Source organism: Salmo salar, chromosome ssa16, assembly GCF_905237065.1.
Source record: "Salmo salar chromosome ssa16, Ssal_v3.1, whole genome shotgun sequence".
In the NCBI taxonomy this organism is placed as follows: Eukaryota; Metazoa; Chordata; class Actinopteri; order Salmoniformes; family Salmonidae; genus Salmo; species Salmo salar.
The window spans coordinates 52,890,048-52,962,136 of NC_059457.1; the positions used below are offsets into that span (position 1 = coordinate 52,890,048).

The 72,089-nt window shown below is 43.2% G+C and overlaps 3 protein-coding genes and 1 long non-coding RNA gene across 4 annotated transcripts in view; 1 reads left to right on the forward strand and 3 right to left on the reverse strand.

The window, feature by feature from the left end:
- Positions 1 to 13,995: 13,995 nt before the first annotated feature.
- ankle1 (ankyrin repeat and LEM domain containing 1) lies at positions 13,996 to 27,413 on the reverse strand. The gene is made up of 9 exons (XM_014149859.2): positions 26,240 to 27,413; positions 25,687 to 25,839; positions 25,242 to 25,347; positions 24,047 to 24,170; positions 21,124 to 23,802; positions 18,009 to 18,183; positions 17,629 to 17,791; positions 17,210 to 17,342; positions 13,996 to 16,383 (listed from the first exon to the last, which is right to left on the reverse strand). The coding sequence occupies exons 1-9, from the start codon at positions 26,305 to 26,307 to the stop codon at positions 16,211 to 16,213; spliced, it is 3,774 nt and encodes a 1,257-aa protein (XP_014005334.2). The 5' UTR covers positions 26,308 to 27,413; the 3' UTR covers positions 13,996 to 16,210.
- A 294-nt stretch (positions 27,414 to 27,707) lies between these two features.
- alpi.2 (alkaline phosphatase, intestinal, tandem duplicate 2) lies at positions 27,708 to 54,728 on the reverse strand. Its single transcript, XM_014149861.2, has 11 exons — positions 54,518 to 54,728; positions 50,006 to 50,122; positions 44,360 to 44,475; positions 43,718 to 43,892; positions 41,111 to 41,283; positions 38,198 to 38,323; positions 37,855 to 37,924; positions 35,251 to 35,385; positions 34,281 to 34,472; positions 30,244 to 30,360; positions 27,708 to 29,726 (listed from the first exon to the last, which is right to left on the reverse strand). Exons 1-11 carry the CDS (start codon positions 54,606 to 54,608, stop codon positions 29,437 to 29,439), a joined length of 1,602 nt encoding a protein of 533 aa, XP_014005336.2. The 5' UTR covers positions 54,609 to 54,728; the 3' UTR covers positions 27,708 to 29,436.
- A 3,460-nt stretch (positions 54,729 to 58,188) lies between these two features.
- LOC106574191 (uncharacterized) lies at positions 58,189 to 59,260 on the forward strand. The gene is made up of 4 exons (XR_006759784.1): positions 58,189 to 58,325; positions 58,572 to 58,654; positions 58,776 to 58,837; positions 58,958 to 59,260. It is a non-coding gene; the product is annotated as an uncharacterized lncRNA (long non-coding RNA).
- Positions 59,261 to 61,657: 2,397 nt separating this feature from the next.
- Positions 61,658 to 72,089, reverse strand: part of alpi.1 (alkaline phosphatase, intestinal, tandem duplicate 1) — a 19,621-nt gene continuing 9,189 nt past the window's right edge. The window contains exons 5-11 of the mRNA XM_014149858.2: positions 70,050 to 70,222; positions 69,100 to 69,234; positions 66,835 to 66,910; positions 66,040 to 66,174; positions 64,966 to 65,157; positions 64,620 to 64,736; positions 61,658 to 63,783 (exon numbers count right to left, since the gene is read on the reverse strand). Coding sequence (XP_014005333.1) covers positions 63,512 to 63,783; positions 64,620 to 64,736; positions 64,966 to 65,157; positions 66,040 to 66,174; positions 66,835 to 66,910; positions 69,100 to 69,234; positions 70,050 to 70,222 — 1,100 coding nt within the window. The 3' untranslated portion in view covers positions 61,658 to 63,511. The remainder of the gene's footprint in view (positions 63,784 to 64,619; positions 64,737 to 64,965; positions 65,158 to 66,039; positions 66,175 to 66,834; positions 66,911 to 69,099; positions 69,235 to 70,049; positions 70,223 to 72,089) is intronic.

A 72,089-nucleotide genomic window follows, 5' to 3' on the forward strand; every position in this document is an offset into this window, starting at 1 on the left:
CACCAGCCAAACCCTAACCAGGACGTTTTGTGTGTGTGTGTGTGTGTGTAATTGACATAAATGTGTGTATGTAATTGGCCTGGGCTATTTATTTGCATTCAATATCTGGTCGTTTTTATTGATTTGATTGTCAGAGTAGCCTTTTGTGTGGTATTTCAAACGGTTCTGTTAATGTGTTCTGTCATGCAAATTACGTAGAATGTCATGAAATGTGTTTATAAAAGGCCATTTTTTCCCGGGTTTTTCCAGACCCTGTGAAAATACTAAAACATCCATGCTCTCTACTGTGTGCCACTATATACTTTTTTTTACCCCGCATTTTCCTGCGGCCATGCCCCACATCATAGTCTCCAGGTGCTATCAATTATCATGACCCAAGCAGGTTGCGAGTCCGACACTGTCTCATCCTGAGCTCTGAGATGAGCCCTCTGGGTTACAGTTAGGGGCACCTCCACCCACTGAAGCTAATTGGCGCTAAGACCGCTCAGTTGAGGTAAGCAACGCATGCGGATAGGCCATCTCGATACCACCCCTAGCATTCCCACAGTGTGCTGTTTACCAAAACTCATATGAGTCAGGACTTTAGAGATGACTAAAATATGACTAAAGCCCCAACCGCTACGGAGAGAGAGAATAAACATGTTTTCCTGCCCTGTGTACAGTTTTTATACTGTCTTATATCAGTCAAAGACAAGTAAGGAGCTGAACTGACGGTTAAACTCTCTGAGCAAAATAAGAATATTACATCAAGACAGTTAACAGTCTGAAACAAAATTGATAATGGGACTATTTGAAATTCAGGTTTATTAACCAAATGGAAGAGATTTTTTTTTTTTTTTTACATTCTTAATTCCTGCCTTTCTTTTTCTCCTTCTCTTTGTCAGCCAGAGGACAAGACCAGGGGCAAGAAGAGACCGTCTGCATTCATTTCCAAGCCTTTCGTCTCTCTGCACACTTTTTCCACACAGGGCGCAATTATGAAACGGTTTCAGTCATTGAAGTAGAATGTAACAACAACAATAAAAGGAATCGAGTGTCTTCTGTGAAACATTAAATAGCCATCCTCTGATAACCCGGTAAAGAGAGCTGTCTGAAAAGTGACTTGAGATATGAGGGATAATGGCTGTGTCTTTGTAGTGTCCTTCTAGCTCTCTGAGAGAGAGGGAGGGAGAGATAGAGAGGGGGAGAGAGGAAATGATAGGCCCAGTCACCCACTGTGCTCATCTCTCTGAATCTCCAAGCGTCAGACTGTCAACCTTGCTCACTATCAGGCCCCGTTCGCCCCGGTGAACATTCAACGCTGTCGGTGAGTTTTGAGCTAAATTGACAAAGACCATCGACCGTTGATTGTACCCTGTGGCCAACCCTTGTCGCTTGATGATCGACGCGCATGGCTACTAACTCTCATTATAACCAGAGGAAGAATACTATGGTCCCATCTGCCTCTCTCTCCCCCCCTCTGCCCACACCACTACCACACCCTGCCCCCTCCACCCACGCCACACCACTACCACTACCACACCCAGCCCCCTTCACCCACGCCACACCACTACCACACCCCGCCCCAAACACCCACGCCACACCACTACCACACCCCGCCCCAAACACCCACCCACCCCAGCCCACATCCTGTATCCTTTCCTTCAGAACAACTCTCCTTCAGAACAACTCTCCTGAAAGAAAAGCCTCTAGCCCCAAACCACAACAAAGGTCACAATCAACATTCATTGCTGTCGGTGGGTTTAACTATGTGGAAAAACTCGCTGAACAATGAATGCAACTGTGTCCCAGATTTTCGCAGCAATCAACCATCAGAGGGGATCTCGTTCTGATATGCTGATTCTAGTGTGTGTGTGTGTTATTTATATATTGTATGGAGAATGTAAGTAGACATTGCGACATATCTCATCTTGATCATGCTCGTGGAGACTTGTTATGTGGCTATGGGAAAGGGGGGAATAAAATGTATATTTTGTATGATTCTGTGATTCTGTGTGGGTTTCTTTATTTTGACTGAGGGTCAAAAGGATTTTAAAAAGGCAGATATTATAGGTCCTTCTTCCAACACAGCCTTTATTTTTCTCATTGAGTTACAAATCTAAGGTCTCTATTCCCTGCGTGTCGCTAAAGTCCACCGTTACAGTGTGATTTAACATTTTAAAAGGAATGTTCCCTGCGTTAGTAGAGACTGCATCCAGCATATGTCGGCTGCCATTTTACATTTCTATCGTGGAATCTCTTAACGCTTCAGCGACACAGATTGAATAGAACCCTAAATACCAATAAACCACAGACTGTCATTACCAAGGATTAGAGACAGGAATTAACTGAAAATCTGAAGACACGTTTAACCCATCACTCTTTCACAGTGTGGGCGACTGTCAAATTTAGCACAAAGGCTGTAAGATTATTAGACATTAACACTAAATTGGTCTAGTTTGACAGATGGAGTACAGGATGACTGCACAGCCAGGGACAACTCCAACCCCATCATTACCTATTCCCCCTCAGGACACTGAAAAGATTTGGCATGGGTCCTCAAAAGATTTTACAGCTGCACCATCGAGAGCATCCTGATGGGTTGCATCACTGCCTGGTTTGGCAACTGCTTGGCCTCCGCGACCGCAAGGCGCTACAGAGGGTAGTGCGTACGGCCCAGTACATCCCCGAGGCCAAGCATCCTGCCATCCAGGACCTCTATACCAGGCGGTGTCAGAGGAAGGCCCTAAAAATCGTCAGACTCCAGCCACCCTAGCCATAGACTGTTCTCTCTACTACTGCACGGCAAGTGGTACCGGAGCGCCAAATCTAGGTCCAAGAGGCTTCTAAACAGCTTCTACCTGCAAGCCATAAGACTCCTGAACAGCTAATCAAATGACTACCCAGACTATTTGCACCCCCCCTCATGCTGCTACTACTTTCTGTTATCTATGCATAGCCACTTTAACAACCCTACCTGCATGTACATAATTACCTCAACATCGGTGCCCTTGCACATTGACACATTGACTCTGTACCGGTACCCCCTGTATATAGCCTCCACATTGACTCTGTACCGGTATATAGCCTCCACATTGACTCTGTACCGTAACACCCTGTATATAGCCTCCACATTGACTGTGTACCAGTAACCCCTGTATATAGCCTCCACATTGACTCTATACCGGTACCCCCTGTATATAGCCTCCACATTGACTCTGTACCGTAACACCCTGTATATAGCCTCCACATTGACTCTGTACCGTAACACCCTGTATATAGCCTCCACATTGACTCTGTACCGGTACCCCCTGTATATAGCCTCCACATTGACTCTGTACCGGTACCCACTGTATATAGCTTCCACATTGACTCTGTACCAGTACCCCCTGTATATAGCCTCCACATTGACTCTGTACCGGTACCCCCTGTATATAGCCTCCACATTGACTCTGTACCGGTACCCCCTGTATATAGCCTCCACATTGACTCTGTACCAGTAACCCCTGTATATAGCCTCCACATTGACTCTGTACCGGTACCCCCTGTATATAGCCTCCACATTGACTCTGTACCGGTACCCCCTGTATATAGCCTCCACATTGACTCTGTACCGGTACCTCCAGTATATAGCCTCCACATTGACTCTGTACCGGTACCTCCAGTATATAGCCTCCACATTGACTCTGTACCGGTACCTCCAGTATATAGCCTCCACATTGACTCTGTACCAGTAACCCCTGTATATAGCCTCCACATTGACTCTGTACCGGTACCTCCTGTATATAGCCTCCACATTGACTCTGTACCGGTACCTCCTGTATATAGCCTCCACATTGACTCTGTACCGGTACCTCCTGTATATAGCCTCCACATTGACTCTGTACCGGTACCTCCTGTATATAGCCCCGCTATTGTTATTTACTGCTGCTCTTTAATTATTTGTTTTTCTTATCTTACTTTTTTCAAATGTTTATTTTTTTAGGCATTATCTTAAAACTGCATCGTTGGTTAAGGGCTTGTAAGTAAGCATATCACCTGTTGTATTCGGCGCATGTGACAAATAACATTTGATATGTCCTGAAGGCAATAGCCCCACTAATCATCTTGGAGAAACAGTGCATCACACCACCCCACCTGTAGTGATTTAAAGGTATTTAGTAGACATTATATAATACATGTAGAGATAGAAGTTCTGTGAATCCATAAAGAGAATGCTACTCTACCTCACAACAAGGACGATGACAACTCAAATATTATATATACGACTTCTAACTAGTTAAGTGTGTCTGGAATTTGATTACTTTAAATTAATTTTAACATTTTGTTCTCATCTATTTTACATTTATCTAGTCCTTTTATCTTCCAGAAAATAAACACTTGAATAATATCATGAGAGAAGAATTGGTGACCCGTTTTATGCTGTTACTTATGTAAATGTAGTCCAACTTCAGATACAGTGGGGTCTGGAGCTCCCCTGTGGCTCAGTTGGTAGAGCATGGTGTTTGCAACGCCTGCATGGTGTGTGCAACGCCAGGGTTGAGGGTTCGATTCCCACGGGGGGCCAGTGCAAAAAAAAAAAAATGCATGAAGTGTATGTATTCACTACTGTAAGTCGCTCTGGATAAGAGCGTCTGATAAATGACTAAAATGTTAAAAAATTGAATTATAGGATCCCTTGATTAAAAGAATATATATAAATAGGACAGTGTAAAATAATTGAAATACTGAGCTATATGGGAATGCTCAAACAATTATATTCTTTCATACTAATACAATTGTTCAGAATTATTTTGTTTAACAAAGTAATACAAAAGAAAAGCTCCTTGAAAGATAGGGGTCAAAATTATTGGATCCCCTGTTTTCAATAGTCCAGCACCTGACCATATCACAGCCTGGAGTGGGCTAAACGGCATTGGCACTTGGATTGGAACCAATGCTGTGGTCATAAGTCTTTGGCCACGAACACCAACGGTGGGTTTGGCCTTCAAAAGAACACAATACATTAAAGCAGAAAAGAACCCCATACCTACTGTAAAATATGGTGGTGGATCTATGATGTAATGCGGCTATTTTGCTTCCACTGGTCTTGGGGGCCCTTTGTTAAGGTCAACGGCATTATAAACTTGAACAAGGACCAAGATATTTTTGTCAAAAACCTGGTTGCATGTGAATCTTCGTGCAAGATAATAACCACAAGCACACATCAAAATCCACAAAGATATGCTTGGCCATCTCATTCTCCGGACATGTGGTTTGATTTTGAAGAGGACAATCCATAAGTACAGATGAAAGATATCAAGGATGTGGTAAGATTCTGTATGGAGGACTGGTCTAAGATCCATTCCCAATGTGTTCTCCAATGTGTCATAAAACATTTTAGAAAAAGGCTCAGTTCTGTTGTTCTCTCAAGGGGGAAAATGTTTTGAGAATGTTTTTTTTTAATATATATAAAACAAAATCAGATTCTCTGACTAATTGTGTTAGTATAAAACAATATCATTTTGTATATATATATATATTTTTTACAATATAGCTCAGCATTTATATTATTTGATAGACTTTTTTTTTTGCTCATCTTTATCAAGAGATCCAATAATTCCAGACCCCACTGTTTATAACTCAAACAATACATGGGGAACACAAGATTTTGCCAATGACACAAGTTTGGGAGTGTTTCCATGCAAAGTACAATAGTAAAATAGATAACTCTATGAGGGAACTCTGACGTGGTGATATAGACACCATCAGAAGACCACTAGAGGGAACTCTGACGTGGTGATATAGACTCCATCAGAAGACCACTAGAGGGAACTCTGACGTGGTGATATAGACTCCATCAGAAGACCACTAGAGGGAACTCTGACGTGGTGATATAGACACCATCAGAAGACCACTAGAGGGAACTCTGACGTGGTGATATAGACACCATCAGAAGACCACTAGAGGGAACTCTGACGTGGTGATATAGACACCATCAGAAGACCACTAGAGGGAACTCTGACGTGGTGATATAGACACCATCAGAAGACCACTAGAGGGAACTCTGACGTGGTGATATAGACACCATCAGAAGACCACTAGAGGGAACTCTGACGTGGTGATATAGACACCATCAGAAGACCACTAGAGGGAACTCTGACGTGGTGATATAGACACCATCAGAAGACCACTAGAGGGAACTCTGACGTGGTGATATAGACACCATCAGAAGACCACTAGAGGGAACTCTGACGTGGTGATATAGACTCCATCAGAAGACCACTAGAGGGAACTCTGACGTGGTGATATAGACACCATCAGAAGACCACTAGAGGGAACTCTGACGTGGTGATATAGACACCATCAGAAGACCACTAGAGGGAACTCTGACGTGGTGATATAGACACCATCAGAAGACCACTAGAGGGAACTCTGACGTGGTGATATAGACACCATCAGAAGACCACTAGAGGGAACTCTGACGTGGTGATATAGACACCATCAGAAGACCACTAGAGGGAACTCTGACGTGGTGATATAGACTCCATCAGAAGACCACTAGAGGGAACTCTGACGTGGTGATATAGACACCATCAGAAGACCACTAGAGGGAACTCTGACGTGGTGATATAGACACCATCAGAAGACCACTAGAGGGAACTCTGACGTGGTGATATAGACACCATCAGAAGACCACTAGAGGGAACTCTGACGTGGTGATATAGACACCATCAGAAGACCACTAGAGGGAACTCTGACGTGGTGATATAGACACCATCAGAAGACCACTAGAGGGAACTCTGACGTGGTGATATAGACACCATCAGAAGACCACTAGAGGGAACTCTGACGTGGTGATATAGACTCCATCAGAAGACCACTAGAGGGAACTCTGACGTGGTGATATAGACACCATCAGAAGACCACTAGAGGGAACTCTGACGTGGTGATATAGACACCATCAGAAGACCACTAGAGGGAACTCTGACGTGGTGATATAGACACCATCAGAAGACCACTAGAGGGAACTCTGACGTGGTGATATAGACACCATCAGAAGACCACTAGAGGGAACTCTGACGTGGTGATATAGACACCATCAGAAGACCACTAGAGGGAACTCTGACGTGGTGATATAGACTCCATCAGAAGACCACTAGAGGGAACTCTGACGTGGTGATATAGACACCATCAGAAGACCACTAGAGGGAACTCTGACGTGGTGATATAGACACCATCAGAAGACCACTAGAGGGAACTCTGACGTGGTGATATAGACTCCATCAGAAGACCACTAGAGGGAACTCTGACGTGGTGATATAGACACCATCAGAAGACCACTAGAGGGAACTCTGACGTGGTGATATAGACTCCATCAGAAGACCACTAGAGGGAACTCTGACGTGGTGATATAGACACCATCAGAAGACCACTAGAGGGAACTCTGACGTGGTGATATAGACACCATCAGAAGACCACTAGAGGGAACTCTGACGTGGTGATATAGACACCATCAGAAGACCACTAGAGGGAACTCTGACGTGGTGATATAGACACCATCAGAAGACCACTAGAGGGAACTCTGACGTGGTGATATAGACACCATCAGAAGACCACTAGAGGGAACTCTGACGTGGTGATATAGACTCCATCAGAAGACCACTAGAGGGAACTCTGACGTGGTGATATAGACACCATCAGAAGACCACTAGAGGGAACTCTGACGTGGTGATATAGACACCATCAGAAGACCACTAGAGGGAACTCTGACGTGGTGATATAGACACCGTCATTGCAGGACATTCACACCACTGAGTAAAGTATGGTAAATGTGTGTACCCATTTGAAGTTTACTGCTATATTATAAAATGTTTGTTTTTTAAAGTCATTACAATACATGTATCCATATAAAGTACAGTGCATCTGTACATCTAGTCATTACATATATCTTCAGGTCCAATTACCTAACTACCATTGAAATCAAACTCTAGCTGGTTGAAGAGACTTGTACAGCAAAGCTAGCATGTCCTTCATTTAGCTTCCGAGTGGCGCAGCGGTCTAAGGCACTGCTTCTCAGTGCAAGAGGCATCACTACAGTCCCTGGTTCGAATTCAGGCTGTATCACATCCGGCCGTGATTGGGAGTCCCATAGGGCGGCGCACAATTGGCCCAGCGTCATCCAGGTTTGGCCGGGGTAGGCCGCTGTTGTAAATAAGAATTTATTCTTAACTGACTTGCCTAGTTAAATAAAAGGTAAAATTATAAACATAAAAAAAGACAATATATATTTTTTACAATTTAGAAATGATTTAAATAAAAAATATATATAAATCACTTAACAAGACTATGTGAGAATCTCTAGCATTTCCTTGCCTCCTTTTCAAAATCATTGGATGAGGTCAGAGGTCCCTCCCCTCAGAACTTCTCATCCAATGGATTTTGAGGAGGAAGCTACAGTAGAAGAGAGGATGTGAGGAATCAAGGAAATGCAATTGCCATTCTCCTATTGTTCAAATTATGCTGGAACGCAAGCAAACCTTTTACAGCCTATTGTTCAGGGCAATGCCAAATGCTGTTATAGTGAAATGTCAGGGTAAACTGAAATGAAAAGTGACAAACAGTCAATTACTTCGCTATTTTTGTTTTTATAAAAGAACATCCTTACATACAACAAAGAAAAAGCATGCTACATTGATGAAATCGTCTATAGACAGTTGAAAGATTCTGTGGATGAGATGATTGGAACACGTAAACGTTTGGGCAGTTTGACATAGCACAATCAGCATATGCATATAGCTAATGATATTGACATTTGTTTGGAAACTTCATTTTAACTATGCATTTATCATATCACTTGTTAAAAGGGAAATAGTTCAATCAAGTTTATCTGTAATTGATTTGACCGAGGTAAATAACAAAATCCTCGAAACGTGTGTAAATGTGTTTTTCCTTCCACCCAGTGTTTTGACCAGAGACATACATTGGTTGTGACAATTATTATTATTATTTTTTAATAGTTTCTTTCCTTTAGTGCTTTCATTCTGGTGGTAGACTTTATCTACAAATACATACAACATTATCAAACTACTAACAATACAAGCCTAATGGTTTTCCACTAAAGAAATACATCTATTCGCATCATATAGGGGTAGCAGGATAGCCTAGTGGTTACAGCGTTGGACTAGTCACCGCAAGGTTGCAAGTTCAAATCCCTGAGCTGAGAAGGTACAAATCTGTCGTTCTGCCCCTGAACAAGGCAGTTAACCCACTGTTCCTAGGCCGTCATTGAAAATAAGAATTTGTTCTTAACTGATTTGCCAAGGTAAATACAAAAAAAAATTTAATGGATGTACATATTAAACTAATGTTAAGTGGACAAGTTTTCTTTCTCAATTCTCCTTTCCTCGATTCATCAACGCTCTCTTCAGCTCCTTCTAAAAACGTATTGGAGAAGAAGGTCCGACAGGAGGGACCTTGAAACTTCTCTTCCAATGCGGTTGAGAAGGAGGCGAGGAGATGGGATTAGAGAAGGAGGCGAGGAGATGGGATTAGAGGAGGAGGAGGCGAGGAGATGGGATTAGAGGAGGAGGAGGCGAGGAGATGGGATTAGAGAAGGAGGCGAGGAGATGGGATTAGAGGAGGAGGCGAGGAGATGGGATTAGAGAAGGAGGCGAGGAGATGGGATTAGAGGAGGAGGCGAGGAGATGGGATTAGAGGAGGAGGAGGCGAGGAGATGGGATTAGAGGAGGAGGAGGCGAGGAGATGGGATTAGAGGAGGCGAGGAGATGGGATTAGAGAAGGAGGCGAGGAGATGGGATTAGAGAAGGAGGCGAGGAGATGGGATTACAGAAGGTGGCGCGGAGATGGGATTAGAGAAGGAGGAGGCGCGGAGATGGGATTAGAGGAGGAGGCGCGGAGATGGGATTAGAGAAGGAGGCGAGGAGATGGGATTAGAGAAGGAGGCGAGATGGGATTAGAGGAGGAGGCGAGATGGGATTAGAGGAGGACGAAGCGAGGAGATGGGATTAGAGAAGGAGGCGAGGAGATGGGATTAGAGGAGGAGGCGAGGAGATGGGATTAGAGAAGGAGGCGAGGAGATGGGATTAGAGGAGGAGGCGAGATGGGATTAGAGGAGGAGGAGGCGAGGAGATGGGATTAGAGGAGGAGGCGAGGAGATGGGATTAGAGAAGGAGGCAAGGAGATGGGATTAGAGAAGGAGGCGAGGAGATGGGATTACAGAAGGAGGCGCGGAGATGGGATTAGAGAAGGAGGAGGCGCGGAGATGGGATTAGAGGAGGAGGCGCGGAGATGGGATTAGAGGAGGAGGCGAGGAGATGGGATTAGAGAAGGAGGCGAGATGGGATTAGAGGAGGAGGCGAGATGGGATTAGAGGAGGAGGAAGCGAGGAGATGGGATTAGAGGAGGAGGCGAGGAGATGGGATTAGAGAAGGTGGCGAGGAGATGGGATTAGAGAAGGAGGTGGCGAGGAGATGGGATTAGAGGAGGAGGCGAGATGGGATTAGAGGAGGAGGAAGCGAGGAGATGGGATTAGAGGAGGAGGAGGCGAGGAGATGGGATTAGAGGAGGAGGAGGCGCGGAGATGGGATTAGAGGAGGAGGCGAGGAGATGGGATTAGAGGAGGAGGCGAGGAGATGGGATTAGAGGCGCGGAGATAGGATTAGAGGAGGCGAGGCGATGGGATTAGAGGAGGAGGAGGCACGGAGATGGGATTAGAGAAGGAGGCGAGGAGATGGGATTAGAGGAGGAGGAGGCGCGAAAATGGGATTAGAGGAGGAGGAGGCGCGGAGATGGGATTAGAGAAGGGGAGGCGAGGAGATGGGATTAGAGAAGGAGGCGAGGAGATGGGATTAGAGAAGGAGGCGAGGAGATGGGATTAGAGGAGGAGGCGAGGAGATGGGATTAGAGAAGGAGGCGAGGAGATGGGATTAGAGGAGGCGAGATGGGATTAGAGGAGGAGGAGGCGAGGAGATGGGATTAGAGGAGGAGGCGAGGAGATGGGATTAGAGAAGGAGGCGAGGAGATGGGATTACAGAAGGAGGCGAGGAGATGGGATTACAGAAGGTGGCGCGGAGATGGGATTAGAGAAGGAGGAGGCGCGGAGATGGGATTAGAGGAGGAGGCGCGGAGATGGGATTAGAGAAGGAGGCGAGGAGATGGGATTAGAGAAGGAGGCGAGATGGGATTAGAGGAGGAGGCGAGATGGGATTAGAGGAGGAGGAAGCGAGGAGATGGGATTAGAGAAGGAGGCGAGGAGATGGGATTAGAGGAGGCGGCGAGGAGATGGGATTAGAGAAGGAGGCGAGGAGATGGGATTAGAGAAGGAGGCGAGGAGATGGGATTAGAGGAGGAGGCGAGATGGGATTAGAGGAGGAGGAGGCGAGGAGATGGGATTAGAGGAGGAGGCGAGGAGATGGGATTAGAGAAGAAGGCGAGGAGATGGGATTAGAGAAGGAGGCGAGGAGATGGGATTACAGAAGGTGGCGCGGAGATGGGATTAGAGAAGGAGGAGGTGCGGAGATGGGATTAGAGGAGGAGGCGCGGAGATGGGATTAGAGAAGGAGGCGAGGAGATGGGATTAGAGAAGGAGGCGAGATGGGATTAGAGGAGGAGGCGAGATGGGATTAGAGGAGGAGGAAGCGAGGAGATGGGATTAGAGGAGGAGGCGAGGAGATGGGATTAGAGGAGGTGGCGAGGAGATGGGATTAGAGGAGGAGGCGAGGAGATGGGATTAGAGGAGGAGGCGAGGAGATGGGATTAGAGAAGGTGGCGAGGAGATGGGATTAGAGAAGGAGGTGGCGAGGAGATGGGATTAGAGGAGGAGGCGAGATGGGATTAGAGGAGGAGGAAGCGAGGAGATGGGATTAGAGGAGGAGGAGGCGCGGAGATGGGATTAGAGGAGGAGGCGAGGAGATGGGATTAGAGGAGGAGGAGGCGCGAAAATGGGATTAGAGGAGGAGGAGGCGCGAAAATGGGATTAGAGAAGGAGGCGAGGAGATGGGATTAGAGAAGGAGGCGAGGAGATGGGATTAGAGAAGGAGGCGAGGAGATGGGATTAGAGAAGGAGGCGAGGAGATGGGACTAGAGGAGGCGAGGAGATGGGATTAGAGAAGGAGGAGGCGAGGAGATGGGATTAGAGAAGGAGGCGAGGAGATGGGATTAGAGAAGGAGGCGAGGAGATGGGATTAGAGGAGGAGGCGAGGAGATGGGATTAGAGGAGGAGGCGAGGAGATGGGATTAGAGAAGGAGGCGAGGAGATGGGATTAGAGGAGGCGAGATGGGATTAGAGGAGGAGGAGGCGAGGAGATGGGATTAGAGGAGGAGGCGAGGAGATGGGATTAGAGAAGGAGGCGAGGAGATGGGATTAGAGAAGGAGGCGAGGAGATGGGATTACAGAAGGTGGCGCGGAGATGGGATTAGAGAAGGAGGAGGCGCGGAGATGGGATTAGAGGAGGAGGCGCGGAGATGGGATTAGAGAAGGAGGCGAGGAGATGGGATTAGAGGAGGAGGCGAGATGGGATTAGAGGAGGAGGCGAGATGGGATTAGAGGAGGAGGAAGCGAGGAGATGGGATTAGAGAAGGAGGCGAGGAGATGGGATTAGAGGAGGAGGCGAGGAGATGGGATTAGAGAAGGAGGCGAGGAGATGGGATTAGAGAAGGAGGCGAGGAGATGGGATTAGAGGAGGAGGCGAGATGGGATTAGAGGAGGAGGAGGCGAGGAGATGGGATTAGAGGAGGAGGCGAGGAGATGGGATTAGAGAAGAAGGCGAGGAGATGGGATTAGAGGAGGCGAGGAGATGGGATTACAGAAGGTGGCGCGGAGATGGGATTAGAGAAGGAGGAGGTGCGGAGATGGGATTAGAGGAGGAGGCGCGGAGATGGGATTAGAGAAGGAGGCGAGGAGATGGGATTAGAGAAGGAGGCGAGATGGGATTAGAGGAGGAGGCGAGATGGGATTAGAGGAGGAGGAAGCGAGGAGATGGGATTAGAGGAGGAGGCGAGGAGATGGGATTAGAGGAGGTGGCGAGGAGATGGGATTAGAGGAGGAGGCGAGGAGATGGGATTAGAGGAGGAGGCGAGGAGATGGGATTAGAGAAGGTGGCGAGGAGATGGGATTAGAGAAGGAGGTGGCGAGGAGATGGGATTAGAGGAGGAGGCGAGATGGGATTAGAGGAGGAGGAAGCGAGGAGATGGGATTAGAGGAGGAGGAGGCGCGGAGATGGGATTAGAGGAGGAGGCGAGGAGATGGGATTAGAGGAGGAGGCGAGGAGATGGGATTAGAGGCGCGGAGATGGGATTAGAGGAGGCGAGGCGATGGGATTAGAGGAGGAGGAGGCACAGAGATGGGATTAGAGAAGGAGGCGAGGAGATGGGATTAGAGGAGGAGGAGGCGCGAAAATGGGATTAGAGGAGGAGGAGGCGCGGAGATGGGATTAGAGAAGGAGGCGAGGAGATGGGATTAGAGGAGGCGAGGAGATGGGATTAGAGAAGGAGGCGAGGAGATGGGATTAGAGAAGGAGGCGAGGAGATGGGACTAGAGGAGGCGAGGAGATGGGATTAGAGAAGGAGGCGAGGAGATGGGATTAGAGAAGGAGGCGAGGAGATGGGATTAGAGAAGGAGGCGAGGAGATGGGACTAGAGGAGGCGAGGAGATGGGACTAGAGGAGGCGAGGAGATGGGATTAGAGGAGGCAAGGAGATGGGATTAGAGGAGGAGGCGAGGAGATGGGACTAGAGGAGGCGAGGAGATGGGACTAGAGGAGGCGAGGAGATGGGATTAGAGGAGGCAAGGAGATGGGATTAGAGGAGGCAAGGAGATGGGAGAACTGACAGAAAGGTGAAATGACAACCATTAGAGCTCCAAGGTGAATCTGGTTGAGGAGCCTAGGTATGACATGGTCACAAAAATGTATAGAAAAATAACCTATATCTTGGTCCCGTGTTCCAACAAGCAAATCTCTTCTACATCAATAAGTAAAACATTTGCACTTTAAAAGGTCCAGTATAGCCAAAAATGTGGTTTTTCCTGTGTTTTATTAAATTCCCACACTATGAGCTTGAAATAATATTATGACAATGCCCTTTTAGTATTAGAGCTGTTTGAAATGACAGCCTGATGTGGTGGGAAGGAGTTTGTCTTCCACGGTGACATCACCAGGCAGTAAATCTGGTAATAGATCAATAAGAAAGAGTTGTAAACCGCTCTGCCAACAGTTCATTCTCAGTATTCCTCTCCCTAGACAGCCCAATTCAAATCCTTGCTTTGCGAGGAAGCTATTTTTTTTACCATTTTAATTTAAAGCAATGACAGTAAGGTACTTAAAAGGGAAACTCCACCCCAAAAATATTTTGGTATTTCTTTCATTAGTCTATTGTTGATTTAGTCCCAAAATGTTTTGCATGTCAGCAATCAAGTTTAAAATATAACTTTCAAAATATAGAAATACAGCCGGTATTATGCATTTAGCATCATACTGTATGCTGCAAAACGCATCATAAGATGTAAAATGCATCATACCAGCTGTATTTCTGTAAATCAACAACGGACTAATGAAAAACACACCAAAAATAGTTTCGGGTGGCATTTTCTTTTAATTGTTATTATATTAAATGATTGACATTTGTTTGGAAACTTCATTTTAACTATGCATTTATCATATCACCTGGTAAAGTGAAATAGTTCAAATCGAGTTTCTGTAATTGATTTGACCGAGGTAAAAAAACAAAACAATGAAATCCTGCTGAATGAATCGCCAAACAAATAATTCATATATCTGACAAAACAGAAACAGTAAGTAACACTTCATTCCTCAAAATGTGTGTGAATGGGATTTGCTTCCACCCAATGTTTTGACCATAGACCTACATTGGTTTTGACAATGTTTTTTTAATATTTTTAACAAAATACTTTTTCCTTTGTAGAGCTTTCATTCTGGTGGTAGACTATCTACAATCACATACAAAATCATCAAACTACTAACAATACAAGCCTAATGGTTTTCTGCTAAAGAAATACATCTATTTGCATCATATTTAATGGACGTACATATTTAACTGATGCTAAGGTAAGTGGACAAGCTTTCCTTATCAGTCTTTCTTCCAATGACTCATTCTGTCTCTTTCTCAATTCATCTTTCCTCACATTGTCTCTCCTCGGCTCATTCTAAAAACGTATTGGAGAAGGAGGCGAGGAGATGGGATTAGAGGAGGAGGCGAGGAGATGGGATTAGAGGAGGAGGCGAGGAGATGGGATTAGAGGTGGAGGCGCGGAGATGGGATTAGAGGAGGAGGAGGAGGCGCAGAGATGGGATTAGAGAAGGAGGCGAGGAGATGGGATTAGAGAAGGAGGCGAGGAGATGGGATTAGAGAAGGAGGCGAGGAGATGGGACTAGAGGAGGCGAGGAGATGGGATTAGAGAAGGAGGCGAGGAGATGGGATTAGAGAAGGAGGCGAGGAGATGGGATTAGAGGAGGAGGCGAGGAGATGGGATTAGAGGAGGCAAGGAGATGGGACTAGAGGAGGCAAGGAGATGGGATTAGAGGAGGCAAGGAGATGGGAGAACTGACAGAAAGGTGAAATGACAACCATTAGAGCTCCAAGGTGAATCTGGTTGAGGAGCCTAGGTATGACATGGTCACAAAAATGTATAGAAAAATAACCTATATCTTGGTCCCGTGTTCCAACAAGCCAATCTCTTCTACATCAATAAGTAAAACATTTACACTTTAAAAGGCCCAGTACAGCCAAAAATGTGGTTTTTCCTGTGTTTTATTAAATTCCCACACTATGAGCTTGAAATAATATTGTGAAAATTATGATAATGCTCTTTTAGTGTAAGAGCTGTTTGAAACGACCGCCTGAAATGTCAGCCTGTTTTGGTGGGATGGAGTTTTGGCCTGCCTGGTAACATTAACAGGCTGTAAATTAGTACATTTTCAAATGTCCCCACTCAGACCACTCCTAGACAGTCCTATCAAAATTCTTGCTTGAGAAATTGCTTTGTCTAAGAAGCTATTTTTGTTCCTTTTTAATCATTTTAATTGAAAACCAAATCACAATAAAGGTACTTAATTGTTACTCAGAAATGATTTGACATTGAGATAAAAAAAAACAGCTGCATTGGACCTTTAAGCCCAAGTTTTGTCTGAATGGAGCAAACTAGTCAACACCTTGTTCAATAAACACTTTCATTTTCTGTTGGTGCAGTACCCAACTCTACCCACTGGGGGTCACTACTGTCCCACCCTGATATCAGGAGGTCTGAGCTGCCTCTCTCCCTCAGCCAGGAAGATCTGCATGGCCCTGTAGAGCAGGTGCACCCCCAGCTCCCTCTTCCTCTTCAACTGCCACATGGACACCACACCGTAGTAATCTCCTCGCTTCTGGTTGGTCAGCATCTTCAACCCTGCAATGGGAAGGTTTCTTTAGTTCAAACTCTTTATCTTTATATCGTTGCATTCATTTTAGTTTCGTATATAGGCAAGACTTTGATTTTATTTTTTAAACAATTCGTACGATAAAAATAAAAAACTTTAAAATGAGACTCAAAATGATACATTAGAAAGAAATGAGGGATTTTTTTGTTGTTGCCCTAAACACTTAAAATTGTCATGTAGTTCAGGATGCAGATCAAATCTCAAGACATCATCTTAACATTATATATATTTTTAAATGTAACCTTTATTTAACAAGGCAAGTCAGTTAATAAACAATGACGGCCTACACCAACCATACCCGGATGACGCTAGGCCAATTGTGCGGCACCCTATGGGACTCCAAATCACGTCCGGCTGTGATACAGCCTGGATTGGAAACAGGGTCTGTAGCACTGAGATGCAGTGTCTTAGACCACTGTGATTCAGCGTGGAATGGAACCAGGGTCTGTAGTACTGAGATGCAGTGTCTTAGACCACTGTGATTCAGCGTGGAATGGAACCAGGGTCTGTAGTACTGAGATGCAGTGTGTTAGACCGCTGCGCCACTTGGGACCCACAGAACATAGAAGTACAACCAGGCTACATAGGATGTTTTCCTCTCCTCGTCTCCCTTTCTCCATCTTCACTGACCGTTACGAACTACACCAGTGAAAGGAAATGTCTGAAAGGCATCCTCAATATCGACTTGTTTTATAACCTGTATTTTCAGATGAGTAAAAAAAAAAAGAAACCAAAAAAAGGACAGGAGGATAAGTCACTTTAGACTGGACCCAAAATAAAAGAATGGTCACTCACCAATGGCGTCCACCATGACGGCCTCACGCGTGTAGGCCTCCACAGGGATGACGTTCTGGAAGCAGTGCAGAGAGATCACCCCCTGCTCGGCTTTCCAAACCTGGAGGATGTGCTGCACTTTGGAGCACAGTTTCTGTCCCCCCAAAAAACAGGAGGAACGATATGGACGTTAACATATTAATGTGGACCACATCCCATTTCACATGACTTTACACTTAGCCATTTATATTACATTTGAACTTTGGTAGCCATTGTTGTTTGTCAAGACAAAATAACCCAATTCCCCCCCCCCACTGCACCAATACTGTATTTTACAATACAACCAACCGACAGGAGAAAGCACATAAGCCCTAGAACAAGAGAAACACAACAAAATGGCTACCAAAAGTTCAAATGTAGTTAAAGAAAGTGACTCCAACCTTAGAAGTCTTATCTCCTCGGTGGTAATCTAGAGCCTCGTACAGATGACTGTAGGGTCGGGAGCGCTTGCCCTTTCCCACGTAGAATATAGCACTGATGAAGGTCTGGAAACAATCCATAGGGCTCATGGAATGACTCCGATACGGTAGGTTCTTTGTTACTCTGATGCAGTAAAAAAAAAAAAAATGGCCGGAAGAGGAACATAGATAATGAAATGAAGTTGTTTAAAAAATGACCCAGGCTCAATATCAAAAATCGCCTATCTGCAATGAATTTCACCCCATTGGGAGGAGAAGGTCCAGGGTTATTATTCTCTGGTGAGAGGATGCAAAGGAAAGATTCATTTAGGCATTGGAAAAGCCAAACGATTACAACTGACCTGGGGTCCAGTAGCAGGTAGTTGAAGCTGGACTTGATGACGCCTTCCCGCCACTTCCTGTTCTGATCTGGTTGGTCGAACTGCTGGCACAGCGCCAGCTCGTCGTCCTGGCAGTCGGGCAGCACAAACGTCCGCAGGGCTACACACAGCTCTGGACTGTATCCCTGCGCAGGACCTAAAACAGACATAGCTCAGTCAGTCACCACAGTAAAAAAGAAAAAAGAGGAGCATTTTCATAAGTACTAATAGTTAATTGGATAATCTTTCAAAAGGGTAACTAACCCAGGGATGTAGTGGTGAAAAATCAGAAGGTGGGTAAACACTGAACACCTGACTGGGTGTAGGTAACCAACCACTTTATGCTAACAACTAACTTGCACCAAGTCTGGAATCAACAGGACCCTTAACATCTTCTTCCCTCAATCCAGAGGACTGCTAAATAGTTAACCAAATAGCTACCTGGACTATCTGCATTGACCCACTAACTTTTTTGACACAGCGCATACGCTGCTGTTACAGTTTATTATCCATCCCATTGACTAGTCACGTTATCCCTACCTACAGTATATACACTACATCACTAAAAGTATGTGGACACCTGCTTGTCAAACATCTCATTACAAAATCATAGGCATTAATATGCTGTGAGTCCCACGTTTACTGCTATAACAGCCTCCACTCTTCTGGGAAGGCTTTCCACTAGATGTTGGAACATTGTTGCAGGGGACTTGCTTCCATTCAGCCACAAGAGTATTACTGAGGTCGGGCACTGATTTTGGGGCGATTAGGCCTGGTTCGCAGTCGGCGTTCCAATTCATCCCAAAGGTATTCAAATGGAGTTGAGGTCAGGGCTCTGTGCGGGCCAGTGAAGTTCTTCCACACCGATCTCGACAAACCATTTCTGTATGGACCTCTCTTTGTGCACGGGGGCATTGTCATGCTAAAACTGGAAAGGGCCTTTCCCAAACTGTTGCCACTGAGTTGGAAGCACAGAATCGTCTAGAATGTCATTGTATGCTGTAGCGTTAAGATTGCCTTTCACTGGAACTAAAGGGCCTAGACCGAACCATGAAAAACAGCCCCAGACCATTATTCCTCCTCCACCAAACCTTACTGTTGACACTGTGCATTCGGACAGGTAGCGTTCTCCTGGCAACCGCCAAATACAGATTAGTCAGTCAGACTGCCAGATGGTGAAGCGTGATTCATCACTCCAGAGAACTCGTTTCCATTGCTCCAGAGTCCAACGGCGGTGAGCTTTATACTACTCCAGCCGACGCTTGGCATGGCGCATTGAGGATCTTAGGCTTGTGTGCAGCTGCTCAGCCATGGAAACCCATTCCATGAAGCTCCCAACAAACAGTTATTGTGCTAACATTACTTCCAGAGTCAGTTTGGAACTCGGTAGTGAGTTTTGCAACCGAGTACAGGCGATTTTCACAAGCTACACGCTTCAGGACTCGGTGGTTCCGTTCTGTGAGCTTGTGTGTCCTACCACATCGCGTCTGTGCCGCTGTTGCTCCTAGACGTTTCCACTTCACAATAACAGCACTTACAGTTGACCGGGGGCAGCTCCAGCAGGGCAGAAATTTGACGAACTGACTTGTTGGAAAGGTGTCATCTTATGATGGTCCTATGTTGAAAGTCACTGCGCTCTTTAGTAAGGCCATTCTACTGCCAATGTTTGTCTGTGGAGATTGCATGGCTGTGTGCTCGATTTTACACACCTGTCAGCAACAGGTATGGCTTAAATAGCCAAATCTAATTTGAAGGGGTGTCCACATACTTTTGTATATATAGTGCATCTACCTCAATTACCTCGTACCCCTGCACATGGACTCAGTACTGGTACCCCATGTATATAGACATGTTATTACCTGGTACTCTGTGTATATTTAGCCATGTTATTACCTGGTACTCTGTGTATATTTAGCCATGTTATTACCTGGTACTCTGTGTATATTTAGCCATGTTATTACCTGGTACTCTGTGTATATTTAGCCATGTTATTACCTGGTACTCTGCGTATATTTAGCCATGTTATTACCTGGTACTCTGTGTATATTTAGCCATGTTATTACCTGGTACTCTGTGTATATAGCCATGTTATTACCTGGTACTCTGTGTATATAGCCATGTTATTACCTGGTACTCTGTGTATATAACCATGTTATTACCTGGTACTCTGTGTATATAGCCATGTTATTACCTGGTACTCTGTGTATATAGCCATGTTATTACCTGGTGCTCTGTGTATATAGCCATGTTATTACCTGGTACTCTGTGTATATAGCCATGTTATTACCTGGTACTCTGTGTATATAGCCATGTTATTACCTGGTACTCTGTGTATATAGCCATGTTATTACCTGGTACTCTGTGTATATAGCCATGTTATTACCTGGTACTCTGTGTATATAGCCATGTTATTACCTGGTACTCTGTGTATTTAGCCATGTTATCGTTACTCATTGTGTATTTATTACTACGTGATAGAATTGAAAAGTAATATCTCTCTCTGCATTGTTGGGGAAGAGCCCATAAGTAAGCTCTGTTACTCACTCTCACTGTTAAGGCGTCCTCATGCTTCCCACCCGAAACAGTTCGTGGGCTTCGGCAAGGATTTTTTCGGTGGTTCGTGTGCACAAACATTTTTCTTGAGGTGAGCCAAATTCGGTAGCTGAAGTCTATGCCCCTTCGTCTGCGTTTGGTCAACAGTAGAGATTTTTGTTGCCATTCAATGAAGCAGGAATCATTTTATTTCAGAAATACTGAACCAAACATCTTTGATATAAAATTGCGAGACTAAGATGTCCTCGACAAAAACGTTAAAATTAATGACAGATTTCTTGAGTTATCTTAGATTCTGACTGTTTTGAGGAAGTGTATACTGGCTACGGTGTCTCAAAACGGACAAACAATACTATTGACATTTTCTTCTTGTTTTTCAAGTGAAGGTATTAGCACACACTCGTTCGGTTCGTCTACATGTGACGGATAAAATGTTATTTGCATTATCAACAGTGTTTACCCCCTCATTTACATCTCTGATCTAACTTTAATGACGTCATCATGAAATTTGATTGAAAGTTAACACAACTGAAAGGAACATTACCTTGGGGTTGGTCCGGCAGTTGTTGTTGAGCGGCCGGCTCGAGCAACAGCCGCCTTAGCCTCTGCATGTACACTGGCCGGGTGCGGTTACTTATGGGTCCCGGACTCTCTCCCATCTCCACAAGCCTGCGTCTCAGCTCCTTGTCCGTCAGGCATTTGGTCTCTGACCACTCCTGAGCCACCACGGGCTCCTGGTTCTCCTTCCCTTTGGCCACCGTTCCTCCACTGCCCTGCAGGGAGCGCCAGTCGTACAGCACTGTGTCCTCGCTGCTGGACGTGCTCATGCTGGAGCTGAGTGAGGTGTTGGCCGCAGGTGGGACGTGTGTCTCGATCAGTTCGTGACCCTGCTCCGTGTCCGTGTAGAGGTACTCCACCGGTTCCTCCAGGTCTGGTATTAGAGGACGTCCGCCTGGGGTGTAGGAGAGGCTGGCCAGCCGCTGGGGCTTGTGGAAGCGGGAGAGTCGACTCATGCTGTAGCGCGGGGTAGTGCCTGGGGTCGACGGGGGCTGATCTCTTTTTGGAGAGAAGTAACTGGAGCTGGATGAAGATGGAGTCTGGGAACTTGACAAAGATGAACTTGAGTCGGCCTCCTCTGTGGTCCAGGATTCCTCCACTCTTGGCCCAAAGCCACCAACTGTCCCCTCCTTGGTCACTGCATCACTGGAGCTGGACAAATCGTCGGTTAGAAATTCTCCACCTTCAAGAAGGTCTTTTCTCAGATAAGTGGGTAAAGGCTCTCTGTGAGGATTTTTTAAAAAGTAACGATCCAGTAGAGAGAATTTGTCAGTTAAACTTGGAGTTCTGATGACTGTGTCAGCCATGGTTCTAGAGACGAGGGTGTCCGCTTGGCTGGCACTGATACAAGAACCCTGACCTCTGTCGTCCTTGGCGATGATGAGGGTGTCCGCTTGGCTGGCACTAACACAAGAACCCTGACCTCTGTCGTCCTTGGCGATGATGAGGGTGTCCGCTTGGCTGGCACTAACACAAGAACCCTGACCTCTGTCGTCCTTGGCGATGATGAGGGTGTCCGCTTGGCTGGCACTAACACAAGAACCCTGACCTCTGTCGTCCTTAGCGATGATGAGGGTGTCTGCTTGGCTGGCACTGACATATGACCCTTGATCTCTGAGAGTGCTATATTGAGGCTCTTGGCTCTCATAGATGACAAATGAGTCCCCAGAAGTACTACCTGTCCTGTTTCCAGAAATGACTGGGGTGCGACTACGACCGCATGGCGTGTCGTAAAAGACGTTGTCGCTGCCTTGCGACTTGATGTTTTGGCGGCGTGTGCGTGTTGGCGTAGGCAAGGTCTGCTCAAACAGCGAGGAGGTGGAGAGGAGGCTCTCGGGGGTCTTGCTGCTAATTACCGAGCAGCGACTCAGCCGCGAGTGCGTCCTACCAGTGACAAAGGGACTTGGGGTCAGAGGCAGGTCCTCCTCCAATGCTGGAGTAGAACCAGGTCTGGGAGTGCATTCAGTTGGTCTGGGAGTGCATTCAGTCGGTCTGGGAGTGCATTCAGTCGGTCTTGTTGACAACTCTTCACCATTACCCGCTGAGACAGCATCTGGATATATCTCTTCACAACCTGGACCTTTGGTTGGAGATATTTTGTCAGTCAATGTAAGGTTATGTACCATGCCTGGTAGTTCTTCCATGGCTGGTTTTGACCTCTTTGAGCTATTGGGAGTTTCATCAGTATCTACATTGTTAGTGTTCATTGGATTTTGTGTGTGTTTGTCATCTTCGACACCTCTGCTTTTCACTTTACGCTCCTCTTCAGAGGGTGAGACCCACCTGGGGGACGCCTCCAGGGTTGTAATGTAATGGTCACTATCACAGCTGCTGTACCTACTAGTTCCGCTGCTACTGCTGCCGCTAGCAGAGCCACATAATGCTCGTTCAGGGACCTTCACTTCTTCTACCTGGTTCTCAATGACTTCTCCGTTCTCTTCCTCAAATGGGAAGTGTCCAACAACAGTTTTTTCCATGTCAATCTCAGTGCACTCATTATTATCCTTGGAGAATACAAACACATGTTCAGGGGACGTGACGTCGATCCCCTGGTGATGTAGGACGGTGGCCGTGCGCTCTGGATCCAGGAACTCAGAGTATTCCGAGAAGTCGAGAGTACAGTCTTTAGAGTAGGCAATACCCTGACCCCCTGGCTCCTGCCTCAGAGATTTTGAACTAAAAACAGGGAAGTATTCGTCCACTTCCTCTCTGAAGCTCACACTCTTGCGGCTCGTGCGTCGTGAAAAGCAAGGAGGGAGGAGGTCCAACTGAGAAGGAGAGAGTCTGTTCCCGGTTGCGGGCGGATGCAGCGCACTGCAGTCAGTGAGTGGTACGTCCTCTTGAAGTACAGGAAGTGCGGCTCTAGGACCTGCGACGGACATACGAGTGCTGGATAACATTGACGGAGGCTCCCAGTCAGAGTCCATTTCCCACTCATTGGTGTGGCGCACCTCAGGGTTAGATTTATAATCAGACGCCCCTGAATGGGATCCTCCTCTCCAACTGTGCCTGTTACTAATAGCAGACAATTCAAAGAATGAGGTCTGACGCGTGCTACTCAGTGGGCCCTCCCCAAAGTCACTCAGCAAGGACATGCTGTGAGAGATAACGCTGCAGTCTTCGGAGTCAGTGTAGCTTGACGCGTCACCTTGGCCATTGTAAACAGCTGCAGGAAATAGAAAAGGACAAAGTAATTAGACTCTTTAGAAATCAGACAATTATAACAACATATGCCATTTTTCATACGCTTTTATCCAACACATCTTACAACAGTCAGTCTGTGACCCAAGGGAATTGAACCCATGACCCGGGGCGTCACCAGGGCCTTGCTCTTACCAATCGAGCCGCACAGTGACGCGTCACAGAGTTTGCAATGTGATGCATCACAAATGGTCTAGACAATGTCTTACAGTATTGGAATTGAGGCAGATCTTCCTCCTCTGTGTCCAAGGATTGAGACTGGTACTCCTGAAGGAGGTGGGCACATCTGCTGTTGTCCTGTTGTTGTGCCAGATCACCTGGTTTGTTCCCTTCCTGACGAGAGCAATGAGACAACATAAGGAGTAGGTGAGGCTGATTGCCGTACTGGAAATGAGGTTATGAAGAAGGAAAAAGTGGTGATTGTTTCAAAATCTGGAGGGGGAAAAAAGTAGATATTGTCCAGTGTTTAATTTCCTGGTAATATAGTGAGACTCAGATTTGTATAATGCTTTGAAGATGTACAAACTGTTATTCTGTAACAAACTTTGCATCTGCACTGTTCTTCAAGTAAATGTATTTTTTTTGCAAAAATGTTCAGTGGAAATTGGTAAAAATAGCCATTTTTTCATGGAGTTGTATGGTTTAACTTTGTCCTTCATTGTTTTTGTAGTTTTTTTACATACATTTTAAAGTGAAAAATCTCACTATGTTACCGTGGAATTGCCCTGTAATAATGACCACCACACCAAAACAACTCAAAGTAGGCTAGAGAGAGACAGAGAGAGACAGGGAGAGACAGAGAGAGACAGGGAGAGACAGGGAGAGACAGGGAGAGACAGGGAGAGACAGGGAGAGACAGAGAGAGAGACAGAGAGAGACAGGGAGAGACAGAGAGAGACAGAGAGAGACAGAGAGAGACAGAGAGAGACAGGGAGAGACAGGGAGAGACAGAGAGAGACAGAGAGAGAGACAGAGAGAGACAGAGAGAGACAGGGAGAGACAGGGAGAGACAGAGAGAGAGACAGAGAGAGACAGAGAGAGACAGGGAGAGACAGAGAGAGAGAGACAGAGAGAGACAGAGAGAGAGACAGAGAGAGACAGAGAGAGACAGAGAGAGACAGGGAGAGACAGAGAGAGACAGAGAGAGACAGAGAGAGACAGAGAGAGACAGAGAGAGACAGGGAGAGACAGAGAGAGTTGATTGATGTTGTTTTACAGAACACTGTACAGAAGAACAAAGTTAATATGTAAATTAAACCCTCCTTTGCTCCTCCTGCTTTCTTGCTGCAATTGTGACTACTCACAGGTCTTACAGTAACGTAACTCAGACATACCGTTGCCTACATTTTAAACATAAGTGCAAAAAAGCTGAGTGAAATCAGACTCAAATGTAACCTCTCCCACCTGATCCTTTAAGTTTGCGTTCCCTCCATTCTTTAATAGCAGTTTGAGATTCTGATAGCAACCCCATAATGCTGTTATGTGCAGGGGTGTCAAGCCATCCGAAGACCTGGATGGGAGAAGAAGAAAAAAAAAGCGAATTTGATGCAAAGCTTTTGCTGCATGCATGTTTATGACATGTTATAAGCATGTAATGGAGCCGACAGACATGTCAGCTCTGATTCTAGCTCACAAGCATTTCGCTACACCCGCAATAACATCTGCTAAATATGCTAAATATGTGACCACTAAAATTTGATGTGATTCATATTATAGCCATGTCGCAAGATGTACGGAATGTCTAGCTATACAACATAATGGCAAGCAACATGTTCTGCTCATTGGAAAAACAGTAGATAAGATTGTTTTACAGTAGAGCCTATTTAGTTGAATTTAGGTCTACCAGTACCTGACGTTTGGGTCTGCCCCATGTTGTAGAATTAACTTTAGGCAACGTATACTTTTCTCAGTCTCTTTGCCAACTGCCAAATGCAAGGCAGCAACACCTTTGCTTCCGACTAGATTGGGATTTGCTCCTTGGGCGAGAAGAATCTGCACGGTTCTAAAATAATGTTCAGAAAATAGTCATGTTATTGGTTTTGTCATACGTAGTGTTAAAATTGCATGTACGTAAAATGTATTAAAATTGGTATAAACTTTACAGACAACAAGGTGAAGTTAAATAGCACAGAACTAAATAGTTAAACTAGCCCTGTTGTTATCTAACTAACTATAATTAGTTACGTTAGATAGTTAACGTTACCTTCTGTACAGTAGCACATATTATGATCCCCTTGCATCTGTTATTCTAGTATCTCTGGCCCTTCTCATAACTCCAATGATACATGCTTGCCATAGCCTGGAAATGATGAAGCTACTAACTACTAACGTTAAAGTAGCACAGATGGAAACTCTTTGGTAGTAACGTTAGTTAGTTAGGTAAAGAGATGACAGCACATTACCTTGGTTCTCCATCATTCACAGCTTTGCACAGCTGTGTTGCCAGACTTGTCTTGCTTCGATGCTGCATGACTAGCGTACTTTTGTAATATGTCGTCTGGTCATCAAAGCCATTACCTTTACTACCGAACTATAAGCAATTTAATTGAGATTGATCGGCTTCGTCTATTTATTTATGTATTGCAATTTTGATAAACACAAATAGACATTTCATCTTGCATTTCCTTTGTCGGTTTATTGTGTTGAAGTTCCCTCCAAGTTGATAAACCCCGCCTAGCTCGTATTGTTCTTGTCCGTTTCCGGCAGGCTCGATGCAGCACTGCGTTTCGCTGCCTTTCTCAGGTCGGAGTGCGAATTACACATTTAAATAGCTAATAACTTCACAATCCTAGTTGCAGGCCGGAGGATAGAAACCACAACAATTTCCTTGCTATTTCGTTATGCCTGTCATTTGAGACCATAATTGTTACATGCGAAAATGTGGTGACAACCAACTCAGCCATCTCCCAGAAAAATGTCCTCCTATCCTCAGTATACCGCCTGCAATATAACAGGACATGCTTTCACAATCTGTACCTCAACACATTGCTCACTCTTCCCATCTGGGTTTCCCCCACTAACCCACATCACTATCCACTATGACCCCGTATCAGCCTATTTTGCACAGAGGTCCAATATCCCGCCTACAACTAATACTGATTGGTTTAATCTGTCAGCATTCGGACCAATTAGACTTTACCATCAAAACTGGGTAGCAGGTATGTTTTATTTAACCTTTATTTAACGAGGCAAGTCAGTTATTAAGAACAAATACTTATTTTCAATGACGGCCTAGGAACAGCGGGTTAACTGCCTTGTTCAGGGGCAATGACTTTTACCTTGTCAACTCTGGGATTCATCTTGCAACCTTTCGGTTATGGGGTGCATCTCAATGAAGTAAACAGGAATCCTTTCCTTGTTTCGTTAGTTAGGAGTTATTCCTAAATATTCTTTCACCATGTATTCATTTAACTAGATATAGATCAGTCAATATTTATTTAGCTAGATATTGATCAGTCAATATTTATTTAGCTAGATATTGATCAGGGAAGGATATGAGACCAGAGTACAGGCCACTTTATGTAATCAATTATGAAATCTATGGCTACATTTCAATAGTTTTGTTTTTACAGTTCCTTTCCTTTATCACAGCGTTTCCAAAACTCGATCCCTGGGACCTCAAGGGGTTTTTGGTTTTTGCCCTTACACTACACAGATGCTTCAAATGATCAAAGCTTGATGATTAGTTGATTATTTGAATCAGCTGTGTAGCGCTATGGCAAAAAATAAATAAACTTGGGTTCCCTAGGACTGAGTTTGGGAAAGCCTGTTTCATCCCGTCCTTTTTCAATAATCAATCAGCACATAATCTACTCTAAAGAAATACCTGGCTACATGTATTTAAAACTTTTCATTCTATATTCCAAAATGTTAATTTTTAAAACAGGATTTCATTTATTGTCCACAGTATTGCGTTTCATAGTAGATTTACTGACAAAAGCCATATCAGTTTATATTTTCCTTCCAATAGTCATGTTACTAACTTTGACAATAAAATGGTTAACAAGCATTAACTTCTTAAAGAATAATTGTTTCCTACTAAAAATGTCATTTTATTTTAAATGAATTAGACTAATTGCAAGTACATTTGGATATTTATGGAGGTTAATAAACTGTAGATGAGCTCAGAATACACAACGCCATTACTATCATACCCCTTTCCCTTTCCTAAATAACAAACATTACTATCCATACCCCTTTCCTAAATAACAAACATTACTATCCATACCCCTTTCCCTTTCCTAAATAACAAACATTACTATCCATACCCCTTTCCCTTTCCTAAATAACAAACATTACTATCCATACCCCTTTCCCTTTCCTAAATAACAAACATAACTACCCATACCTCAATAGCAAACATAGCTATCCATACCTTAATAACAAACATGGGTTGAACATGATTACCCATATCTTGATTGAACATTAGCAATGCCAACAAATAAGGTATATCAATATTGCAGGACAGAAGTGCTATCCAGGTGTAGCTATTGGTCCCGTGTAGGTCAGTTGGTAGAGGTATGAGGACCATCAGACAGAGGAGAGGAGGGCAGGTATGAGGCCCATCAGGTAGATCAGGGCAGATATGAGGTCCATCAGGTAGATGAGGGCAGGTATGAGGTCCATCAGAGGGAGGAGAGGAGGGCAGGTATGAGGCCCATCAGGTAGATCAGGGCAGGTATGAGGACCATCAGACAGAGGAGAGGAGGGCAGGTATGAGGCCCATCAGGTAGATGAGGGCAGGTATGAGGTCCATCAGAGGGAGGAGAGGAGGGCAGGTATGAGGCCCATCAGAGGGAGGAGGGCAGGTGTGAGGCCCATCAGGTAGATGAGGGCAGGTATGAGGCCCATCGGAGTGAGGAGGGCAGGTATGAGGCCCATCAGACAGAGGAGTGGAGGGCAGGTATGAGGCCCATCGGAGGGAGAGGAGGGCAGGTATGAGGCCCATCAGGTAGAGGAGGGCAGGTATGAGGCCCATCAGAGAGAGAGGAGGACAGGTATGAGGCCCATCAGAGGAGTGGAGGGCAGGTATGAGGCCCATCGGAGTGGAGGACAGGTATGAGGCCCATCGGAGTGGAGGGCAGGTATGAGACCCATCAGGTAGAGGAGAGGAGGGCAGGTATGAGGTCCACCAGACAGATAGGAGGGCAGGTATGAGGCTCATCAGACAGAGAGGAGGGCAGGTATGAGGCCCATCAGGTAGAGGAGAGGAGGGCAGGTATGAGGCCCATCAGGTAGTGGAGAGGAGGGCAGGTATGAGGCCCATCAGAGGGAGAGGAGGGAAGGTATGAGGCCCATCAGGTAGAGGGGGGCAGGTATGAGGCCCATCAGACAGAGAAGAGGGAGAGGAGGGCAGGTATGAGGCCCATCAGAGGGAGAGGAGGGCAGGTATGAGGCCCATCAGGTAGAGGAGAGGAGGGCAGGTATGAGGCCCATCAGAGGGAGAGGAGGGAAGGTATGAGGCCCATCAGGTAGAGGAGGGCAGGTATGAGGCCCATCAGGTAGAGGAGAGGAGGGCAGGTATGAGGCCCATCAGGTAGAGGTGAGGAGGGCAGGTATGAGGCCCATCAGAGGGAGAGGAGGGCAGGTATGAGGCCCATCAGACAGAGAAGAGGGAAAGGAGGGCAGGTATGACGCCCATCAGCAGCACTATGAGGCTGGGGTTGGTGGCTCCTGCGTGGCCAGGCTCTGGCTCTAGGTCTGGGATGAAGCAGTCTGTGTAGGGCTCAATGCAGGCTGTGTAGGCCATGACGTGGGCGATGTAGCTCTGCTCCTGGACCCCGTGGAAGAGGTGGGCCATGGGGCCCTTGGCAAAGATGGCCACATCCTCTGAGCCGTGGGTCTCAGAGTCCAGAGGTACAGCTGACTGCTGCTTGTAATCTTTGTGATCTGGAGGTGAGAAGGAGCACCAGAGTTAGGAGAGAGGAAATATACATACTGTCATGCAATTTGGAAACTGTAGGCCTTTTAGGAGTTTTGAAAAGAGGGGAGGATAATTAATAAACAAATACAATCATTGGCTTTCATTTTGATGTTAATTTCCTACGATTATCTGCATGATAAACGCATTGAAACTATTTTAATCTTCATTAACTGATGTCAGGGTAGGGGTCAATTTGAATTGAAGACAGTCAATTCGGGAAATAAACTAACGTTTTAATTATATTTTGAATGACTTCTCAATAAACTGAAAGTAGAAGATATTTTTTTCAAAGGCTGTATTTTTAACATTTTATTTTAAATGCAAATTTCTTCATAAATTTACTGCCCCCCCCCCTAATTTTTTTGCCAACACCAGTTTTCCATTTGATCAGACAAGATTATCTTATTTTGCTGTAATTTTCCTCTACACATTGTCAAATTTAGACTTCCTTATTATGATGCATTGCTCAAAAGTAAAACGTACCTGCTTCCGTTGCGTTCACATCTGCACGAGATCCATTGACTAACTTGTATCCTGGGCCATTTCCATAGAGTGTGGTGGTAAAGCGCTTATTATCGTCAGCCAAGTTACGGGACAGACCTTCAAGACACAATGCATACCAGCATGACATTAGATTTTGTCAGTCTAATGCTAAGCTTGCTCAAATACACATAACAGCCCCCTTGACCACATAATTATATAAACCCCTATGTTTAGCCCCCAAAAATACCATTAAAGCAAATGGAATAGGGGGCCTGATCTATACACTGCATTTTTTGGCCATATTTGATGGACCATGTATGATGTGGCCTACCTAGGGATGCAAAGAGTGCATATATTACTGGAAACGTCCTAAGTTTACCTGTAAACTACCAACATTTTAGTAGCTCTCAAGCAGGGGTTTGAACCGGTTCCGGGAACAAAACCGAAAACAGTAAAAGAGCGAAATCAGAACCTGGAACGAAAGTGATCCATACTGTTCCAGAAAATAACCGTTATTTTAAAAGGTATGGGAACCGGTTAAAGTTATTTTACTTTCTAGGCATTTTTTCCAGTCCCACAAAAAAACGCAACAAAGCGCCTATGCAAACCACTTACTCTGTCACTCAGAAACTTATTCCAGTATCTGTCTTCCAGCTGAAAATCTTTGTCAGTGTGTGCACGTGTCTAGGCTACCTGCCCCTCCCCCGCTGAAGCCTAGGTTACTGTAGGCCCTCCCCCTCCGAATCCTAGGTTACTGTAGCCCCTCCCCCTCCAAAGCCTAGGTTACTGTAGCCCCTCCCCCTCCAAAGCCTAGGTTACTGTAGCCCCTCCCCCTCCAAAGCCTAGGTTACTGTAGCCCCTCCCCCTCCGAAGCATAGGCTGTAGCATACTGACGTTACAAGCGTGATTCAGAAATTAGGGAGATATTTTGGATTACATTATACTATAGTTATTACGTTTCACATTGGATTTATTAACCACAAAAAGGTAAGACGTGTTTTTATTCTGGTGCCACTCTGGACACACAAACTTGTTATCTAGCTAGCTCGCTCGCTCGCTCGCTCGCTCTGGTCCAACGTTAAGCAAACTCTAGGAAGTTCAAAGACATTCAAAGATAATGAATAACATAACAAGATGCCCAGCGCTTCAAGCCTAGCCTCACCCTCGCTCACTTTCTCTTCTGACCAGCAAAATTTCAATCTGTCTGTCCATCGCACATGTAAACAACTATAGCTTGCACTTTCCATAACAAGCTGCTCTATCAGCACTGATTGGTGAAGTAATTTAAAATAAGTTGGTTTCAGAGGTTTAAAACGGAACAAAGGAACTAGCCACTGAGTGTACAAAACATTAAGAACACCTTCCTAATATTGAGTTGCCCTCAGAACAGCTTCAATTCATCAGGGCATGGACTCTGCAAGGTGTTGAAAGCGTTCCACAGGGATGCTGGCCCATGTTGACTCCTATGCTTCCCACAGTTGTGTCAAGTTGGCTGGATGTCCTTTGGGTGGTGGACCATTCTTGATTCACACAGAAAACTGTGAAACCCAGCAGCGTTGTAGTTCTTTTCACACTCAAACCGGTGTGCCTGACACCTACTACCACAACCCATTCAAAGGCACTTAAATATTTTGTTTAGCACGTTACCCCTCTGAATGGCACACAATCCATGCCTCAATTGTCTCAAGGCTTGAAAATCCATTTAAGGTGTCTCCTCCCCTTCATCTACACTGATTGAAGTGGATTTAACAAGTGACATCAATAAGGGATCATAGCTTTCACCTGGATTCACCTGATCAGTCTATATCATGTAAAGAGCAGGTGTTCCTAATGTTCCTAATGTTTTGTAGACTATATGTATAAGCCGGTAGTTTGGGGGGGTACAAACCGGTTCAGAACTTTATTTTGCAGTATAAAGGAACAGAAAAGAAATGGTTCAGTTCAGAACGAAACAATTGGAAAATAATTTAGGTTCCATCCCATTTTCAAGTTTATTTAAATTTTATTTTATAACATGACATCTAGTGGTCTTTTTTTTGGGTACTTCAGATTATCAAAATGTGTCTGCAATTATCTTTTTTTACAATGGCGATCTACCCCGGCCAAACCCTAACCCTAACCCGGACGACGCTGGGTCAATTATGCGCTGCACTATAGGACTCCCGATCACGGCCAGTTGTGATACAGCCCGGGATCGAACCAGGGTCTGTAGTGGCGCCTCTAGCACTAAGATGCAGTGCCTTTGACCCCTGCGCCACTCGGGAGCTGTAAAATATAATAGTGTCCACTCGGGTGCCCCTGCGTGGCCTCATCACATGTAATATACAGTGCATTCAGAAAGTATTTACATTTACATTTTAGTCATTTAGCAGACGCTCTTATCCAGAGCGACTTACAGTAGTGAATGCATACATTTCATACAATTTCATACATTTTTTTTGCTGCCCCCCCGTGGGAATCGAACCCACAACCCTGGCGTTGCAAACACCATGCTCTACCAACTGAGCTACAGGGAAGTATTCAGACCCCTTGACTTTTTCCACATTTTGTTACGTTACAGCCTTATTCTAAAATGTATTAAATCCTTTTTCCCCTCGTCAAGCTGCACACAATACCCCATGATGACAAAGCAAAAATACGTTTTTAGAAATTTTTGCAAATGTAAAAAATAATATCACATTTATGAACAGTGTCAGTCAAAATGTTGGACACCTACTCATTCCAGGGTTTTTCTTTATTTTTACTATTTTCTACATTGTAGAATAATAGTGAAGACATCAAAACTACGAAATAACACATATGGAATCATGTAGTAACCAACAAAAGTGTTAAACAAATCAAAATATTTTTTCTATTTGAGATTCTTCAAAGTAGCCAACCTTTGCCTTGATGAAAGCTTTGCACACTCTTGGCACAGCATGATGCTGCCACCACCATGTTTCACCGTAGGCTTGGTGCCAGGCTTCTTTCAGACATGTCGCTTGGCATTCAGGCCAAAGAGTTCAATGTTGGTTTCATCAGATCAGAGAATCTTGTTTCTCATGGTCTGAGAGTCTTTAGGTGCCATTGGCAAACTCCAAGTGGGCTGTCATGTGCCTTTTACTGAGGAGTGGCTTCCGTCTGGCCACGCTACCATAAAGGCCTGATTGGTGGAGTGCTGCAGAAATTGGTGTCCATCTGGAAGGTTCTCCCATCTCCACAGAGGAACTTTTAAGCTCTGTCAGAGTGACCATCGGGTTCTTGGTCACCTCCCTGACCAAAGCCCTTCTGCTCAGTTTAGCCGGGTGGCCAGTTCTAGGAAGAGTCTTGGTGGTTCCAAACTTCTTCCATTTAAGAAGGATGGAGGCCACTGTGTTCTTGAGGACATTCAAGCCTGCAGACATTTTTTTGTACCCTTCCCCAGATCTGTGACTTGACACAATCCTGTCTCAGAGCTCCACTGACAATTCAGTCGACCTCATAGCTTGGTTTTTGCTCTGAACTGCACTGTTAACTATGGGACCTTATATGGACATGTTTGTGCCTTTCCAAGTCATGTCTAATCAATTTAATTTACCACAGGTGGACTCCAATCAAGTTGTAGAAATTTCTCAAGGATGATCAATGGAAACAGGATGCACATGAGCTCAATTTCGAGTCTCCTAGCAAAGGGTCTGAATAATTATGTCAATAAAGTATTTATAATTTTTTATTTTTAATACATTTGCAAACATTTCTAAAAACTTGTTTTCGTTTTGTCATTATAGGGTATTGTGTGTAGATTGCTGAAGACATTTTTTTCATTTAATCAATTTAAAAATAAGGCTGTAATGTAACAAAATGTGGAAAAAGTCAAGGGGTATGAATACTTTTCAATGGCAAATAATCAAATAAGATGATTTTAAAATAAAAGAAATTATGACAAAGCTGTAAAACAATATCCTAAATATAAACCATCAACTTAGTGAATACCATTGGTGTTTAATATGTTTACTTTGGCAAATTACCGGTAGATTTGCAACCATAGGCCTACCTATGGACTTCATGATGTAGCCTACCTAAGACGGGGTTCCCTCTGTCGGAGTTCCCTCCAAAGGAGAAGACGTGGGAGTGGTCAGCAGTGACCACAGACAGAGTGTCCAGCTCACTGGTCAGTTCTGCCGCCCGCTCGATGGCATTGTCAAACTCCACCGCCTCCGTCAGGGCAAATTTGGCCCCGCTGCCGTGGTGACCGTGATCAATTCTCCCCCTTGAAGTGAAAAACCCCCCCAGCAATTGTTAATACAATATGATCTTTATTAAATATCTTTATTAGTCCCCTCACTCGCAGCAGCTTTAAATAGATGTTATAGGCTGTCAAAACTGTACTCCATCTAGGAGAGATGATGTCACTGTCAAAACTGTACTCCGTCTAGGAGAGATGATGTCACTGTCAAAACTGTACTCCGTCTAGGAGAGATGATGTCACTGTCAAAACTGTACGCCGTCTAGGAGAGATGATGTCACTGTCAAAACTGTACTCCGTCTAGGAGAGATGATGTCACTGTCAAAACTGTACTCCGTCTAGGAGAGATGATGTCACTGTCAAAACTGTACTCCGTCTAGGAGAGATGATGTCACTGTCAAAACTGTACTCCGTCTAGGAGAGATGATGTCACTGTCAAAACTGTACTCCATCTAGGAGAGATGATGTCACTGTCAAAACTGTACTCCATATTGAAGAGATGATGTCACTGTAAGAAGGAACACTATGTACCAATTGTCAACAAAATGTAAGCACTAAAATGGAATGACATACTTGACAGTCATTGATTCACAGGGCTTGAGTTAAGTACCCTGTTTAGGCATGATTTCATCGACAATTACTCACATGCAATACACTCCCCAACTACTGTCAACTGCATTAGTTTACACTGAAAATCTCACGTCCACCTAATTTCATTATCCTGGCCTAGGTTCTCTTACACAGGACATCATAATTTGGGGATGCTGTTGCCCAAGGTCATCCAGGGGAGTATTAATACTCATCTTCCACAAAGAGGTAGAATCCTTTGGGGTTCCTGCGGAGGATCTTGATGGCTTTGTCCACCATCTCCGTGAGGGAAGGGTCCATGGTATGGTCACGCTCTATCTCATAGCGGCAGTCACTTGGCTCAAACAGACCTGGATTAGAAAAAACACAGGTAAAAATCCCCAGGTAAAATGGCCAATTCATTGTTATTGGATGTGGGTGAATAGAATGCAGAATAGAAGCATTCAGTAATATTGACTATAAAGCATTTTAACAGTTGAAGTCGGAAGTTTACATACACCTTAGCCAAATACATTTAAACACATTTTTTTCACAATTCCTGACATTTAATCCCAGTAAAAATTCACTGTCTAAGGTCAGTTAGGATCACCACTTTATTTTAAGAATGTGAAATGTCAGAATAATAGTAGAGAAAATTATTTTAGCTTTTATTTCTTTCATCACATTCCCAGTGGGTCAGAATTTTACATACACTCAATTAGTATTTGGTAGCATTGCCTTTCAATTGTTTAACTTGGGTCAAACGTTTTGGGTAGTCTTCCACAAGTTTCCCACAATAAGTTGGATGAATTTTGGCCCATTCCTCCTGACAGAGCTGGTGTAACTGAGTCAGGTTGGTAGGCCTCCTTGCTCACACACGCTTTTTCAGTTCTGCCCACAAATTTTCTATGGGATTGAGGTCAGGGCTTGTGATGGCCACTCCAATACCTTGCCCTTGTTGTGCTTAAGCCATTTTGCCACAACTTCGGAAGTAGGCTTGGGGTCATTGTCCATTTGGAAGACACATTTGCGACCAAGCTTTAACTTCCTGACTGATGTCTTGAGATGTTGCTTCAATATATCCACATAATTTTCTTTCCTCATGATGCCATCTATTTTGTGAAGTGCACCAATCTTTCCTGCAGCAAAGCACCCCCACAACATGATGCTGCCACCCCCGTGCTTCACGGTTGGGATGGTGTTCTTCAGCTTGCAAGCCTCCCCCTTTTTCCTCCCCCTTTTCCAAACATGGTCATTATGGCCAAACAGTTCTATTTTTGTTTCATCAGACCAGAGGACATTTCTCCAAAAAGTACGATCTTTGTCCCAATGTGCAGTTGCAAACCGTAGTCTGGCTTTTTTATGGCGGTTTTGCAGCAGTGGGTTCTTCCTTGCTGAGCGGCCTTTCAGGTTATGTGGATATAGGACTTGTTTTACTGTGGATATAGATACTTTTGTACCTGTTTGCTCCAGCATCTTCACAAGGTCCTTTGCTGTTGTTCTGGGATTGATTTGCACTTTTTGCACCAAAGTACATTCATCTCTAGGAGACAGAACTGATCTCCTTCCTGAGCGGTATGACGCCGCGTGGTCCCATGGTGTTTATACTTGCGTACTATTGTTTGTACAGATGAACGTGGTACTTTCAGGTATTTGGAAATTGCTTCCAAGAATGAACTAGACTTGTGGAGGTCTACAATTTTTTTCTGAGGTCTTGGCTGATTTCTGATTTGGTGCAAAAAGTGCAAGTCAATCCCAGAACAACAGCAAAGGACCTTGTGTAGATGTCGTAGGAACCAGGTACAAAAGTATCTATATCCAGAGTAAAACAATTTTTTGGGGAGAAATGTCCTCTGGTCTGATGAAACAAAAATAGAACTGTTTGGCAATAATGACCATCGTTGTGTTTGGAGGAAAAAGGGGGAAGCTTGGAAGCCGAAGAACACCATCCCAACCGTGAAGCACGGAGGTGGCAGCATCCTGTTGTAGGGGTGCTTTGCTGCAGGAGGGACTGGTGCACTTCACAAAATAGATGGCATCATGAGGAAAGAAAATTATGTGGATATATTGAAGCAACATCTCAAGACATCAGTCAGGAAGTTAAAGCTTGGTCGCAAATGTGTCTTCCAAATGGACAATGACCCCAAGAATACTTCCAAAGCTGTAACACAATGGCTTAAAGACAAAGTCAATGTATTGGAGTGGCCATCACAAAGCACTGACCTCAATCCTATGGAAAATGTGTGGGCAGAACTGAAAAAGCGTGTGTGAGCAAGGAGGCCTACAAACCTGACTCAGTTACACCAGCTCTGTCAGGAGGAATGGGCCAAAATTCACCCAACTTATTGTGGGAAACTTGTGGAAGGCTACCTGAAATGTTTGACCCAAGTTAAACAATTGAAACGCAATGCTACCAAATACTAATTGACTGTATGTAAACATCTGACCCACTGGGAATGTGTTGAAAGAAATAAAAGCTGAAATAAATCATTCTCTCTACTATTATTCTGACATTTCACATTCTTAAAATAAAGTGGTGATCCTAACTGACCTAACACAGGGAATTTTTACTAGGATTAAATGTCAGGAATTGTGAAAAACTGAGTTTAATTGTATTTGGCTAAGGTGTATGTAAACTTCCGACTTCAACTGTATATATATTTGCAAATAAAAATGGGGGATTGGAAGTGATGCAGACAATTACATTGATGGAAGCTACAATCTAATATAAGCTGATCTACCACCTAAATAAAAAAATATATACATTTAAAATAATAATTATTGACTACTAAAAGCTCAGTGTTCTTTTCTAGCAGAGCGAGATGTACGTAGATTCTTACCCATCAGATAGTCTGTTTTTTCAGGATTCACTTTGTCAAATTCATCTTTGTTCCACACATACTTTGCATTCTATAAAGCAGAGGTACAGGTAAGGGTTTATTGAAAAGGGTTGAGAAATGATGAATAAGCAGGAAAGTGGAAGTTGTCTGATCTCATTGTGACTTATTGTCCAGATTCAGACTTTTTTTTTAGTTCAGCCTACAGATACCAATAACACAAGGGTCACCAATTGCCAAGGTTGTCTTAGCTGGTATAACACCTCCAGCCCAGCATTACCATATTGCTGTGAATGAGTCATTGATACAATTGTAGTGAAGGTTTAGTGTCTGCAGCCATGTTTACCTGTTTGTTATTAAGCCACACTGCGGTGAGGTCAAACTTGTCGTTACGGACGCCTTTGTATGATGGGTACTCTGGGTCCTGTGTCTCCTTGGAAAACATATATTTTCGTCCTCCACCAAGAATGACCTGTCACAGCACACATGGAGGTTAATGGACAGTAGATGCTGGTTGGTTTCCATGTATGGATCAATGTTCATGCTGTGGGATACATTTTGGTAGCCTGGTGGAAGCAGTCTGATCGCTCACTTCACTGACAATCAACTTGTCAGCAATTGGGTTACTTTCAACCAATCAGGGGAAGGCTTAATTCAAAGCACAGTGAGGGAGTTTGATAAAGCTGAAACGTGGTGCACCGGTCTATGGCCCGTGACGTGAACAGACCAAAGTGTTGAGGGAGGAGCACCCTGTTCAAATGGAACAGTAAACCGCGCCGTTCGGTCATGTTGTCAACAAGGCAGCATGATGCATCATTCAGAAATCTCTTTTCCATAAAATAAATGTTTGAATTTTCAAACTAGTTGTTACTGGGAAGTCAAATAAAGGCAGATAAAGCGTGTTTATCCAACGCCATTCCTTTAGCATGTGAACACAGAATCCTACTCATTACTCCATGTGTTTATCCTATGCCACTTTAGTTTTGAGCCGACGTTGTTGTCGGCCAGAGCAGGGCACCTGGCTCAGGCCCGGGAGGCAGCCTAGTTCCAAAATCAATTCCGGTGAAAACTCCTTCCACCAGGGCAACACCAAACTCCTTCCACCAGGGCAACACCAAAATCCTTCCACCAGGGCAACACCAAACTCCTTCCACCAGGGCAACACCAAACTCCTTCCACCAGGGCAACACCAAACTCCTTCCACCAGGGCAACACCAAACTCCTTCCACCAGGGTAACACCAAACTCCTTCCACCAGGGCAACACCAAACTCCTTCCACCAGGGCAACACCAAACTCCTTCCACCAGGGCAACACCAAACTCCTTCCACCAGGGCAACACCCAACTCCTTCCACCAGGGCAACACCAAACTCCTTCCACCAGGGCAACACCAAACTCCTTCCACCAGGGCAACACCAAACTCCTTCCACCAGGGTAACACCAAACTCCTTCCACCAGGGCAACACCAAACTCCTTCCACCAGGGCAACACCAAACTCCTTCCACCAGGGCAACACCCAACTCCTTCCACCAGGGCAACACCAAACTCCTTCCACCAGGGCAACACCAAACTCCTTCCACCAGGGTAACACCAAACTCCTTCCACCAGGGCAACACCAAACTCCTTCCACCAGGGCAACACCAAACTCCTTCCACCAGGGCAACACCAAACTCCTTCCACCAGGGCAACACCCAACTCCTTCCACCAGGGCAACACCAAACTCCTTCCACCAGGGCAACACCAAACTCCTTCCACCAGGGCAACACCAAACTCCTTCCACCAGGGTAACACCAAACTCCTTCCACCAGGGCAACACCAAACTCCTTCCACCAGGGCAACACCAAACTCCTTCCACCAGGGCAACACCCAACTCCTTCCACCAGGGCAACACCAAACTCCTTCCACCAGGGCAACACCAAACTCCTCCCACCGGGGCAATTCCAAACGGCTCCTACCGGGGAAACGCCAAACTCCTCCCACCGGGGCACCGCAGAATCCTCCCACCGGGCGGGGTAACTCCAAACTCCTCCCACGGGGAAACACAAATCTCCTCCCACCGGGCACCCCGCGACAATTATTCAATCCCCTCAGTGTTTATTATCAATTTGAGTTTCATAGTTCCAACTAGCACGCGAATGCGGGATAAGCCCAGACTGATAAGTAAAGTGAAATAGAATGGGGGATGCAGCGATTGGGCTGGTTCCACCAGAATAACAGAATGGTGGATGGAGTGATTGGGCTGGTTCCACCAGGATAACAGAATGGTGGATGCAGTGATTGGGCTGGTTCCACCAGAATAACAGAATGGTGGATGAAGTGATTGGGCTGGTTCCACCAGGATAATAGAATGGTGGATGCAGTGATTGGGCTGGTTCCACCAGGATAATAGAATGGTGGATGCAGTGACTGGGCTGGTTCCACCAGGATAACCGAATGGTGGATGCAGTGATTGGGCTGGTTCCACCAGGATAATAGAATGGTGGATGCAGCGATTGGGCTGGTTCCACCAGGATAATAGAATGGTGGATGCAGCGATTGGGCTGGTTCCACCAGGATAACAGAATGGTGGATGGAGTGATTGGGCTGGTTCCACCAGGATAACAGAATGGTGGATGCAGTGATTGGGCTGGTTCCACCAGAATAACAGAATGGTGGATGAAGTGATTGGGCTGGTTCCACCAGGATAATAGAATGGTGGATGCAGTGATTGGGCTGGTTCCACCAGGATAATAGAATGGTGGATGCAGTGACTGGGCTGGTTCCACCAGGATAACCGAATGGTGGATGCAGTGATTGGGCTGGTTCCACCAGGATAATAGAATGGTGGATGCAGCGATTGGGCTGGTTCCACCAGGATAATAGAATGGTGGATGCAGCGATTGGGCTGGTTCCACCAGGATAACAGAATGGTGGATGCAGTGATTGGGCTGGTTCCACCAGGATAATAGAATGGTGAATGCAGCAATCGGGCTGGTTCCACCAGGAAAACATTTTGAGAGCAGGCTAATTTAATGTTTCAAAATGCTACATTCCAAAAAAGCTTGGAAAGTGTGGAATTACTTTTTTAAATGTAATGTTGTATGCTATTTTGAATTATCTTGCTGGATGAGTTAACTGACTCAACTGATATGTCTTACAATGTAAACAATGCACATTCAAAATGTTTCATTCACATAAGATAATACCCATTATGGTGCTCAATATCCTTGAAAGTCAGCCATCTTGTCTATTATCTAAGATGGCCACCTCTGGGGTCTTACATTGATGTCAGTGTTGTGGACCAGCTGGTAGGCGATATCACGGCATCCTGCTGCGATGTCTGCGGCGTTCATGTCAGAGTCGGCGTACCAGCCTCGGTTGGCTGTGTGGGAGTAGGCGGCTCCAGGAGAGGCATGCTGGACACGGGCGGTGGAGACGATGCCCACCGACTTCCCTGAAACGATTCAAAACCATAGGCTCATGTTCATAAGGCACCAACGGGAGAGAAACTGAGTGAAACTGAGGGAAACTGAGGGAATGTCCAACTTGTTCAATAAGAAACACTCGTTTATATTTTCTAACCTACTGATGTTTTTCTATGGTCTCTAAACCGTCTCAATATCTAGCTAACTACTCTAACTCTGAAAATACCAATGTGATATTTCCCCTTTGACAGGTGGCGGATCGGACCCTTTTTTTCAATTTTCACCTTAAATAACATACCCAAATCAAACTGCCTGTAGCTCAGGACCTGAAGCAAGGATATGCATATTCTTGATACCATTTAAAAGGAAACACTTTGAAGTTTGTGGAAATGGGAAATTAATGTAGGAGAATATAACACATTAGATCTGGTAAAAGATAATACAAAGAAAAAGCATGCGTTTTTATTTTTTTATATCATCTTTGAAATGCAAGAGAAAGTCCATAATGTGATATTGCAGCTTAGGCGCAATTTTGATTTTGGCCACTAGATGGCAGCAGTGTATGTGCAAAGTTTTAGACTGATCAAATGAACCATTGCATTACTGTTAAAAATGTTTTATCAAGTCTGCCCAAATGTGCCTAACTGGTTTATTAATACATTTCAAGTTCATAATTGTGCACTCTCCTCAAACAATAGCATGGTATTATTTCACTGTAATAGCTACTGTAAATTGGACAGTGCAGTTTGATAAACAATAATTGAAGCTTTCTGCCCATATAAGACACGTGTATCCATGCTAATCACATTTGCACACGTTAGCTCCCGTGGGGGACACGACTCCCGTAGAGGTTAAAAATAGTCCCGGGTAGTGTCTCAATACACTTAAAAATAGTCTCCTTTCCTTTTTTTTCACTGATGACCACAGATGACCACTGATGACCCCTAATTTAATGAAAGCTCTGGATGGATTTTCACCAAAGGTCCATCTCCAGTACAATCCCTTTTAGATCTGAAAAAAAGGAGACGAAAGGAGGAATCTATTCCACTAGATCAGGGTTTCCCAAACTAGGTCCTGGGGCCCCCCCTGGGTGCACGTTTTGATTCTTGACCTAGCACTACTGTACACAGCTGATTCAAATAACCAACTCATCGTCAAACTTTGATTTTTTGAATCCGCTGTGTAGTCAGGGTTGGGGAGTAGCAGATTACATGTAAGGGATTACAAAAAAACTGGTAACTGTAATCTGTTACGTTACAAGCAAAAATATTGTACTCAGATTACAGATACTTTTGAAAAACTAGATAATTACTTTGAGGATGACTTTTAAATTCAGAAAGGATGTTTGCAAGAAAAAAAATCTTTGACACATTCAAATCAGCATTGAAAAAAGGTGCAAGTTTAAGTTTGTTCCACCTGAGCGAGTCTGACCACAAGTCAGAGATCACTATGATGACACAACAACTGTGTTTGATGGATCGGGGGGAAAGAGCAGGAATAGGCTTTTGTAGGCTACAGTCCAAGTGATGTCTTCCAATGGTGCGACTGCTGTAGTCATCCAAGGATTATACTGTTTAAATAAACGCTTGGACGTAAGGATGATAGTTGTGGTGTAGTCTACAGCGACACGGATATCACTTATTATTGATATCTACATAGTGCATTGATGTGAATCACACTGTTGCTCTCTCATTTAGGTATTTGCGCCTTACGGATTGTGGTTGTTGTGGATGGCTGTTCACAAATCTAAATGTGTATTTGAACCCAATAATGGTTTAATTCAAGAAGTTTAAACTGCCTATCAATCATTGTTTTTGAAACCAGTGGACAGTCAGTGAAAAATGCGCTCTTTCAACAGCTGCATAGTGCGGATCCCAGCCTATGGAATAAAAGTGGGGCTTTTATTGCTCAATCTAATTCATGATGATAAAAAATAAATATCCAAATGACTAATGGGCACATGATCAAACTCACACACTTTTGATAGACTTAAAGGGGCAATCTGTAGTTGCTAAATCCATTTAAAAAAAATGTAGTCGAAATTATTATATGTAGTAGAAAGTGATGGGTTAGAAGAAGCCTACATAACCAACCCATTAAGTCAAATTTGAGTAAATTTTAACGTTGATTTATCCTGCAATAGATGTCGTTCAATTGGTAACATAAATTTTTGGTCTTCCTCTAACGCCTCTTAAGGGGAAAGTAATCTAAAAGTAACGGAATGTAATCAGATTACGTTATTACGAGTTTGGGTTAATCCAAAAATTACGTTACTTAATTACAATTTTGGACAGGTAACTAGTAACTGTAATGGATTACATTTAGAAAGTAATCTACCCAACCCTGTGTGTATTGCTAGGGGGGGCTCAGTGGGGGCCTCAGGACTGAGTTAGGGAAACCCTGCAGTAGACTATTCAGACAAGGACCCTATTTAACCCCCTACCTTCCATTTAACCCCCGTACCTGCCATCTTGGCGCGGTGAAGGACAGATTCCACCTCGTTTCCGAAAGTGCTGTTGCAGTTGTAGCGGAGAGCTGAGGCACTGAGACCCAGGGTTCCATAGTTGGCTTTCACACCACACAGGTAGGCCGTGGCCGTGCCAGCACTATCGGGCATCTGCTGGTCCACGTTGTACGTCTTCAGGGTCAAATACACACACACACACACACACACACACACACACACACACACACACACACACACACACACACACACACACACACACACACACACAGATTTGTTGCAAACCAGTGAAACATCTTAATTTACATGTCTCCGTTATACCAGGGATCAGTTCTCCATTAATTTAACTGAGAAATTAAGAATTATTTTATTATTAGTAATTTATTTCCTGAATGGATTATATTACAGTGGAATGGACCCCCCCCCGGTATAAACACTATCATAATAATAGTAGTATAATGCTATTACTAGTATCCTGAAATCATAAAGGCCATCAGGTGGGTTAACTTCACATCTTTACAACAGTAGGCCTGTTCAAAGTAGTGAGCATAATACATATTTGAAATATCTGACATCAAAATGTAAAAAAATGATGATGAGGTTCAAATGATATTGGGTTCATGAGAGGAGACTGGACAGACCTTAGACAGGGCTAAGTGTGGGAAGGTGTCCATTGCCAGACTAAACTCCTCTCCGTTCCCTCCATTCATCTGCCCTTTGAGGATCCTCGCTGCAGTCACTGTGGGGATGCCCATACCTGCATGGACATTGGTGGAGGACACAACCTTTTGACAACTTCACCTGAATTGACAGATAACGTTTTTACAGCTTCTCCTGAAAGACACACAACCTTAAGCCAACTTCACCTGAATTGACAGATAACGTTTTTACAGCTCCTCCTGGGGCAGCAGGTAGTCTAGTGGTTAGAGTGTTGGGCCAGTAACTAAAAGGTTGCTGGATTGATTCCCCTGAGCTGACAAGGAAAATAATCTGTAGTTTGCCCCTGAACAAGGCACTCTTCCCCAGAAGGCTGTCATTGTAAATAAGAATTTGTTCTTAATTGACTTCCCTTTTTAGATAAAGGTTCAATAAAAAATGCCCTGTGCTGGTTGGAAGATAAATCAAATGTTATTTGTCACATGTGCTGAACACAACAGGTGTAGACCTGACTGTGAAATGCTTACTTACAAGCCCTTAACCACCAATGCAGTTCAAGAAATAGAGGTAAGAAAATACTTACAAAGTTTAAATAAAAAATTAAAAAAAAAGTAACACTATAAAATAACAATAACAAGGCTATATACAAGGGGTACCGGTACTTAGTCAACAGGTCAGCCAAGGAATGAATTATACTCATGAGCAAACATTCCATAACTCCAGGTGACAGTTGTGGCGGATGAATCAGAATGTATCCCTTTGGACTCTGGTGTTGGAAGCCTGACTTCTTCCCTCAGCTGGAGCTCAGTCACTTGGAGCCCAGAGAGGGCCGAGGTCAGGCTTGTCTTTCACATGTCCCTGGTGTTATGCAGAATATCAGAACGGGAAGAGGATAGAATGGAACTTTGTCTACATATGTGTGTGTGTCTTACTGAGGATGGGCCTCTATGAGATAGCACTGACAGAGGAGATTTACGATGTCTTTGGGTAATAATGCCTAAAGAGCATTCCAGATAACATGAGCTAATGGTTCTGTTCTATACCGTACCAGGGAGAGACGGTTCCAGTTTGGAGTAGGAGGACTGGCCTATATAATGAAAACTGTTGACACAGCAGTTGCTGTCTGCTATGTTTTATAGATATCTTTCATACAAAACTTAACCTTGTGACCCATTCTATGCATCTGTGGTTCGTCATGTACTTTGAGAGGGGTGCATCTTGGCTATAAAAGATCTTTATACTTTTCTGTTGTCACTTTCAATGGTTCATTAGAGATAGCACATCATTGAAAGTCAAAGTGCTTTTGTAAAGCTCTTATTATTAAAGATGTAGTTTAAGTATAACTCTGACTGGTGTATGAAGTTTGTAACTCTCCTCATTTGGTAATGCAGAAATTAGCCACCACACAGTAAATCACCAAACTTGGCTTTATACCTACTGCAGCCCAGTAGGTGGTAGTACGCCTCTTATCACATTATTTATGAACTGCCAATACACTTAAAGTAGTAGAAGAAGAAATGGATTCTTTTAGAATGGAGAAATCAACCCCTCAATGGTGCTGCCCAGGCTGTCACAGAAGACCTGGCCTCCACAATCCCCCGACTTCAACCAAATTGAGATGGGTTTGGGATGAGTCAGACCGCAGAGTGAAGGAAAAGCAGCCAACAAGTGCTCAGCATATGTGGGAACTCCTTCAAGACTGTTTGAAAATCATTGCAGGTGAAACTGGTTGAGAGAATGCCAAGAGTGTGCAAAGCTGTCATCAAGGCAAAGGGTGGCTATTTGAAGCATCTCAAATATAAAATATATTTTTATTTGTTTAACACCTTTTTGGTTACTATATGATTCCATATGTGTTATTTCATAGTTTTGATGTCTTCACTATTATTCTACAATGTAGAAAATAGTAAAAATAAAGAAAAACCCTTGAATGAGTAGGTGTTCTAAAACTTTTGACTGGTACTGTATGACTAATACAATTTATAACTTTCAGTCCAACCACTGCCTTGCCGCAAGACCTGATAATGATTGCATGGTTCAATGAGCTACAGTATATCAGCTCTAACATTGATGGGTGACTACAGAATATCAGCTCTAACATTGATGGATGACTACAGATTATCAACTCTAACATTGATGGGTGACTACAGAATATCAGCTCTAACATTGATGGGTGACTACAGATTATCAGATCTAACATTGATGGATGACTACAGAATATCAGCTCTAACATTGATGGATGACTACAGATTATCAACTCTAACATTGATGGGTGACTACAGATTATCAACTCTAACATTGATGGGTGACTACAGATTATCAGCTCTAACATTGATGGGTGACTACAGATTATCAACTCTAACATTGATGGGTGACTACAGATTATCAACTCTAATATTGATGGGTGACTACAGATTATCAGCTCTAACATTGATGGGTGACTACAGATTATCAACTCTAACATTGATGGGTGACTACAGATTATCAACTCTAACATTGATGGATGACTACAGATTATCAACTCTAACATTGATGGGTGACTACAAATTATCAGATCTAACATTGAATGTGGGTGATGTAGGTGTTGAATCCAGCTCGGTGAACATTTACAGTATATTGTGGCTGCATACTGCTTGTTATCTATTAAAGGGATAGTGTGAAATGTTGGTAACTAAGCCCTTATTCTACTTATTCAGAGTTAAATGAAGTCATGGATTCCAGGAACAGCTAGTATGCTGGGAAGCCTGTCCCAACCTTAAATTAGTTCTCACTGCAATGAGTTTAACTTGATAAAATGTCAACCTTGTGATTTGAGAGAGAGCTATAGGTTTTTTCATTACTTTGATTGAAACTAAATGGGAATCTTTTGGTTTTCAGATCTGGGTTAGTTTTCTATCAAATACTTTACCGGTGCTTGATTGAGCATGTCTGGTGCAATGGGATGCTATGTCGCTATTGGATTTCTCCTTCACCTTAAAGTGAACACTCTTCAAGTGAGGCCAAATGCAAGGTCATGTGTCGCTCAGTTGGTAGAGCATGGTGCTTTCATCACCTGGGTCGTGGGTTCAAATCCCACCGGGGGACCAGTACAGTTTGTACTCGCTTCTCTAAATTGCTCCAGATTAGATTGTCTGCTAGATTATGTACCAGCCAGCTACTCCTTAGGTTTATCAAACAAAAGACAGGATATCATAAAACAATGATAGACTGACTAGAATTAATAGTTGAGAACTTGTTTTCAACTGGCCTACCTGGTTAAATAAAGGTGAAATAAAACATAAATAAATATTCTTATTATTTTTAAATAATAATACATTGATATGCCGCTGGCCTACTTGATCATACCTGTTGCTCATCTGCCCTATATGTCATGAACATGCCATTCAAGAGCAGGTGATGTAAAGTTATCCAACAATATTATTAATAAGATCATCATCATCATGAAATAGCTGAACTATCAATCCAACCAACTGAGTTAGTCAGTTTTCAACGAGATGAAAGCTGCTATATTTTGCTAAATTGTTTATTTATGATTTATTTATGATAAGGGTCATTATTAACTCTCACTATGTTTTACATTTCAATCGTTTAAGTTTATTGTTTGTACACAGAGATAATTTCATCCTTTCCATCCTCATCCTGCTTGTAATATATGCTTTAATGACTGCTTCATAATGCATTATAAACTGGGTGGTTCCAGCACTGAATGCTGACTGGCTGACAGCTGTGGTATATCAGACTGTATACCACGGGCATGACAAAACATGTATTTTTACTGCTCTAAGAACAGCCCTTAGCTATGGTGTATTGGCCATATACCACAACCCCTCGTGCCTTATTATATCATGTGTCAAGTGTCTGCGGGTTTTCGCTCCACCCTTGATGGATGTATTAAGGTCTCCCTCACATGTTTGTCTAGCTCTTTATTGAATGGAAAACCAAAAACCGACATGGAATGAGTTTGACACCCCTGCATTATATTCACAGTTGGTGGCAGGTAGCCTAGTGATTAAGGGCCAAGCTGACTAGGTAAAAAAATCTGTCGATGTGCCCTTGAGCAAGGCACTTAAACCCTAATTCTCCTGTAAGTTTCTCAGGATAAGAGCGTCTTCTAAATGACACAAATGTCTATAAAACGCCTCGGAGCTCTGCTATCATAGGTAATATCACTAAATATTTGCAACCAAGCCATGCTGCTTCCTGGAGGACAGAGCCCTGCTCTGACCCCTGCTCTGTTTGACGCCTGAATCCTGCTCTGTTCTTTACCCTCTCACCCCTTCTCTGTTTGACCACTGAGCCCTGCTCTGTTTGACCCCTGACCCCTGCTCTATTCTTTCCCCCCTGACCGCTGATCTGTTTGACCCCTGATCTCTGCTGTTCTTTCCCCCCCGAACCATGCTCTCTTTGACCACCGACCCCTGCTCTGTTCTTTCCCCCCTGACCCTTGCTATTTTTCTGCTCCTAACCCCTGCTCTGTCCCCCCGACCCTGCTACGTTCTTCCCCCTGACCCCTGTTGTTCTTCCCCCCTGACCCCTGCTGTTCTTCCCCCCTGACCCTTGCTGTTCTTTCACCCTGACCCCTGCTCAGTTTTACCCCGTACCCCTGCTCTGTTCTCCCCCCTGACCCCTGCTCTGCCCCCCCCTCTTCGACCCCGACCCCTGCTCTGTTCTCCCCCCTGACCCCTGCTCTGTTCTCCCCCCTGACCCTTGCTGGATGAACAATCTACTGGTAGCGGTGGATATACTGTTCACCTCACCAGCAACCGAGCCATGCTGCTGCCTGGAGGACAGAGCCGAACAACTGCAACTAAACCATGCTGCTGCCTGGAGGACAGAGCCAAACAACTGCAACTAAACCATGCTGCTGCCTGGAGGACAGAGCCGAACAATTAAGAACAGAGCAATTAAGAACAGAGCAGGATTCAGGCGTCAAACAGAGCAGGGGTCAAACAGAGCAGGGGTCAGGGGGAAAGAGAAGAGCAGGGGTCAGGGGAAGGGAAGAACGTAGCAGGCGTCAGCGGGAAAGAACAGATCAGTGGTCGGGGGGAAAGAACAGAGCAAGGGGTCTGGCGGGAGCATTCTCTCAGAAACACGCAGTCAGTCCAGGAAATGTACCATCCCTTATCTGGTCCATAGGAGGCGTTGTGCATTGTAGCACTCATTGTTCGGCTCTGTCCTCCAGGCAGCAGCATGGACTTCATCTTGGGAATAAGTTGTCTTGTGTTTTTGAATGTTTGTAACCTTTCCAAGTCTTACAAGCAAATTGCCTTTTAAAACTGTCTGTGGTGGCCTGGTATTGGTAGAACCTGTGTTTTGACACATGCATACAGCATACATCATTCAGAAAAGCGTATTCCCCTCCAAGTATTTTGCCCATTCTATAACCTATCCCTGGCCCCAAGGGTGTAAAATTGATTGCACATGGGGGGACAACATAACAGGTCTGTCTGAAAATGTTTTGCCATTCAAAGCTAGTTTTATTTTATTGGGCTCTAGCTTCCATGAATTCAAATGTTACCCTTTAAATCACATAAATATACACATTTTTAAGTGTGGGGGGGACATGTCCCCCCTCCCTTCGTCCTGTCTATAGTGGAAATCATGCCAACACTTAGCCCCATCTCACTCACCATCTCCCAGGAACAGAATGGAGTTCTTAGCCCGGCGGACATTTGGCTTCATATCCAGAGCTTTGTGGAGGGCCTGCTTCCCCTTGTTGTTCCAGTAGCTGGGGTGCTTCTCATTCTCTAAGGAAGAGCATCAACATTTTGTTACGTTTGTTTTTATTCATTACATAATCCATGTAGTTCCAATAGCTCAGAGACTTTGGTTCTGGAAATATCAGGGTTGGAGGTTTCCAATGGTTGTGATTTCTGTTTAGGTCAGATATAATTGGTGTTTAAGATCACTTTATTGGTCAATTGCCTACAAGGTCCAACCAAAATTTTAGACACATGTAGTACCAGTGAAAAGTTTGGACACACCGAATCATTCCAGGGGTTTTAATTTTTTGTTGTTGCTATTTTCTACATTGTAGAATAATAGTGAAGACATCAAAACTATGAAATAACAAATATGGAATCATGTAGTAACCAACATTTAAAAAATAAATCTAAATATATTTCATATTTGAGATTCTTCAAAGTAGCCACATTTTGCCTTGATGACAGCTTTGCACACTCTTGGTATTCACTCAACCAGCTTCATGATGTTGTCACCTGGAATGCATTTCAATTAACATGTGTGTCTTATGTTAATTTGTGGAATTTCTTTCCTTAATGCGTTTGAGCCAATCAGTTGTGTTGTGACAAGGTAGGGGTGGTATACAGAAGATAGCCCTATTTGTTAAATGACCAAGTCCATATTATGGCAAGAACAGCTCAAATAAGCAAAGAGAAATGACAATCCATCATTAATTGAAGACATGAAGGTCAGTCAATTTCAAGAACTTTGAAAGTTTCTTCAAGTGCAGTCGCAAAAACCATCAAGCGTTATGATGGAACTGGTTCTCATGAGGACCGCCACAGGAAAGGAAGATCCAGAGTTACCTCTGCTGCAGAGTATAAGTTCATTAGAGTTACCAGCCTCAGAAATTGCAGCCCAAATAAATGCTTCACAGAGTTCAAGTAACAGACACATCTCAACATTAACTGGTTAGAGACTGCGTGAATCAGGCCGTCATGGTGAAATTGCTTTAACGAAACCCCTACTAAGGTACACTAATAAGAAGAAGAGACTTGCTTGGGCCAAGAAACACGCGCAATGGACATTAGACCGGTGAAAATCTGTCCTTTTGGTCTGATGAGTACAATTTTTAGATTTTTGGTTCCAACTGCCGTGTCTTTGTGAGAGGCAGAGTAGATATCAGCATGTGTGGTTCCCACTGTGAAGCATGGAGGAGGAGGTGTGATGGTGCTTTGCTGCTGACATTGTCAGTGATTTATTTAGAATTCAAGGAACACTTAACCAGCATGGCTCCCACAGCATTCTGCAGCGATATACCATCCCATCTGGTTTGCGCTTAGTGGGACTATCATTTGTTTTTCAACAGGACAATCACCCAACACACCTCCCAGCTGTGTAAGGGCTATTTGACCAAGAAGGAGAGTGATGGAGTGCTGCATCAGATGACCTGGCCTCCACAATCACCCGACTTCAACGCAATTGAGATGGTTTTGGATGAGTTGGACCACAGAGTGAACGAAAAGATGCCAAGTGCTCAGCGTATGTGGGAACTCCTTAAATTCTGTTGGAAAAGCATTCCATGTGAAGCTGGATGAGGGAATGCAAAGAGTGTGCAAAGCTGTCATCAAGGCAACGGGTGGCTGCTTTGAAGAATCTCAAATATAAAATATATTTTGATTTATTTAACACTTTTTTGGTTACTTCTTAATTCCATATGTATTATTTCATAGTTTTGATGTCTGTAGAAAATAGTACAAATAAAGAAAACCCCTGAGTAGGTGAATAGGTGTGTCTAAACTTTTGACTGGTACTGTGCATAGATAAACAGGTTTTTGGAGAGGAGCAGGGTGGGCTATTGTTGTGGGGGGTTAAGTGCCTTGCTCAAGGGCACAACAGCAGGCAATGGCATCTAGGATTTGGAACCAGCAAACCACCGGTTTCCGGCTCACCTCTCTTACCGGTAGGCTACCTTTCACTAGACTTTATGCTGCTTTGCATTAAAGCATCTCTCCATATAATTGGCTCCCCATTGCTAATTCAGAGTGACACAACTTTAACATACAGTTACAAGACAGAAAGAGTAGAAATGTATTGCATTCTTCAAAGAAGTACCTTCATACTATGCGCGGTACATCAGCAAAACTGCGAGATGCCATATCTCTCTTAAATAGATACAGTTGAAGTCAGAAGTTTACATAAACTTAGGTTGGAGTCATTAAAACTAGTTTTTCAACCACTCCACAAATTTCTTGTTAACAAACTATAGTTTTAGCAAGTCGGTTAGGACATCTACTTTGTGCATGACACAAGTCATTTTTCCAACAATTGTTTACAGACAGATTATTTCACTTATAATTCACTGTATCACAGTTCCAGTGGGTCAGAAGTTTACATACACTAAGTTGACTGTGCCTTTAAACAGCTTGGAAAATTCCAGAAAATGATGTCATGGCTTTAGAAGCTTCTGATAGGCTAATTGACATCATTTGAATCAATTGGAGGTGTATCTGTGGATGTATTTCAAGGCCTATCTTCAAACTCAGTGCCTCTTTGCTTGACATCATGGGAAAATCTAAATAAATCAGCCAAGACCTCAGAAAACAAAATTGTAGACCTCCACCAGTCTGGGTCATCCTTGGGAGCAATTTCCAAATGCCTGAAGGTACCATGTTCATCTGTACAAACAATAGTACGCAATAATAAACACCATGGGACCACGCAGCCGTCATACCGCTCATGAAGGAGACGCATTAGAGATCTCCTAGAGATGAACGTACTTTGGTGCGAAAAGTGCGAATCAATCCCAGAACAACAACAAAGGACCTTGTGAAGTAGCTGGAGCAAACAGGTAAAAAAGTATCTATATCCACAGTAAAACACGTCCTTTATCGACATAACCTGAAAGGCCGCTCAGCAAGGAAGAAGCCACTGCTCCAAAACCACCATAAAAAAGCCAGACTACGGTTTGCAACTGCACACGGGGACAAAGATCGTGCTTTTTGGAGAAATGTCCTCTGGTCTGATAAAACAAAAATAGAACTGTTTGGCCATAATGACCATCCTTTATGTTTGGAGGAAAAAGGGGGACGCTTGCAAGCCGAAGAACACCATCCAAACCGTGAAGCACGGAGGTGGCATCATCATGTTGTGGGGTGTTTTGCTGCAGGAGGGACTGGTGCACTTCATGAAATAGATGGCATCACGAGGAAGAAAAATGATGTGGAAATACTGAAGCAACATCTCAAGACATCTGTCAGGGAGTTAAAGCTTGGTCGCAAGTGGGTCTTCCAAATAGACAATGACCCCAAGCATGCTTCCAAAGTTGTGGCAAAATGGCTTAAGGACAACAAAGTCAAGGTATTGGAGTGGCCATCACAAAGCCCTGACCTCAATCCTATAGAAAATGTGTGGGCAGAACTGAAAAAGTGTGTGCGAGCAAGGAGGCCTACAAACCTGACTCAGTTACACCAGCTCTGTCAGGAGGAATGGGCAAAATTCACCCAACTTATTGTGGGAAGCTTGTGGAAGGCTACCCGAAACGTTTGAACCAAGTTGAACAATTTAAAGGCAATGCTACCAAATACTAATTGAGTGTATGTCAATCAAATACAATCAAACGTTTTTATAAAGCCCTTCCTACATCAGCTGATGTCACAAAGTGCTGAACAGAAACCCAGCCTAAAACCCAAAACAGCAAGCAATGCAGGTGTAGAAGCACGGAGGCTAGGAAAAACTTCCTAGATAGGCCAGAACCTAGGAAGAACCTAGGAAGAAAAGAAACCTAGAGAGGAACCAGGCTATGAGGGGTGGCCAGTCCTCTTCTGGCTGTGCCGGAGGGAGAACATGGCCAAGATGTTCAAATGTTCATAGATGACCAGCAGGGTCTAATAATAATATGTAAACTCCTGACCCACTGGGAATGTGATGAAATAAATAAAAGCTGAAATAAATCATTCTCTCTAATATTATTCTGACATTTCATATTCTTAAAATAAAGTGGTGATCCTAATTGACCTAAGTCAGGGAATTTTTACTAGGATTAAATGCTAGGAATTGTGAAAAACTGAATTTAAATGTATTTGGCTAAGATGTATGTAAACTTCAGACTTCAACTGTATATGTGATGTGTGATACATGCCATATTTCATTACGTTTATTTATGTTAGTCCCTATCATTTACTGTCACACTTTGTGTCACACATGATAGTTGTTACTCCTAAAATAATAAAAAAGATAAGTCTGTCCATCATCCTGATGAGTAGATGTTATGTACCTTTTGAAATGACTGCTGATACTGTCTAAAGACAGGTGTCTCTTGTTAAAAAATATTTCTAATTCACCATTTGTCAACATGTATGAATAGTCTTATAACCAATTCATTTCAGATAACGTAAGAATACCATAAATTAATTGCTTAATTGGTAAACATATACCAAGCAAATAAAACAGTTGTTTACCTGGAATGACAGATAAAGTCCAATCCACCGATAGAAATAGGAGTAATCCAATGAGGGTATGTTGACTAGCCATGGTGTGTGCTATGTGCATAGTAATGACATTAGGACATCTGAACAAAGTTAGGAAGGTTGAAGCATTGTTAGTGGTCCCATTTATGACCTGAATGTGGTGGGTTCAAAGGGCAAATGTGTAATCCTCGCCATGTGAGAGGTCACACACATGCGCACACACACACACACACACACACACACACACACACACACACACACACACACACACACACACACAAATGCAGAGTTGCAAAGCAAAAGCCATATATCAGACTGGCCAATAAAAAGAAAAGATTAAGATGGGCGAAAGAACACAGACATTGGACAGATGAACTCTGCCTAGAAGGCCAGCATCCCGGAATCGCCTCTTCACTGTTGACGTTGAGACTGGTGTTTTGAGGGTACAATTTAATGAAGCTGCCAGTTGAGGACTTGTGAGGCGTCTGTTTCTCAAGCAAGACACTCTAATGTACTTGTCCTCTTGCTCAGTTATGCACCGGGGCCTCCCACTCCTCTTTCTATTCTGGTTAGTGCCTGTTTGCACTGTTCTGTGAAGGGAGTAGTACACAGCGTTGTACGAGATCTTCAGAACAAGAATAGAGTGATGAGTTTCAGAAGAAAGTTATTTGTTTCTGGCCATTTTGAGCCTGTTATCGAACCCACAAATGCTGATGCCCCAGATACTCAACTAGTCTAAAGAAGGCCAGTTTTATTGCTTTTCTAAACAACAGTTTTCAGCTGTGCTAACATAATTGCAAACAGGTTTTCTAATGATCAATTTGCCTTTTAAAATGATACACTTGGATTAGCTAACACAACGTACCATTTGAACACAGGAGTGATGGTTGCTGATAATGGGCCTCTGTACGCCTTTGTAGACATTCCATAAAAAATCTGCCGTTTCCAGCTACAATAGCCATTTACAACATTAACAATGTTTACACTGTATCTCTGACCAATTTGATGTTATTTTAATTGACAAAAAAATTGCTTTCTTTAAAAAACAAGGACATTTCTAAGTGACCCCAAACTTTTGAATGGTAGTGTGTATATATATATATATCCACTACATAACTCTCTATATATTCTCTACACCACCCTCTATATATCCACTACGTAACCCTCTATAGATCCACTACGTAATCCTCTATAGATCCACTATGTAACCCTCTATAGATCCACTACGTAACCCTCTATAGATCCACTATGTAACCCTCTATATATCCACTACGTAACCCTCTATAGATGCACTACGTAACCCTCTATAGATCCACTATGTAACCCTCTATAGATCCACTACATAACCCTCTATAGATCCACTACGTAACCCTCTATAGATCCACTACGTAACCCTCTATAGATCCACTACGTAACCCTCTATAGATCCACTACGTAACCCTATCTATATCCAGGGGAGTGTGCTACGCCAGTGTGCTTAGCTGCCAATCTACAAATAAAATGATCTTACTCTTAAGTTTTTCAATTTAACCAGGCAAGTCAGTTAAGAACAAATTCTTATTTACAATAACAGCCTACCCGGGAACAGTTCTTACCCTGAACAACTACCTTGTTCAGGAGCAGAACAACAGATGTTTTACCTTGTCAACTCAGGGATTCAATCCAGCAACCTTTCAGTTACTGGTCCAACGCTCAAACCACTAGGCTACCTGCCGCCCCAAAAGTGTAAGTTAATCATCTGATCATATAACCTATCCTGTCCTGTGTCCACTTCAACAGCAAACTGTTGTCTACAGGGCATCTGTGAAAACCAGATTGGGCAAGTCTGTCATATATCGCAACAGTTTGTGTGGCAAAACTATTCATAGAGTGGAAAATGGAATGGAAACACATTAAACTCACTCAGATATATGAAAACTTAAGGAAAAGTGGTTAACGAAACACAGAAGGAAATATGTTGTGGAAATTAGCCAAATATATCAGCCATGGCTGAGTGAAACAAAATGGCTGCAATGTGAGAATATTTTATTAAAGTTAATTTCAGACAGTATTTTTTAAGGTTTCATATATATCATACGTACCTTGGTACAGTAGTTTAACTGACCCTTCCATTGTATGGTGAGTTGGATTCAAAGAGGAAGGAGAGCAAATCAACACATTTGAGTTTTTATTTTTGGAGATATTCCAAACAAATTTTTACAAATGTATAAAAGGTTTTCATACAAAAAACATTCATTTTCAAATTCAACAACAAAAACAAGATTATAATGCTAATATGAGGTACAATCTGAGGAAGACAATTGATCTGGTAACAAAAAGGTCAAAATACACCATTTAAACTTTTGCTAAATGGCAGTTAACTTCCTGTTTACTTATAAACTGTGTCCATAACACAGTTCAGTGGGAGCATTTCATCCTAAATGTTCTCAGAACAACAACAGAAGAACCTTTACCTTCCTTTGACCATTGGCCAAGCCAAGTGATTTAAGCAATAACAGGGTAAAAAGACTGATGAAATTAGAATGAGCTGTATTGTCAGTTCCCTAGACACATATTAAGCCTAGCACTGGTCTAAGAAGCATATTGAACATGCTTTTTAGTCCAGACTAGTCTTAACTTCATAAGGCTCCTTTTTTCTCCACTTCCTGTCTGAATGACGTGCCCAAAGTAAACTGCCTGTTACTCAGGCCCTGAAGCCAGGATATGCATATAATTGGTACCATTGGAAAGAAAAGGAAGTTTGTAGAAATGTTACAATAATGTAGGAGAGTACTACACAATAGACATGGTAGGAGAAAATCCAAAGAAAAAACAACCGGAAATGTCGTTTTTTTTGAGAGACCATGCTTTTCCAATGGCCAGTATAAGGGCATACTCAATTCTAGCTCCCAGGATGCAATTTCTAAGGCTTCCACTGGGTGTCAGCAGGCTATGTTCAAGGTTTCAGGCTTATAACTTGAAAAACGAGTAAGAAACAACAGTTTTAGTACAGGGACACAGTCTTGGAAATCCGTGTTTGCGTGCGCCAAGAAGACAAGACGCACCTACTAAAATTGGTTCCCTATTGAACATACTTCTTTCCGTAAGAAATATTATAGATTTATTACATTTTAGGGTATCTGAGGAAAAAATTGAAATATATTTTGACTTCAGGGGTAGAGTTTAAGGGTAGATTTTTGGATTCCTTTCTTTGCAAGTTGAACGAGTGGATTACTAAAATCGATGGCACCAACCAAACTGACTTTTTGGCATATAAAGAAGGATTTTATCTAATAAAACGACACTACATGTTATAGCTGGGACTCAGGGACATCGCTAGGCCTATTTTAGGGGGGCTTAAGCCCCCTAAAATATGAATTAGCCCCCCCTAAATAAATCAATATATCAGTCAATATATTTTCTCTGTGATTTCTTTTTTTTCGTCAACCATTCCATAGCATCTTAAACTGCTTACCGGGCAGGCATTAGGACCAGGGGGAGGCTGCTGCTGCAGAGGCTGCTGCATGCGCTAGTGACAGTTAGGTCTACTTGTATCTAACATTTTGGTTAACGTTAGCTACTGCTGTGGCTTGAGACTGCTAGCTAACTGTAAACTGACAGGAAAAGGCTCTGACAGGACGAATTCATGCAGATAGGCTACGATGTGAATTTGTGGCAAGTTAGAACAGAGAGAGAGAGAGAGAGAGAGAGTATTCACTACTATAGACTTTGGTCATAATCAAAGCTTTGTTAACCAATACGTGTTTATGGGAGGCTGCCTGTAAATTACAGTGTAACAGACGCTGCGAGCTAGCTAACGGTAACGGTGTCTTTTAAATTCGACATAAGTTTTGTGGCGATGATATCTAGTTAATGTTGTATTTAATGTAGTTTTGCTATCTGTGCCAGGCTATAAATGAGACAGATGACGTAACATCATGCACATATCTTTTCATACTCAATTGCTTTCATTCAGTAGGCCACTGCAAAACAATTATCAGTAGGTCATGTGTAGAAAAGGTGACATAATGTTGATCACAATTGATCCTCAATTTTTCTACTGTAGGCTAGCTAACCACTAAAGTTAGATGGATATACAGAAATTCTTCAAGAGAGGCAGTGCCAGCAGCTCTGCCGAAGGCCAATTCGGTGAGAAATGAAGATTTTACCAGTTCAAAAAAAACTAATTAAAACTTAAACTGATTAATCACCTATTAAGCCTTGAGTTATTGTAGATATGAGTTTAATAACAATACATGTCAAAACACAGCAGACAAGAATGAGGGGAAGAAGCTGGAGGCTGTCAGGGCTGAGGGAGCATGTCTGATCAAGGTTAGTGATAAAAAAAATCAAGTAGATGTTTAAGCTTTCAGTTCAATTTGTACAGCATATGACAGCATATGTCTTACTTTTGTTAGGCATAAAATAAATGATGTTCATGATATCTTAAAGGGTCATGCAGAAAGAGAGGCTTCTATGCAAGGCAGAGATCAACATGCAACCTGTAAAAGTGAGAGAGAGCAAGCATGCCCAGAGAAAGAGGGACAACAAACAGATCCAGACAGGGAGGTAGAACAAACCGATCCAGAGAAAAAAAGTAATCAAGCCGCTGCAGCAACTCCTTCCAAAAATGAGAGCGATTTAGGTGACAAAGACACTGGGTGAAGCTGAATAGCTACCCACATGAAAGTTTTGGTACACAGAAAAGGGCATTTCAGCACTGCTGGTTTAAGAAATACAATTGGGTAGAGTACTCTGTTCACAAAAACGCAGCTTTCTGCTTTCCATGTAGACTTCTTGGCAAAAAAATAAAATTTGATTATTTTGTCAGTAATGGCTGCAAAAATTGGAAAAAAGCTTTGTTTATCTTCAGTAAACATGAAATGGCACAAACACACAGAGACAGTGTTGTGACATGGCAAGCTACCAGGCAACTAGCACTCATGGGAACATTGCTCAGATTTTAACATCTGCCCATGCTAGTGATATTGCAGAGAGAAGGGATTATCTGAGGAGAATTGTTGCGGTCACCTCAATGTTAGGAAGACAGGGACTCTCTTTCCGTGCTGATGATGAATCTAGTGAAAGCACAAATAGAGGGACCTTTCTTGAATGTATGGAGTTTTTGAAGGAGTTTGACCCTCTCCTGCAAAGGTACAATACTCCATCAAATGCGACGTATGTCTCTCCAGAATCTCAGAATGACATGATCGAATGCTGTGCTCAAGAGGTTATGTACACCATGGTCTCTGAGATGTCAAAATCTGGAATGTATGCCATTATGGCAGATGAGGCGAGGGATGGGCAGTCTGAACAGTTGGCTCTGTGTGTTAGGTATGTGACAGAGGGGACAGTTAAGGAGTGTTTACTAGCACTAGCAGAAATCAAGTCATTTGATGCCCAATCGATAGCAAATGAGTTGCAACAGCAGCTCCAAATGAGAGGGGTAGCAGGCCTAAAGTGCGTTACACAGACCTATGATGGTGCAGCTGTCATGAGTGGGTCCAAAGGAGGTGTGCAAGCACATTTCATAGTGCTGCATCCGGAGGCAATTTATGTACATTGCTATGCTCATGAGCTTAATTTGGTGTTGTGTCATACTTGCATGGCTATTTCAGAGGTTCAGAGTTTTTCAGTGTCTTGGAAAATGTGTGTTCGTTTTTCAGTACATCCCTAGTTAACCACCACAAGTTCAAAGAAGCTCAGTCCAAACTTGGAATAGCATCAGCTGAACTTGTACAGCTCTCAAACACTCGCTGGGCACGTCAGCTGCAGTCCATAAATGCAGTCCTGGACACTTTAACTGCTATTTTTGATTGTCTATCTGCCATTGGATCCCCCATGGCTGTTGGTCTGAGAGCAAAGCTTCATAAGTTCTCCACTGTGTATTTGCTACTGATGTTTCAGTCCCTTCTTTCTGTAACTGAGGGACTACACAAGTTCCTCCAGAAAGAGACTGTAGACCTGGCAGAAGCTTGTTTCGGCAAACAAGTTGTATGTGACACACTGATAGGCAAACGCACAGATGCATTTGCCACATAACTTTATGACAGAACCAAAGCACTCTGTAAAATTCACAATATTCCAGAGGCAGATGCAGCAAAAAAGCACAAACAAAGGAAAATGGGAGATTTTGTGGTGGAGACCTCTTTGGGTTTAGGCACAGAATTGTCCTGTTCCCAAACAATGAAAACAGAGTTGTTGCTCCCGTGCTTGGACAGGATGGCTTGTGAGCTTGACCAGCGATTCTTGACTGTAGATGCAGGTCTGCTGTCATGCAGCCTTAACTCAAAAAACTTCCTAGATACATCATGCTTAACTGAGTTTGCCAAGCACTACGGTATTGATGTAAAACAGAAGAGATGTTGGTGGCCAGAAACTTTCTTGCCTGTAAAAGAGAGGCTGGACGTCCTCCCAAAGATATACTTGCTGTGCATAACCTCCTGGATGATGATATGTTTCCTTCTCTGAAGGAAATCATTCAGTTTGCCCTCACAATTCTTGTGAGCAGCTGCTCCTGTGAAAGGTCCTTTAGTGCATTGCGCCGGCTGCACTCCTGGTTGCGTAAGACAATGGGTCAGAAAAGGCTTGCAAGTCTTGCAGCCATGTCCATTGAGGGTGAAGTGCTTGGGCCACTAAGCCACAATAGTGTTATTGACCGCATTGCCACGTTTAAAAATAGGAGGTAGACTTTGATGCGTCCACCCACAAAATGAGCATCAAAAGAGAGAAGCAGGAGGAGAAGTTATGTAATATAGGTTGTTATATTATATACTTTATCAGATTTTATTCCTGATTATTTTTCAGTTTTTAAAATCGTATGTAGCTCATTAGTTGAATTTAGTTTTGCCCCATTGTGGATGATAATGTTAAGATGTTCCATGTGTCTGAATGATTGGGTTAATTTTGAGCAACACATTTAAATAAAGATTTTTTTCTAATGGTATAATATGACCTGCATGTCTTCACATTTCTCTCTCTCTCTCTCTCTCTCTCTCTCTCTCTCTCTCTCTCTCTCTCTCTCTCTCTCTCTCTCTCTCTCTCTCTCTCTCTCTCTCTCTCTCTCTCTCCCCCCCCCCCCCCCCCCCCCCCCCCCCCCCCCCCCCCCCCCCCCTCCCCCCCTTTTGTTGGTGTTGGATGGATGGGGACAGATTGGACTTTCATTTCTTTATTTTTGATAGAATTTAAGTAAGTCATATTAGATCCGTGTCTAACACAAACTATGAGACAGCTATACTTTTAGCCAACCTTGACCAAAAATAACCTTATTTTGATCGATTTTACACCCGTTGTTACTCTAATAATACATGATGAAAAGACGTTTTGGGGGCTTTAAAACAAATCCTGGGGGAGTATGCCCAGACCCCCCCCTATCCATGAATCTCTAGTGATGTCCCTGCTGGGACCCTTTGGATGACAAATCAGAGAAAGATTTTCAAAAAGTAAGTGAATATTTAATCGCTATTTGTGAATTTATGAAACCTGTGCCGGTGGAAAAATATTTTGATGTGGGGCGCCGTCCGCAAACAATCGCATGGCATGCTTTCTCTGTAATAGATACTGTAAATCAAACAGTGCAGTTAAATTAACAAGAATGTAAGCTTTCAACCGATATAAGACACTTGTATGTGCCTAAATGTTTAATATCCATAATTTTTATGATTATTTCTTTGAATTGCGCGCCCTCCAGTTTCACCGGAAGTTGTCCCGCTAGCGGGACGCCTAGGCTTGACCGGTGTCTGGGATACCTGACCATACTGCTTAAAGGGGAATGGAAACACATCTAAGCAAAGAGATGTATTCAATCCACTAATACTAAACATGTGCATTTAACATAAAAACATCTCTATATTTAGTATTTAGGTTTATTTGAGCTATGGTCAGCTCCATTTTAAATTGCCATACAATTTAGATACCTGACCATACTACTTAAGCCACTACATCTTCTTTAGTTACCACAGTCATCTCATTGGCTTAGTCCAGCTATTAGTGATTGCAAATAAAATATACAGACCCCATCTCTTTGGAGTTTATAGTAAGGCCTACTTCTACTAGGAAATATATCTTGGTGACATTCCAGGTCTCCTTTTTTCCAGTTTCACTGCAAACCACATTAATAGTGTACACACTAAAAAATGAGGGTTCCTCAAGGGGTTCTTTGGGATTTGTGATGGTTCTAAGTGGAACCATAATGACTCCAATAACCCTTTGAGCTCTTCAATGGTTCTTTACAGTTCAGAAAAGGATTCTTTGCTCTTTTAGTGGCTCATACGAATATTTTGGACCGTGGTTTTAGTCACAGCTCTTTTTGTGCAACCGTAAGTAAGAGTGTAATTCCAGTTTATCTAATGTGTTGTGTTATTCCATTACATATTATATATGACTGTGACCAGTGACGGTGTCTTGTGAAAGACTCGCGTATGACCTTGTGTCAGTTGAGAACGGTTGACTAAATCAATCAGTGCTTCTCAATTCTCTACTCAGGGACTCCCAGTTGTTCCAGAGGTAGCTCACTTGATTCTACTTGTCAATTAACACAATAATAACTCAGATGGAATTTTAACAATATAATATGGCTGACCAGATTAAAAGACCCTTTATGGTTCTTCAAAAGGATCTACAAAGAACCTTTCGGATTGTGAAAGGTTATTTATAGAACCATTCTCCATAAAGGTTCTATAAAGAACCATAAAAAAGGGTTCTTTATAGCCCCAAACAGGGTTGTAAGCATAGCGGAATCCTGTTTTGGTGCTATATAGAACCTTTCTTAATGGTTCTTTATAGAACCTTAAGAAAATTATCTTTATAGCACCTTACATGTTCCATTTAGAACCTTATAAGGATGGTTAGAAATTGCTGCAGTGCAATATGACATAGCAATCTAGACACTTCTCCAAAATAGACAACCTAGAACTATCCCATTTCCACCATCTCTGACACAACTTTCATGGACCGGTAACTGTCCTAATATGGACACTGTACCCATGATTGTTGGATTGTGTGTCGTCATCTGAACAGGAACCAGAGGAGGCTGGCCAGACAGAAAAGCAGCCCAGAGAGGGTGTGTGTGTGTCCGGTTGAGGCGGGCGGATGTGGTGGGCAGTCCGTGTAGGGTGGGATGCAGGCTGCGTAGGCCATGGCGTGGGCGATATAGTTCTGCTCTTTGACCCCGTGAAAGAGGTGGGCCATGGGGCCTTTGGCGTAGATGGCCACGTCCTCCCCGCCATGGGTCTCAGAGTCCAGAGGGACTGCAGCTTGCTGCATGTACTCTTCATCGTCTGAGAACCAGAGAGGTAGTGGTTAAAGCCCAATTTGTCTACATGTTTATAAACACATACAAGGTGCGTTCACACTGCACCTTAGCCCTGGGCTAAGAGCCTCCTGAGAGCCTGAGCTAAGGGAGATTTTAGCCTGGGGCTAAGCGAGTGTTCACACTTGAACATTGTAAGTGGGCTAGCACCAACGTTATCCTGTGTGGCTCAGTTGGTAGAGCATGGTGTAGAATATTGCAGGGATAGAATATTGGTCCCCTGGCAGGGATAGAATGTTGGTCCCCTGGCAGGGATAGAATGTTGGTTGCCTGGCAGGGATAGAATGTTGGTCCCCTGGCAGAGATAGAATGTTGGTCCCCTGGCAGGGATAGAATGTTGGTTGCCTGGCAGGGATAGAATGTTGGTCCCCTGGCAGGGATAGAATGTTGGTTGCCTGGCAGGGATAGAATTTTGGTTGCCTGGCAGGGATAGAATGTTGGTCCCCTGGCAGGGATAGAATGTTGGTCCCCTGGCAGAGATAGAATGTTGTTCGCATGTGTGTTTGTCCGTTAGCCCAGGGCTTTGGAATACAAGTGTGAATCATTAGACCTGTGTTAACAAACGCTTGTGTGAAAACAGAATAAGCTAGCCCAGCGCCAGTCTAGCCAGGGGCTAAGAACAAAACAGTATGAAAAGCACTACACTATACCACAGTCATGTACGAAAGAGGAACATGAGCACATCTGCAAGTATACATGTACAGTACATGCATGCACGCTTGTACACACACACAGACAAACATGCACACACATTTTACAAAACAGCTACTGCCTGTATTACTTTAATAGTTGTAGTATACTTACAGTAATCCACCAATGTGATGTTTCCTCTCGTTCCATTCACATGTACATAACCAGGACCGTTGGCATACAGGATGCTAGTGAATGGCATCCTATCATCTGCCTTCTTGTGTGCCAAACCTGACACAAAATGGTTTACATAACATGATGGTGAACATTACATTCTATGCTGGACACAAAAATATATGACATTGAAGTGAAAAGACAAATAAAAACATTGCACCCTTGACTGTATATCTTACAGTACAGTGTACATTGTAGGACATCCTTGCGATCCTTGAGGATCTCTCTAAAATATACACAGTACTATCTGTAACACACATGAGCCTATGACTGTTTTGGACCATACCAAAGATGGGGTTTCCACGGGGGGTGTTTCCTCCGAAGGTGAAGACGTGGGAGTGGTCTGCGGTAACGACAGTGAGGGTGTCTGATTCTCTGGTGAGCCGGGAGGCTCGTTGCACCGCCCGGTCAAACATCACAGCCTCAGTCAGCGCCAGCTTGGCAATGCCATCATGGTGCCCATGGTCAATTCTCCCTCGTAAAACAAGAACAACACAACACAACTCAGACAGAGTTGATGACTGACTCAAGGAGAGTTGATGATTGACTCAAGATGGGGGGGCTTTAAGACTGAGCGTGTCCTAAAAATTGACATATTTTTATTACTTTATCATTGAATCCTAACTTGAGATCCTCACAACGAACACATCTGCCATTACAACCGAACACATCTGCCATTACAACCGAACACATCTGCCATTACAACCACAGCTGTCAATACAACCACAGCTGTCAATACAACCACAGCTGTCAATACAACCACAGCTGTCAGTACAACCACAGCTGCCATTACAACCACAGCTGTCATTACAACCACAGCTGCCAATACAACCACAGCTGCCATTACAACCATAGCTGTCAATACAACCACAGCTGTCAATACAACCACAGCTTTCAATACAACCACAGCTGTCAATACATGCTGTCAATAATTGCTGTCAAAAATTACAATGTCGTAAATGCAAAACAGGATGCAGCCTGGGTACATTCTTCATCTTAGCAGTTCTTGTTGTATATGTAATAGTAGCCCATGCTACAGTATGTGTTCAAATAAAGGTACTCATCTTTTACAAAGAGGAAGTAGCCTTTGGGTTTTAAATAAATGTACTCATCTTCTACAAAGAATCTTTTATAAAGAGGAAGTAGCCTTTGGGTTTTAAATAAAGGTACTCATCTTTTACAAATAATTTTTTATAAAGAGGAAGTAGCCTTTGGGTTTTAAATAAAGGTACTCATCTTTTACAAAGAATCTTTTATAAAGAGGAAGTAGCCTTTGGGTTTTAAATAAAGGTACTCATCTTCTACAAAGAATATTTTATAAAGAGGAAGTAGCCTTTGGGTTTTAAATAAAGGTACTCATCTTCTACAAAGAGGAAGTAGCCTTTGGGGTTCTTGCTGAGGATCTGAATGGCTTTCTCTGTCATCTCGACGATGGACGGGTCACGTGTGGCATTCCGGAAAACCTCAAACCGCATGTCCTTTGGCTCAAAGAGACCTGCCGCCACAAGAAGGAAAGAGAGCGGGAGGAAGAAAGTAATAAAAGAGAGAACACAATGTTGGGAACGCAGTTCACCTTTTGGTGGTAACAGTTAATGACAGAAGTACGTTTTTCCTGGTGAAGAAAAACTCAAGCCCCCGTGTACGGCATCCATATTAGGAAATCATCTATTCTCAGACAAAACTTCAGTGACAGTCTTATCTTTCATTACTTAGTCAATAGAATGGCATGGTATACCAATGGTATACCAACACCTCAACACCTGATAACATTCATATACACTAGCGGCAAAGGGAATGTTTGTTTGTGGGTGTTTGTGAGTGTGTTTGATAGTACGTGTGGTAGTGTGTAGGGTGTGTGCATATGTGTGTGACATAGAGGAGGCTGGCGGGAGGAGCTATAGGGAGACGGGCTCATTGTAATGGCTGGAATGGAGAGAGAAAAACGTAACTGTATAAAACATATCAAACATATGGAAACCATGGAAACCACGTTTGACTCCGTTCCATTTATTCCATTCCAGATGTTACATCCTCCTATAGCTCCTCCCACCAGCCGCCTCTGATGGGTGTGTGTGTGTGTGTGTGTGTGTGTGTGTGTGTGTATGTGTATGTGCTTGTGTCCATGTAAACAGAATGTTGATAAAAACCAACCTACCCAGGAGACGGTCAGTAGTCTTTACATTAATCTCGTCAAACTGCTTCCTGTGCCAAACATACTGGGAATTCTTGTCCTGAAACACAGACATCACAGAGACACAGAGGACACTGTTTTATTCATAGCTTTACATTGACGTCATGCGATAACAGAACATCAGTTACACCTAACAATTTTACTGGCAATTAAGTAGTAAATACAGGCCTAAGCTGTAAATTACACCTGGCTCATGTTCAGCGGGTAACAAATGGAAGAAAACAGACTGGAACAGGATATCAACATGGACTTAGTCACTGTTACTAGCCAGCTACCACCTGGTACTCAAACCTGCACCTTAGAGACTGCTGCCCTATGTACATAAACATGGAACACTGGTCACTTTAATAATGGAACACTGGTCACTAATAATGTTTGCATACTGTTTTACCCATTCCATATGTATAATACTGTATTCTAGTCATTCACCACCGCTGAGTCAATACATCTTAGAATCACCTTTTGCAGTGAATATAGCTGATGTTTTCAGGGTAAGTCTGTAAGAGCTTTCCACATCTGGATTGAACAATATTTGCATGCTCTGTCAAATCAGTTGTTGATCATTGCTAGACAGCCATTTTCATGTCTTGCCATAGATTTTCAAGCAGATTAAGTCAAAACTGTAACTGGGCCACTCAGAACTTTCAATTTCGTCATGGTAAGCAACTCCAGTGTATATTTGGCCTTGTGTTTTAGGTTATTGTCCTGATGAAAGGTGAGTTTGTCTACCAGTGTTTGTTGGAAAGCAGACTGAACCAAGTTTTCCTCAATGATTTTTCCTGTGCTCAGCTCTATTCATTTTCTTTTTATCCTAAAAAACTCCCTCCATTTCCCGATGACAAGCATACCCATAACATGATGCAGCCACCACCATGCTTGAAAATATGAAGAGTGGTAGTCTGTGATGAGTTGTGTTGAATTTTCCCCAACATAAAGTTTTGTATTCAGGACATTAAGTTCATTTCTTTGCCACCTGTTTTGCAGTAGTACTTTAGTGCCTTGTTGCAAGCAAGCTGCATGTTTTGGTATATTCCTTCTTTTCCCTCTGTCATTTAGGTTAGTATTGTGGAGTAACTACAATGTTGTTGATCCATCCTCAGTTTTCTCCTGTCACAGCCAATAAACTCTGTTTTAAAGTCACCATGGTGAAATCCCTGAATGGTTTCCTTCTTCTCTGGCAACTGAGTTAGGAAGGATGCCTGTATCTTTGTAGTGTCTGGGTGTATTGATACACCATCTAAATTGTAATTAATAACACCACCATGCTCAAAGGCTTAAACACATTTTTTCTCCTGAACTTATTTAGGCTTACCATAACAAAGGGGTTGAATACTTATTGACTCAAGACATTTAAGCTTTTCATTTATAATTAATTGTAAGAAAATTCTGAAAACATAATTCCACTTTGGTTATGGGGTATTGTAGGTAGGCCAGTGTCACAAAATCTCAATTGAACCAATTTTAAATGCAGGCTGTAATATAGCAAAACGTGGAAAAAGTCAAGGGCTGTGAATACTTTCAGAATGCACTGTATATTGATATTCCAGACTCTGAAATTGCTCGTTCTGATATTTATTAATTTCTTTATTTACATTTTTGGGATTTGCATGTATTATTTTGCATTGTTAGGTATTACTGCACTGTTGGAGATAAAAACACAAGCATTTCACTGCACCTGCGATAACATCTGCAAAATATGTGTACGTGACCAATACAATGAGTAATGCTCATTTAAGTTTTCCATTGCAAAAAACAATCTGTTGCAATTAGTTTTACGTTTTGTGCCCGAATGAACATGACCATGAAAGTTATTTTGCCATTTTCATAAGGGAACTGGCTAAAGTTCTGTGGGGTTCGAACAGACAACAGGTTCCAGAACACTAACACACTTCTGTGGGGTTCTAACAGACATCAGGTTCCAGAACACTAACAGTTCTGTGGGGTTCTAACAGACATCAGGTTCCAGAACACTAACACAGTTCTGTGGGGTTCTAACAGATATCAGGTTCCAGAACACTAACACAGTTCTGTGGGGGTTCTAACAGACATCAGGTTCCAGAACACTAACAGTTCTGTGGGGTTCTAACAGACATCAGGTTCCAGAACACTAACACAGTTCTGTGGGGTTCTAACAGACAACAGGTTCCAGAACATTAACACATCCTTAGGTGTAAAGGCTCATACAATATACCCTCAATGTGACCAACAACGGACATTATCAATGTGTACCTGCTGGGCCTTCATCCAGACGTCAATGAGGTTCCTCTTATCTTTCCGATCCCCTTTCCGGGAAGAGGAAGTGGGGTACTCAGGGTCTGGAGTTCCCTTTGGGGTCATATACATCCGCCCCCCACCCAGGATAACCTGATGCACCAGATAGATACTTCATATTACTGTGTACATTCCACACACAGTAGTACAGTATGTCCCAATCCTGGTCCTGGGGACATAAAGGTGTCCACATTTTAGTTTTTTGCCCTTGGACTAACACACCTAAATCAGATCAAATGCTTCATGTTGATTACTGTTACCACAGGGGGAACTGCTTTCCCCAGATTGTGTTTTCTCGCTTTTCTCCCATCCTCCCTCTCCCAAATCAAATCAAATCAAATCATGTATTAGGCACATGCGTCGAATACAACAGGTGTAGACCTTACAGTACATTTACATTACATTTAAGTCATTTAGCAGACGCTCTAACTTACAGGCTCTAACCAACAGAGCAGTTTCAAAAAAATACTCTCTCTGTCCTTGTTGAGTGCTAGGGCCCAAAACTAAAATCTGCATCCCTTTGGGACTCTTCCCACTGGGCAAACCATTGGTTGGGATTAATGATGTTTCTACATCATTTCAACCAAGAAAAGTCAATGTGATGACATTGAATCAACGTGGAAACATTTTTGTATTTGAAAAAAAATCAATGTAAGGGATTTTTTTTATTTAATTTTTTTTCACTCAACGTTTAACCTAAATCCAATGACGTGGTGAATTATTTTGTCAATTTCGCGTTAAATTCAGTTTAGTTGACAACTGAACCAAATCAAAAATAGACGTTGAACTGACATCTGTGCCCAGTGGGTTAGGACCAGGATTGGGAAATACTGCAGTGAAAAGCAATGACATGAGATGATAGTATATATAGAATGTGATACCAATAAAAGGCCTTCATGGAGACTTACATCAATGTCAACGTTGGTCACCAGCTGTGTGGCAATGTCGACACAGCCCTGTCGGCGGGCACTAGAGGGAATGTCAGCATCGCTGTACCAGCTGCGGCTCACTGAGTGGGCATAGGCAGCAGCAGGAGAAGCATGCTGTACACGTGTGGTGGTCACGATGCCCACTGACTTCCCTGGAACACATATCCCATTGACAAACCCAGAGGTGTACATTGTCCATATTAGGAAACACTTCCACACCCTAGACATGCACACGCTATTCACTGACAGACACATCAAACAACTGATTCTATAAATGGTACTCATCTATGGAATTATATTGAGGCATACAAACATTTTAAATAGACGCTCTTATTCTTAGTGACTAACAGGAGCAACAGAATTTTCACATAGTCGGCTCAGGGTTTGGAACTAGCCAATTACTAGGCTACCTGTCGCTCACAAACTGATTTCTACTTGAGTCTACATCTACAGCATGGTTACTACCAACTCAATGTTCACAAATGTCTGGGAAATTGCGTTTAAAAGTATTTTATTGTGTGCAGGTCGTTAATCTGTTTTGGAATGAATCCCGGCCTTAAATATAAGAATCAATGATTAACAAGTATAAGGGTTATGGGTGTTAAAGGCCCAATACAGCCATTTTATATCAATATCAAATCATTTCTGTGGAACAGTTAAGTACCTTACAGTAATAGATTTCCATTAAAAATGGGCAAAAATTGCTTTTTAGCAAAAAACTTTTTTTCAAGCAAGAAATTTGCTACAACTGCCTGGTAGTGGTCTGAGTGGGGATGGGAAAAGGGAAAACTAGGTGTTATTGCCAGAGAGGTTTGGAACTCTTTTTGTTATTGGTCTATTAACCAATTTACCACATGGGGATGTCACCATGGAAAGCCGACACTCCCCCCCAAGCTAACCTGCTGATTAGAAGGTCCTGTGTCGATTTTATTTTCAAACAGCAACTATGAGGAATTTGTTTACACTTTTACAGTGTTAGTTTCATCAACTGTTGTAAAATATTATATAAAACACAGGAAAAAATATAATTTTGACTGCACTGGGCCTGTAAGGGTTACTTAATATGAGATGATCGTTTTACTCCCTCACACAGTAGATAATAAGTTGAGAACATTGCACTTTAGATAACCTTACAATCCTATCATCCTCATCTATCTATCTATGGTGGAGTGTGTGAGGGTGTGGATACAAGATATATATAATGATAGTGTACCTTGACCATTTGTAAGCCCCGCCCCCTTTGTTACTGTTGCTACCTCAATCAACTGTTTCAAATACCCTTTGAAACTACTGGAGAAAACCCCTCTCGATGAACTCAAACTGTGTTTTTGACAATGAAATCAAACACAAACTACCCCTTGCTAATCTGGAGACTTTGTTGTTGAACTGTCATTACAACTGCTTGACGGTAAAATTGGTAAAATAAACCTGGTAAAATCAAGTTTGTAGTCTGGCTAGCCACTGGATGGCTCTGAATGCATTCTCAGCGTGCAGTCAAAGCTACTAACCAATTTTGGAACGAATTAGTAATCTAAAATCATATCCTGCTGTCAACAGTAGATAAGAGTTGTATTCATAATATAACATTGGCTAACTTAGCTAGCTAACATGCATTTGGAGAAAACAAGTTATATTAACGGACTAGCTAGCGTTAGCAATGGTGGTCAATGAGACACTGAGACTAAGACAAGACCAAGACTGTGAGCTAGCTAACCAGCTACCAAACAATGCAACTTCGTATTATTTTCTGATTTGTAAAATACTCCATCAATAGGCTCTGTATTTCAGGAATCACAGTCGTGACTACCCCTGGTGCACAGTTCAATTATTTAGCCGTTTAAGCGATACATTTTTTCATGAAAAGTCTCTGCCAGTATGACTTTTGCCATTGTCCTCATTTGCTTCCAATACGTTTGAAACTTAATGGCGGAGAGTCGAATTCAGAAAAGAAGATTCCTCGACTCCTTGACAACCGAGAGTCGGAGTCGACTCCAAAAGTCCTGTCTAGGCAGCTAGGCT

Coding starts and splice junctions, on each gene's coding strand:
- alpi.2 (XM_014149861.2), bottom strand. CDS start 54,608: ATGCACATAGCACACACCATGGCTAGTCAACATACCCTCATTGGATTA. Junction 41,284..43,717: donor TCACCGCGCCAAGATGGCAG/GTACGGGGGTTA, acceptor GAATCGTTTCAG/GGAAGTCGGTGGGCATCGTC. Junction 34,473..35,250: donor ATTCTACCTCTTTGTGGAAG/ATGAGTATTAAT, acceptor TTTTCACTTCAA/GGGGGAGAATTGATCACGGT.
- ankle1 (XM_014149859.2), bottom strand. CDS start 26,307: ATGCAGCATCGAAGCAAGACAAGTCTGGCAACACAGCTGTGCAAAGCT. Junction 25,348..25,686: donor GGGGCAGACCCAAACGTCAG/GTACTGGTAGAC, acceptor TCTCCCATCCAG/GTCTTCGGATGGCTTGACAC. Junction 17,792..18,008: donor TACCTGCTACTGGACCCCAG/GTCAGTTGTAAT, acceptor TTACTGCATCAG/AGTAACAAAGAACCTACCGT.